This window comes from Anolis sagrei, chromosome Y, assembly GCF_037176765.1.
Source record: "Anolis sagrei isolate rAnoSag1 chromosome Y, rAnoSag1.mat, whole genome shotgun sequence".
NCBI classification, from domain to species: Eukaryota; Metazoa; Chordata; class Lepidosauria; order Squamata; family Dactyloidae; genus Anolis; species Anolis sagrei.
In genome coordinates this window covers 5501286-5573374 of record NC_090035.1, presented here as the reverse complement: position 1 = coordinate 5573374, position 72089 = coordinate 5501286, and the positions used below count along the sequence as shown (strand labels likewise).

At 44.2% G+C, this 72089-nt stretch overlaps 1 protein-coding gene across 1 annotated transcript; it reads left to right on the top strand.

Annotated features, from left to right (window-relative positions):
* The first annotated feature begins 11504 nt into the window (after positions 1 to 11504).
* LOC137095250 (WD repeat domain phosphoinositide-interacting protein 2) lies at positions 11505 to 68335 on the top strand. The gene is made up of 12 exons (XM_067461708.1): positions 11505 to 11729; positions 42921 to 43003; positions 51146 to 51315; positions 51775 to 51871; positions 54016 to 54113; positions 54214 to 54306; positions 58141 to 58211; positions 61446 to 61553; positions 62619 to 62783; positions 64174 to 64281; positions 65509 to 65639; positions 67521 to 68335. Exons 1-12 carry the CDS (start codon positions 11656 to 11658, stop codon positions 67631 to 67633), a joined length of 1311 nt encoding a protein of 436 aa, XP_067317809.1. The 5' UTR covers positions 11505 to 11655; the 3' UTR covers positions 67634 to 68335.
* The last annotated feature ends 3754 nt before the right edge of the window (positions 68336 to 72089 follow it).

Here is a 72089-nt window from a genome sequence, read left to right as displayed (position 1 = left end):
AGACCTTGACATTTGGGAGTCGTAGTTGCTGGGATTGATAGTTCACCTACAATCTTTGATTCTGAACCACACCAACGATAGAATTGGGCCAAACTTCTCACACAGAACCTTAATGACCAACAGAAAATACTGTGTTTTCTGATGGTCTTTTGTGACCCCTCCCCCAGGGGTCCTGACCCCCAGGTTGAGAAACACTGAATTAATTTGAGATGTGAGCTTCAGAAAAAGAAATACTACGTGAAGACAAATATGTGGCTCCTTGAGCAAATCACACTTGACCTCTCTTTAGGTTCGAAGATGACTGTTGTATTTCGCGTATCATGGGAAGAGGATTGTTCCTGGAGGGAAAATAGGCTTTTGGAAAAGAGGAAGGCTGCCTTCAGAAGGTTTGATTCAATCAAGGAAGCAATGGCAATGGGTTTGCAAGACATCAACCCTTGTTATTGATGATATGGTGACTTGGTGGTCTCATTAATGGGAAAGTCAATGGATTAGAACAACAACAATGAATGGCCACCAAGAATTGAATTGGCCAATGATTGGCCAATGATTGGCCAAGAATTGAATTGATGACCAATGAATTGGCCATCAATGGTCCTGCTCCGGTCCTTCAGCCTTGGGGCTTCCTTGATGGACTCAATCCAATTGTAATTCCTCTTTTCCTCTTGCTTTCCACTAGGTCAAACTTTCCCACTGAGTGGAGAGAATGCTACTGGAGCATGGCCATACAGCTTGAAAAATTCACAGCAACCCAATGAAGAGGAAACTTTTGGTGCAGCTGGTTGTAAAAATGCAATTATATTTGATTTGCTAAGTGCTAGCACCCTCTAGTGCAAACTAAGGGAACTGCACAATTCTGGGAGGAGAGTAGAAAACAAAGGCATCATCATCATCATCATCCTCTAATAATCCTACAAGCTAAGCAGAGACAGCCCTGGTTAGTACTTGGATGGGAGACTGCCAATGAATAGCAGATGATGCAGGCAGATATCAGAGGAAAGGACTGCCAAAACCCAACTCTGGATATCCCTTGCCTAGACTTGCATGCAGGTTAAGCCCTTGACTGACAGGTCAGAGGTTCGAATCCAGAGAGAGTGCGGATGAGCTCCCTCTGTCAGCTCCAGCTCCCCATGTGGGGACATGAGAGAAGCCTCCCACGAGGATCAAAACATCCAGGCATCCCCTGAGCGATGTCCTTGCAGACAGGCAATTATCTCACACGCAGACAGGCAATTCTCTCACACCAGAAGCAACTTGCAGTTTCTCAAGTCGCTCCTGACACATACACAAAAAAATCAGCATGACGTAACGGACTAGGTTTTTGGACATCGTCAAAATGAAGGCGAGATGACAAAAAGTGTCAATGAAGGACGCACAAACCAAGAGTGCTGCAGCACTTTGCTTTTGCCCAGACCTACTGGGAATCCAGTTTGGGAAATCAAAAATATGAGGGTTGAATGAAAAGTAATGCCTCCACCTTCGTAACTCCTCAACAGAGGGCAGTATTGGTATGCGGCAGGTACTGGCTTGTTCAGTAGATGCTCCTCTACAGTTCCATTTTGGAAATACGAGGGTTGAATGGAAAGTAATGCCTCCACCTTCGTAACTCCTCAACAGATGGCAGTATTGGTATGTGGCAGGTACTGGCTTGTTCAATAGACGCTCCTCTATAGTTCCATTTTGGAAATACGAGGGTTGAATGAAAAGTAATGCCTCCACCTTCGTAACTCCTCAACAGACGGCGGTATTGGTATGTGGCAGGTACTGGCTTGTTCAGTAGATGCTCATCTACAGTTCCATTTTGGAAATACGAGGGCTGAATGAAAAGTAATGCCTCCACCCTCGTAGCTCCTCAACAGATGGCAGTATTGGTATGCGTCAGGTACTGGCTTGTTCAGTAGACGCTCCTCTATAGTTCCATTTTGGAACTATGAGGGTTGAATGAAAAGTAATGCTTCCACCTTCGTAGCTCCTCAACAGATGGCAGTATTGGTATGCGGCAGGTACTGGCTTGTTCAGTAGACGCTCCTCGACAGTTCCATTTTGGAAATACGAGGGTTGAATGGAAAGTAATGCCTCCACCTTCGTAACTCCTCAACAGATGGCAGTACTGGTATGCGGCAGGTACTGGCTTGTTCAGTAGACTCTCCTCTACAGTTCCATTTTGGCGGCAAGCCTTAGCATTGAACAGTTGTGTTGTTAAAGTGCGAAGTATGGCACCCTGCACAATACAAGGGTTGAATGAAAAGGAATGCCTCCACCTCCGCTTCCCGCCCAAATAGGTACTGGCTTGTTCAGTAGACTCTCCTCTACAGTTCCATTTTGGCGGCAAGCCTTAGCATTGAACAGTTGTGTTGTTAAAGTGCGAAGTATGGCACCCTGCACAATACAAGGGTTGAATGAAAAGGAATGCCTCCACCTCCGCTTCCCGCCCAAATAGAACTGTAGAGGAGAGACTACTGAACAAGCCAGTACCTGCCACATACCAGTACTGCCATCTGTTGAGGAGTTACGGAGGTGGAGGCATTCCTTTTCATTTAACCCTCGTACCTGGAGAGCCAATGTTTGCCCATACCTGATCTAAACTGATTCACTGAAGAAAATTGCATTTCCAGATAACATATTGTATTTCCCAGTTCTAACCGCATTCTCTCGCCTTGAAATAGAGTTCTCTGGGAATTGTTTTGTTTTTCAGCCAGGTTTAAAGTCCATTTCTGAAGAACCAAAGGAGACTTTGCACGAAGCGGTTTTGCTCCTGCAGGACATTTCTAACTCCATCAATGGCAGCGCCGAATTGGATTAGTCTGGAGACAGGCAGAGGAAAAGGGAGACGGCATGATGAGAAGCAGCCTGGCTTGTTGGCCCAGGGAAAGCAAGGCCGCTCTTCCGCAGCCTCCTTCATTAGCCGATAAGTCGGAGCAGATCTGCTTACCCGAGAGCCTCTTCAAAGGATGTCAAGATCGGTTTGCATGAGGCTGAGCAGACAGGCACTGCAGAGCCCCCAAATTCAATTGAGGGTCTTGCGGGAGGAAAGGCTCCTGCTTTATTGTGTTAGGGCTTTAATTCGCTGTCCGAGGAGGCTGCCTCTAAAGCCACATCTTTACTCCCATTAGACACAATGAGTTGGAAGAGACCCCCAATGTTCACCTAGTCTGACCCTGTTCTACCATCAAGGAAGACACCATCAAAGTCTTCCCGACAGATGGCCATCCAGCCTCTGCTTTAAAAAACCTCCAGAGTCTTCAAATGATTTTTAATTTGATATAAAGTGTGCTATCGCACAGGAGCCCCCGGTGGCGCAGTGGGTTAAAGCACTGAGCTGCTGAGCTTGTTGATCGAAAGGTTCGATTCCGGGGAGCGGCGTGAGCTTCCGCTGTCAGCCCTAGCTTCTGCCAACCTAGCAGTTCGAAAACATGCAAATGTGAGTAGATCAATAGGTACCGCTCCGGCGGGAAGGTAACGGTGCTCCATGCAGTCATGCCGGCCACATGACCTTGGAGGTGTCTACGGACAACGCTGGCTCTTCGGCTTAGAAATGGAGATGAGCACCACACCCCAGAGTCAGACATGACTGGACTTAATGTCAGGGGACTACCTTTACCTTTTTACCCTGTGCTATCGCACGCTGGGCCTGTGCATAAGACTGTAGACAGGACATAAATTCTGTGTGCCCAACGGGACACCGGGCCTGCCTCAGATTAAAGGCCTTTGGATTTCCTTAAACAGAGTCTTTAGATTGCTCAAAGGTTCAACAAAGTTCTTTATTATTGAAAACGAACAGGTACGTTAAGGCTTTCTTAACAGTCTATTGGCTCTCTCTCAATCTTGTCCAAGAAGTGACAAGTGACAAGTGGAGTGCCGCAGGGTTCCGTCCTGGGCCCGGTCCTGTTCAACATCTTTATTAATGACTTAGATGAAGGGCTAGAAGGCAGGATCATCAAGTTTGCAGACGACACCAAATTGGGAGGGATAGCCAATAGTCCAGAGGACAGGAGCAGAATTCAAAACGATCTTGACAGATTAGAGAGATGGGCCAAAACTAACAAAATGTTCAACAGCGACAAATGCAAGATACTCCACTTTGGCAGGAAAAACGAAATGCAAAGATACAGAATGGGGGACGCCTGGCTCGAGAGCAGGACGTGTGAAAAAGATCTTGGAGTCCTCGTGGACAACAAGTTAAACATGAGCCAACAATGTGATGTGGCGGCAAAAAAAGCCAATGGGATTTGGGCCTGCATCAATAGGAGCCTAGTGTCTAGATCTAAGGAAGTAATGCTACCCCTCTATTCTACTTTGGTTAGACCACACCTGGAATATTGTGTCCAATTCTGGGCGCCACAATTCAAGAGAGATATTGACAAGCTGGAATGTGTCCAGAGGAGGGCGACTAAAATGATCAAGGGTCTGGAGAACAAGCCCTATGAGGAGCGGCTTAGGGAACTGGGCATGTTTAGCCTGAAGAAGAGAAGGCTGAGAGGAGATATGATAGCCATGTATAAATATGTGAGAGGAAGCCACAGGGAGGAGGGAGCAAGCTTGTTTTCTGCTTCCTTGGAGACTAGGACGCGGAACAATGGCTTCAAACTACAAGAGAGGAGATTCCATCTGAACATTAGGAAGAACTTCCTGACTGTGAGAGCCGTTCAGCAGTGGAACTCTCTGCCCCGGAGTGTGGTGGAGGCTCCTTCTTTGGAAGCTTTTAAACAGAGGCTGGATGGCCATTTGTCAGGGGTGATTTGAATGCAATATTCCTGCTTCTTGGCAGGGGGTTGGACTGGATGGCCCATGAGGTCTCTTCCAACTCTTTGATTCTATGATTCTATGATTCTACAGGGAACATGCACTATCTTCATAACTGTAACTAATGGGGAAATCCTTAACTTCTAATCTGGGCAGTCTGTCTTTGCCTCTCTTGTCATGGAGCTCCTGCACCCAGTACCAACTGCTTCTGGCTTCCGCGAGAAACCCTTACCAAGCAGAGCTTTGTAGACTTCCAGGGGAAAAAGAACTCAGGTTTCGTTGATGTCTGACTGAAGTCCTTCAGCAAAGGAACTGTAGGGCTGTATAACCCAGCCAAGCTGTGGGCTGTATATCTCCCCGGCCAAGCCGTAGAAGACGAAGCTTTCTACAGGAGCCCTTGGTATTATGTCCTGCATGAAAGGCTTCTCCGTGTGGACTGAACCCAAAAAGGCTCCTATTCCCTCCAAAAACCCAAAAAGGGGCGGGACCAGGGAACCTAACTATAATTGACAGGTGGCTTGCCCTATGATTGCAGCCAAAAGAAGCCACCTATCTGCAGAGTCCCTGAAACTTAGGACTACAACAAACATTCAATGCAAAGCAAACAAAATTGGAGCTCCTGGTACAGTTGTACCTGCACATAAAGTAAATTTATAGTATCCAAGTAAAGTGGGGGAACATAATATTTTAAAGAAAAGTAGGAAAATAAAGAGATAGAAATGTTTATATAAAAAAGAGAAAAAATCTGGAAAACTAAAAAGTAAAAAAGGTATATATATCCAAAAAACCTATTATGGATAAAAATAAAGGAGAGAAAAAGAGAAAAAAAGTCCAGTGACTTTGAACATGACTCCCCCCCCCCCCACATAAAAGATAGTAACTTATAGTTTTGCTAAGGACAAGGACACCAAACTGGATAATAAGGGTTAAGCCTTGGTCAGTTTGCCAAGACACTAACAACAACAACAAGGACCCTTCCCATGTTAGATAGTGTGTACATTTAATCAAGGTTTCATGCCCTAGGTTTCATATATAGCAGAAGGTAGCACATTTATTACTGAGAAACCACCTCCCTTTACACTTATGTGCTCTCTTGAACTTCTATGGGACTCTGGTGGGAGGGATAAGTGGGTATGATTTCTATAACATGATTTCTATATTTCTCCCTCAGTATCTGACCTTTTCCTGACCCTTTTTTGCCCCATTCCCCTTTTGGAAAAATGTATAAAAATATAAGGAAGCCACCCTGACCCTTGAAGGGAAGGAATTAACAGCTGAAAAGGCACTCTTTGCATGGACAATAACAAAAGATTGTGACCTCTGGCATCAGAGGTTTTGGACAAAGGAAGGCCTTCGGAAAGCCATTTCACGTCCTGATCTGTCACCCATCAATCTCTCTCACTAAGACATCCACCTAAGTTTCCCCCATTGTCCCCATGTGAAAGCCTGGAAGAAAATCCGGATTATGGCGGTATCGCCTGATATCAATGTTTATTGCAGCCACTCAGAACAATAGAAAGGCTAGCTCGTAGGCCTTTAGGACTCGCCGGCCCCTTGGACATTTCCTGAATTTCATAATCCACTCAAGAATGCATTGTATTCCCTCGTCCCGCCTCCCTCTCTCCTGATTCACTGAAGTTCCGAGGCGGCCAAAACCCTGTGATTGGCCCAGGCGAGCAGTATAAGCCCAGGCACTCCAGAGGCGGCCGAGCCTCCTCCCAGCTGTTGAAGTGCCAGCCAATCACCTTCAAGCCAGGCGGAGGGCGGGGAGCGGGAGATTCAAACCAGACAACTCTGTTTTTCTATAAAAATGTCTATTATTTGTACTCATCCATGCTTAGCTTGGCAAAATATTGCTGCTCTGCATCCTTTTCAGCTGAATCGCAATAAAATCATCTTGGTGGCGCTTCCTTCAACCTTGGTGAGATTCTTATTGGGAACCTAGGGGAAAAAATCATTTTTAATTGGGCTTCTCTTTGCTCACCATTGTAGCGAGCCCTCTTTGGTGGATCCTTCAGGGCCAGACCCTTTTAAATTCCTCCGTTATTTCAATGGGAGCATACTAGGCTTGGGCGATCAAGAAAAAATTGGTTCTAAACTCGTTTTGTTTCTAGGGTGCGCTAGCATTTCAAAATTCTGAGGACTTCCGAAATTTAAGATTTCAAAATTTTGAAATTTCCGAAATTTCGTAAATTACAAATCGATTCGTTAATGGCGGACGCGATTGCGCAATATGCTAAAAAAACCTCCAAATGGGACAGGGGAACTTCTGAAGTTTCCCTCTCCCTCTGTTGTTGACTGTTGGTGTGATAAAACTAACAACAACTATATTATAATATTATAATATTATTATAATATTATTATATTATATTGTTGTATATTATATTATAATATTATATTATAATATATTATTATATTATTATATATTATTATAATAATATAATATAATATAATATAATATAATAATTTATTATATTATATTATATATATTATATTATTATAATACTATTATATTATATTGTTGTATATTATATTATTATTATATATTATATAATATAATATATTATTAGAATATATTATATTATTATATACAATTATAATTTAATATAATAATAATATAGTAATATAATATATAATAAATAAATAATAATATAATATACAATACTATAATATAATAGTATTATAATAATATAATATAAATATAATATATAATATATATTATATTATTATTATATTATTATATAATATATTATATTATAATTGTATATTATATTATATTATATTATATTATATTATATACTAGCAACGCATTGCTGTGGCATAGAGTGAGTGTATGAAAAATAAAGTAATGAGAAGTTTTGGGTTAATTACGAAATAATTACGAACATTGGAAAAAATCGTTTCGATTCTTAATTACTCTTCACACTATTCCTGCATGGTTCGATATTGGATCGTAAGCTAATTTAAATATGAATCAATAACGAATTACGAAATTAACGAACTGGATCGCCCAAGCCTAGAGCATACAACTCCCATGTTACGCCAGCTCCACTGGCTGCCAGTTTGCTACCGGGCACAATTCAAAGTGTTGGCTTTGGCTTATCAAGCCCTAAATGGCCCCGGCCCAATTTACCCTATGAACCATCGCGGAGATGAAGATGCTCCGGAGAGGCTCTGCTCTCCGTCCCGCCATTGTCACAGGCGCGATTGGTGGGGACGAGAGACAGAGCCTTCCTTCTCGGTGATGGCCCCCCGGCTATGGAACTCCCTTCCTGTTGAGATCAGATTGGCCTCCTCCCACCTGTCCTTTAGAAGGATGGTAAAAACTTGGCTGTGGGACCAAGCTTTCGGGATAAGGGAATAAAGCGTCAATAGGAAAGATTACCAGGCCAATTAGATTTGACACAGATGGAAGCACTGTGAACTCAAACAATGACGGATCGGGAACAAACCTGGCACGGATACTCAATGTGCCCAAATATGAACACTGGTGGAGTTTGGGGGAAACAAACCTTGACATTCGGGAGTTGTAGTTGCTGGGATTTATAGTTCACCTACAATCAAAGAGCATTCTGAACTCCACCAACAATGGAATTGAACCAAACTTGGCACACAGGACTCCCATGACCAACAGAAAATATTGGAAGGGTTTGGTGGGCATTGTGACCTTGAGTTTGGGAGTTGTAGTTCACCTACATCCAGAAAGCACTCTTCTTCAAGCTAGACATGCCCAGCTCTTTAAGCCGCTCCTCATAAGGCTTGTTCTCCAGACCATCGATCCTTTGAGTTGCCCTCCTCTGGACAGATTCCAGCTTGTCAATATCTCTCTTCAATTGCCATTTTTCTTTCTTTTTCTGCTGCCCTGGAGACTAGCATGCAGAACAATGAATGTTTGAATCTGCAAAGAGGAAGGCTGACTGATACTTCTGGTAAGTAAATCTCTGTGCTGGGCAGGGAATAAATCCCTCCAACAACCCAAATACAATATATTATATTATTATCATAGCACAATATTAATGTTTTATATTACATTGTACTATAACATTACACTGTAATATTATTAGTAATATTAAATTTAATATAAAATATATAATTATAATATCATATTGTTAGTATTATAAGTAGATTATATTACATTATAATATTATTGATATTATATGTAGATACAGTATGTGCTGGTATGGCAGTACCAGGAGCTCCAACTTTTTTTGCTTTGTATGAAATGTTTGTTTGCAGTCCTAGGTTTCAGGGACTCTGCAGATAGGTGGCTTCGTTTGGTTGCAGTCATAGGGCAAGTCACCTGTCCATCATCGTTAAGTTTTGGTCCCGCCCCTTGCTCAGGGCAATTGGGAAGGGACGGGAGCCATTTTTAGTTAGTCTCAGCAAGGAAAGCTAATGTACAGGATGTGTGCAAGCTTCCCCTGTACAAAAGCTTCAAGCCTTAAGACTTTTTGGGGGAAAACATCCAAGACCTTCCAGGGGAGAACAGTCTTAAGAGCCTCCAAAGATTCTAAAGATTTCCAGGGAAACAGCCCTAAAGACCAAAGAACTCCAGCTGGATAACATCTAAGCCTTTACTGGTACGACCACTCGGTGCTCGAGAAGCAGTTCAACCCGGTAGCGGAGCCCACATCAGTAAGGGTTAGATTACAGTCAGCCTGGGAGAAGTTAGAAAGGGGACTTTCCTTTAAAGTAAAGAAGAAGTGATTGAAGACAGTTGCCTGTCCTTCGTGGTCAAGTTTAGGAAGCCACCAGTTGCATAAAAGCCTGGAACCATTAGTTTATCTTTACTGAAGACAAGAGAAGTTTCTGTTTGATTGTTCATTAATAAAGGACTTTGTTATACTTCACAAGCCATCTAAAGATCATTTGTGGTGGAAAACCTCTGAGAACTTCTCCTTGGGCCCCCGCTGGGCAAAGGTTGCACATCCTGTCTTAAAGGAAATTCTTTACAGGCCCAGCGCGCGACAGAACACAATATATTATATTATATTTGTACTGTGATCTGCCATGAGTACCCTTTGGGAGATAGGGGGGAATATAAAGTGTTGTTGTTGTTGTTGTTGTTATTATTATTAAAATAGCATTACTCTCGCTATAGTAACAAAAATTTCACTAAGTGTACTTTGGAAACACTTCAGAAACGGAATGCCAGTTTTCTAATGAGTTTTGAACCACTTCTAATGAATATATATAGTATATTTATATATTTATAATGGATATATATATATATATATATATATATATATATATTTGCACTTTTATATTTTAATTATACAGCATTTAGTGGCTTAATTGGCTTATGGTGTTAATTTATGAGTCCTGACTGAGTTAGAAGTCTTAGCCAAAGTTGTGTAATTGTTCTATTTTTAATTGTTTATTAACTGTTTGCTTTAATTGTTTTGTTATTGCACATGGCATGGAATGTTTGCCATTTTTCTTTCTTTGGAAGCCGCCCTGAGTGGAGATAGATAGATAGATAGATAGATATATTGTTGTATTTATATATATATATTTGCACTTTTATATTTTTATTTATACAGTATTTAGTGGCTTATGGTGTTAATTTATGAGGCCTGGCTGAGTTAGAAGTCTTACCCAAAGTTGTGTAATTGTTCTATTTTTAATTGTTTGTTTATTGTTTATTAATTGTTTTGTTATTGCACATGGCATTGAATATTTGTTTATTGTTTATTAATTGTTTATTATTTGCTTTAATTGTTTGGCTTATGGTTGTTCTATTTTTAATTGTTTATTAATTGTTTATTATTTGCTTTAATTGTTTGGCTTATGGTTGTTCTATTTTTAATTGTTTATTGTTTATTAATTGTTTATAATTTGCTTTAATTGTTTGGCTTATGGTGTTAATTTATGAGGCCTGACTGAATTAGAAGCCTTAACCAAAGTTGTTCAATTGTTCTATTTTTAATTGTTTATTATGTTTGCTTTAATTGTTTTGTTATTGCACATGGCATTGAATATTTGGCATTTTTGTTTATTTTGGAAGTTGCCCTGAGTCCTTCCAGGGAGTGAGGACAGGTTAAAAATAATGCTATTTATTATTATTATTATTATTATTATTATTATTATTATATATTATAATATATTATATATATATATATATATATATATATATATAATTATATATTATTATTATATATTATATTATATATAACAATATATATTATATATAATATTATATAATATTATATAATATTATATATTATTATTATGTTTTATTATTATTATATACAGGTTAAAAATAATGCTATTTATTATTATTATTATATTATATATATTATAATATTATTATATATATTATTATATATAATATATTATATATATTATATATTATAATATAATTATATATAATTATAATAATAATTATTATTATATTAATATTATATATTATATTATATATAACAATATATAATATTATATATAATATTATATATTATTATATAATATTATATATTATTATTATGTATATTATTATTATTATATACAGGTTAAAATAATACTATTTATTATTATTATTATTATTACTACTATTATTATGGATGGCACATGCCTAATATTTATATTGCAGCTTCCCCCCTTTGCTGCTACAGCTGTGACTGGACTCAATGCACATGCGTAGAAAAAGCTCAGCCTAGCAACATGCTTGAGGGAACCGGCGCATGCGCACCGAGGCGGAGGAACCCATGGTCTCCAGGGCGCATGCGTAGCGGCAGTGAGGCGGCTTCTGGGGGAAAAAGTGGGCGGGGCGGCGCATGCGCGTTGAGGCCGCGGCCGCTACCGAGGCGTCAACAAGGCGCTGTGGTGAGGGATGGAGCGGAACAAGGCCCGGAGCCTCCGACGAGGCTGAGGCCGGGGACGGAGGAGGAGGAGGAGCCCCCGGAGGGAAGCGCCATGAACCTGGCCAGCCAGAGCGGCGAGGCCTACGCCGGCCAACTGCTCTTCGCCAACTTCAACCAGGACAATACGTAAGCAGGGGGCGTGGCCAGAGGGAGGGGGCGTGGCCAGGGAAGGAGGGGGCGTGGTCCAAAAGGAGGGGGCGTGGCCAGTGGCTGAACCCTCACCTGTGTTGCCTTCCTTGGCCCTTGGGGCTAGTCACACTCTCTCAGCCTCAGAGGAGGACCCTCTGAATGAAATTTGCCTATGACAAGGCTTGGAAGAGAACTCAAGGTTGTTTACCATGATATAAATAAATTCATAATAATAATAATAATAATTTATACCCTGCTTAATCTGCCCCAGATTAAGCCGCTGAGCTGCTGAACTTGCTGACCGAAAGGTCGCAGGTTCGAATCCGGGGAATGGGGGTGAGCTCCTGCTGTTAGCTCCAGCTTCTGCCAACCTAGCAGTTTGAAAACATGCAAATATGAGTATTCATTTATTTACGACATTTGTATGCCCCCTTCTTTTTATTATTATTATTATTAAACTTTATTTGTACCCCGCTAGCATCTCCCGAAGGACTCGATGCGGCTTACAAAGGCCAAGGCCTCAACATAACAACAAACAATAACGATGCAAGCAAATTAAAACATAAGCAATAACACAACAAAACGTAACACTATTACACAATAAAATCAGGGCCGGGCCAATGATGGGTACAGGTTAAAAGTGCTGGGTGTGTGAGGTGGTATGTTGGAGTTCTGGGCAAGTGCAATGTGCAGAGAGTATTAAACTCTGATAAAGTGTTTCTGGGACAAAGTGCTGGAGGTTATCCTATTCTGGAAAGGCACATCGGAATAGCCAAGTCTTCAAGTTCTTCCTAAAGACTGCCAACGTGGGTGCTAGTCTAATGTCTTTGGGGAGGGTGTTCCAAAGTCGGGGGGCAACCACAGAGAAGGCCCTGTCCCTCGTCCCCACCAAGCGTGCCTGCAACGCAGGTGGGAACACGAGCAGGGCCTCTCCGCACTTCACATCTTGAAGGCGACTCAGAGCAGCTTACAAGATATAGAATCATAGAATCAAAGAGTTGGAAGAGACCTCATGGGCCATCCAGTCCAACCCCATTCTGCCAAGAAGCAGGAATATTGCATTCAAATCACCCCACACAGATGGCCATCCAGCCTCTGTTTAAAAGCTTCCAAAGAAGGAGACTCCACCACACTCCAGGGCAGAGAGTTCCACTGCTGAATGGCTCTCACAGTCAGGAAGTTCTTCCTCATGTTCAGATGGAATCTCCTCTCTTGTAGTTTGAAGCCATTGTTCCATTGCATCCTAGGCTAAACATGCCCAGCTCCTTAAGCCGTTCCTCATAGGGCTTGTTCTCCAGACCCTTGATCATTTTACCTGTGAGGATGCTTGCCATAGATGCAGGCGAAACGTCAGGAGAAATGCCTCTAGAACATGGCTCTATAGCCCGAAAAAACCCACAAGAACCTAGATAGATAGATAGATAGATAGATAGATATCTCATGTGCATTTATTTATTTATTTATTTATTTACGACACTTGTATGCCGCCCTTCTCACCCTGAAGGGGACTCAGAGTGGCTTACAATATATATATATATATATATATATATATATATACACACACACACATACACACACACACACACATACAATATATTATATTATTAGCATAGCACAATGTTGTTGTTCATTTGTTTAGTCGTCTCCGACTCTTCGTGACCTCATGGACCAGCCCACGCCAGAGCTCCCTGTCGGCCGTCACCACCCCCAGCTCCTTCAAGGTCAGTCCAGTCACTTCAAGGATGCCATCCATCCATCTTGCCCTTGGTCGGCCCCTCTTCCTTTTGCCTTCCACTTTCCCCAGCATCATTCCCTTCTCTAGGCTTTGCTGTCTCCTCATGATGTGGCCAAAGGACTTCAACTTTGTCTCTAGTCTCCTTCTCTCCAATGAGCAGTCGGGCTTTCTTTCCTGGAGGATGGACTGGCATAGCACAATATCAGCATTATACATTACTATATTGGACTATACCGTTATATTGTAATATTGTTAGTAATATTACATGTAATATAAATGTATAATTACAATATTTTTATTATTACTAGTATTGAGTAGATCGATAGGTACTGCTCCAATGGGAAGGTAATGGCACTCCATGCAGTCATGCCAGTGGCCACATGACCTAGGAGCTGTCCATGGGCAACGCCGGCTCTTAAGCTTAGAAATGGAGATGAGCACCACCTGCCAGAGCCGGAAAGGAGTAGACTTAATGTCAGTGGGAAACTTTTACATCTATTTTTTAATGTGGTGATACTAATATATTAAATATAATTACTACTGATGGTATATGATATGCTGTTTTTCCTCATCCAACCCATTACCCGCTCCAGACATTCATTCAAAAGAGACATTATTATTTACTTTATTTGTATACCGCTTTTCTCAGCCAATTAGGCGACTCAGAGCGGTTAACAACAAGAAGCGGCAAAAATTCAATGCAAACATCATACAGCCATTTAAAAGACAATTAACACAATAATACACTAAGCAAATAACATCAATAACCATCAATAAACAGCTCACTAGCGTCTCATAACTAAAATCATAATCCAAGTTCGTCATCCGTTGTTCCGATTCCTATGATTCATTGTAATTCATTGCACTGCCTATTCAAACGCCTGTTCAAATAACCAGGTTTTCACTTTCTTCCAAAATGCCATTAATGAGGGGGCTGATCTGATGTCTGTGGGTAGGGCGTTCCACAGCCGAGGGGCCACCACCGAGAAGGCCCTGTCCCTCGTCCCCGCCAACCGCGCCTGAGTTGCAGGCGGTATCGAGAGCAGAGCCTCCCCAGAAGATCTTAAAGTCCTGGTGGGTTCATAGGCGGAGATGCGTTCGGATAGGTAACTTGGGCCAGAACCGTTTAGGGCTTTATAGGCCAACGCCAGCACTTTGAATTGTGCCCGGTAGCAAATTGGCAGCCAGTGGAGCTGGCACAACAGAGGAGTTGTATGCTCCCTGAATGCCGCTCCTGTTAGTATCATGGCTGCCGAGCATTGGACTAGTTGAATCTTCCGAGCAGTCTTCAAAGGCAACCCCACGTAGAGTGCGTTGCAGTAGTCTAAACGTGCTAATAATGTTGTTTTTAAAATTTATTACCCGCCTCTCTTTAACGGCTCAAGTTCCAGTGGAAACCCCCCTGGGTGAACTTGGGTGGGTCACACACTCTCAGCCTCAAGTGTTAAAAGACACACAAACCTGGATTTGAATTGGCCCACGCCGGATTTTAACCACATCTTTTCATTCTTTTGTTGACACACCAGCTGTTTCGTATATCGGTCTTATCTTTCTCAAATACAGAGGAGTCAAGATGTAGCTTGGGTTCTTTGTTTTCAAAAGGAAAGAAAAAAAACACCAGCTTGGAATCGTGGCTTTGTAGTAGTCGACAAAAACTACTCCTTTCTCCCACGTTTCCTATAGGTAATCAACGTTAGGAAGAACATTTTGACGGTGTGGGATGTGGGAGTCCATTGGACTCTCTGTCTCAGGACGTCCTAGGACTAGGAGACACGAAACAATGGCTTCAAACTACAAGAAAGGAGATTCCATCTGAACATTAATAATAATAATAATAAATAATAAAATTTTATTTGTACCCCGCTACCATTTCCCAAGGGACTCGGTGCAACTTACATGAGGCCGAGCCCAAAAACAACAATACAAGCAGTAATAACAACAATACAAGCAATTAAAGTAAAACATGAGCAATAAAATAACAAAACATAACAATAAGACAACACACAATTAAAAACTAAGGGAAGGCCAAATGTAGAATTAAAATTGAGAATAATGCTGGAACATGGGCGAAAAAGTGACGGGGCATTTGTGGAAAACATACAAGCAGACCTAAAATGATGTAAAGTGCTTTGGAGGACAAAGTGCTATGGAATCATTATTCTGGGAGGCACACTGAACAACCAGCTCCTCCTAAAGACTGCCAGAGTTGGGGCATGCCTGATGTCCTTAGGAAGTGAGTTCCAGAGTCGAGGGGCCACCACCGAAAAGGCCCTCTCTCTCTCGTCCCCACCAATCGTGCCTGCGATGCAGGTGGGATCGCAAGCAGGGCCATTTCAGAAGAACTTTAGGAAGAACTTCCTGTGAGAGCCGTTCAGCAGTGGAACTCTCTGCCCCGGAGTGTGGTGGAGGCTCCTTCTTCGGAAGCTTTTAAACAGAGGCTGGATGGCCATCTGTCCAGGGTGCTTTGAATATAATATTCCTGATTCATGGCCCATGAGGTCTCTTCCAACTCTATGATTCTATGATTTTTCAGTCAAGGCTAGATGGACATCTGTCAGGAGTGCTTCGATTGTGCTTTTCCTGCCTGGCGAAATGGGTTTGGACTGGATGGCCCTTGGGGTCTCTTCCAACTCTATTGAAATGACAAAAGGCAAAACAATTCATCCAGTTTGGTGTTATTGTTGACGTATAGGATTAATACCTTGAAGGAGCTGGGGGTGGTGACGACTGACAGGGAGCTCTGGCGTGGACTGGTCTATGAAGTCACAAAGAGTCGGAAACGACTGAACGAATGAACAACAACAAAGGATTAAAACAGCGAAGAAGTAGATTTCAGTCTCCATTCAGCCATGAACTCATTTGTAAATCAGACCCCTTCTAAGTAGATTATCTGATTTGAACTGGATTATATGGCAATGTAGACTCAGGGCCTTTCCACACAGCCCTATATCCCAGAATATCAAGGCAAGAAATCCCACATTATCTGAGTGTGGACTCAGATAACCCAGTTCAAAGCAGATATTGTGGGATTTTCTGCCTTGCTATTCTGGGATACAGGGCTGTGTGGAAGGGCCCTCAGATAATTCATTTCAAAGCAGATAATGTGGATTCTCTCCTTTGATAACCTGGATTTTATGGCAGTGTAGAAGGTGCCTCTATGTCATTGTGAGGAAACAAGGAGAGGGAAGGGACAATTACGAATGCCAGCTTGTGTTCTTTCAAAGAATTTGGGTGTGAACAGATAAAGGGGAATGCATACTGGTTGAGAAATTGGGCGTTATAAGTCAGTCTGGAGGGCACCAGATAATAATAATAATAATAATAATAATAATAATAATGTATTGTCGAAGGCTTTCATGGCCGGAATCACTGGGTTGTTGTAGGTTTTTCCGGGCTATATGGCCATGTTCTGGAGGCAATTTTTCTCCTGACGTTTCGCCTGCATCTATGGCAAGCATCCTCAGAGGTAGTGAGGTCTGTTGGAAGTAGGAAAAATGGGTTTATATATCTGTGGAATGACCAGGGTGAGACAGAGGACCCCTGTCTGCTGGGGCTAGCTGTGAATGTTTCAGCTGATCACCTTGATTAGCATTCAATGGCTTGGAAGTGCCCGGGGGAATCCTTTGTTGAGAGTGATTTTATGTGCCTGTTTGTTTCCCCTCTGTTGTTTTGCTGTTGTGATTTTTGAGTCCTTTAATACTGGTAGCCAGATTTTGTTCATTTTCATGGTTTCTTCCTTTCTGTTGAAATTGTCCACATGCTTGTGGATTTCAATGGCTTCTCTGTGTCGTCTGACATGGTGGTTGTGAGAGTGGTCCAGCACTTCTGTGTTCTCAAATAATATGCTGTGTCCAGGTTGGTTCATCAGGTGCTCTGCTATGGCCCCAGCAGACAGGGGGTCCTTTGTCTCACCCTGGTCATTCAACAGATATATAAACCCATTTTTCCTACTTCCAACAGACCTCACTACCTCTGAGGATGCTTGCCATAGATGCAGGCGAACCGTCAGGAGAAAAATTGCTTCCAGAACATGGCCATATAGCCCGGAAAAACCTACAACAACCCAGTAATAATACTCTTCAAAGACTCTGGCACAAGACAGGAAAGGTGGTCCCAGTGGTGACCTCCACACTGGGTGCAGTGCCTAAAGACCTTGGCCTGCACTTAAACACAATGGGTGCTGACAAAATTACCATCTGCCAGCTGCAAAAGGCTACCTTACTGGGATCTTCACCCATTATTCGCTGATATATCACACAGTCCTAGACAATTGGGAAGTGTCCGACATGTGTGATCCAATACAACAGCCAGCAGAGTGATCTTGTCTGCTTATTTATTTATTTATTTGTCGTCAATTATATTACATTTCTAACAGAACAAAGCAAACAAACAGATAATATACAGCATTTGTGAGTTTGGTAGTTGGTTAAATGTCCTTTGACCAGTATCTGGCCACTTGGAGTGCCTCTGGTGTTGCTGCAAGAAGGTCCTCCATGGTGCATGTGGCAGGGTTCAGGTTGCATTGCAGCAGGTGGTCAGTGGTTTGCTCCTCTCCACATTTGCATGTCGAGGATTCCAGTTTGTAGCCCCATTTCTTGAGGTTGGCTCTGCATCTCATGGTGCCAGAGCGCAGTCTGTTCAGCGCCTTCCAAGTCGCCCAGTCCTCTGTGTGCCCAGGGGGGAGCCTCTCATTTGGTATCAGCCATTGGTTGAGGTTCTGGGTTTGAGCCTGCCACTTTTGGACTCTCGCTTGCTGAGGTGTTCCAGCAAGTGTCTCTGTAGATCTTAGAAAACTATTTCTAGATTTAAGTCGTTGACATGCTGGCTGATACCCAAACAAGGGATGAGCTGGAGATGTCTCTGCCTTGGTCCTTTCACTATTGGCTGCTACTTCCCGGCGGATATCAGGTGGTGCAATACCGGCTAAGCAGTGTCATTTCTCCAGTGGTGTAGGGCGCAGACACCCCGGGATAGAGCCACATCCACTGTTGTAGTTTGGTGAGATGAGTTCCACACTGGGCATGCATACTCCGCAGCAGAGTATCACAGCGCAAGGGCGGATGTCTTCACTGTATCTGGTTGTGATCCCCAGGTTGTGCCAGTCATCTTGTCTCGTTGTGTTTCAAATAATAATAATAATAATAATAATAATAATTTTGTATTTTTTTTTGTATTGTAATCTGTTGTTCGGGCTTGGCCCCATGTAAGCCGCTCCGAGTCTCCATTGGGGGAGATGGTGGCGGGGTATAAATAAAGATGATGATGATTATTATTATTATTAAAAAATTGGCTGTCAGTCCCTGATGAGTTTTCAGAGGAGAAAGAAATACTTGGGCCCAAGTATGGAACCAAACGTCACATATTGTTGGGTGGAATTGCTGGCCTCCACATGGACCAGTGCATTTCAAAAAATACACTCATTTTCAAGTAAATGTGAATTGGATTGTGGACAATTGAATTGTCGTTGGGTGATAAGGTTTTGAAGGGGGGCAGCTATAATTCTGCTTCGTATAGGAACATTTTATAATTCAATCTATGACAAATCTAGTTTGGAATTACCCTGGGAAGGAAAGCAGGGGGGGATCTGCCTTCCCGTTCGGCAGACAGTTCTGGACTATACGAGTCCCTGATCTGATTATGTCTAGGAAAACCTTGATATGAGATGACTGGCTCTGCAAGTATGAGATTACCCACTTGGGCTTCTGCATGATTGCATTTGGAATATCCACGCTGTGCACAAATACAAAGGTGGGATCCTAATCGTTCGCTCGTTTGTGATTATTGAAAGTATCAATGGAATTCACCCTCTTGTCGTAATACCCACAAATTCCCACGCAGTGTTCCCTCACTTATTGTAGGGTTTCCGTTCCAGGAGCCTCCGCGATAAGTGAAAATCCGCAAAATAGGGGCACTTTGCCCACTCGTCAGCGGCCTCCTCCTCCTCGCCGCTTGTGCTCCTGCTGGCTTTGGAGGCCCCTTGGCTCTTCCTCCTCCTTCTTCACCCACCCCCGCAATATGGCAATATGGCGAGTCCGCAATATGGCGAGTCCGCAAAAAGTGAACCGCGAAGCAGCAAGGGAACACTGTATTGGCAGAATATGCAATACGTTTAGCATTAAATAAACACTTTAAAAGATAACCTAGAAGAATGCAATTACCATATATGGAGCCCCAGGTCTCAGCGGTGGTCAGGGGAGCTTTTGCACAACTAAAACTTGTGCGCCAGCTGCGCCTGTACCTTGGGAAGTCTGACTTGGCCACGGTAGTCCACGCTTTGGTTACATCCCGCTTAGATTACTGCAACGCTCTCTACATGGGGTTGCCTCTGAAGACTGCCCAGAAGCTGCAGCAAGTCCAACGCTCGGCAGCCAGATTACTAACGAGTGCTGGGTACAGGGAGCACACCACTCCGCTGTTACACCAGCTCCACTGGCTGCCAATTAGCTTCCAAGCACAATTCAAAGTGCTGGTGTTAACCTATAAAGCCCTAAACGACTCCGGCCCTGTTTACCTCTCCGAACGTATTCTCCCCTACGTACCATCAAGACTACTAAGATCGTTTGGCGAGGCCCTGCTCTCGGTCCCACCAGCCTCACAAGCACGCCTGGTGGGGACGAGGGACAGGGCCTTCTCGGTGTTGGCCCCATGACTCTGGAACTCTCTCCCACTAGAGGTCAGAACCGCCCATCTATCCTGACATTCAGGAAATGGGTGAAGACATGGCTGTGGAGACAGGCTTTTGATGAATGAGACAGCATCCTAGGATTGTGGATGGAAGATGAGGTATACTTGTTTTTAATATGACGACTGACCACCGTAGTTTTTTGTTTTTTTTTAAATATAGTGGTTATTTTAAATGTGTTATTGTAATTATGAACTATAATATTTGATTGTATGTTTTTATGGCTGTAAACCGGGCTGAGTCCCTCTACGAGGTGAGAAGCTCGGTATAGAAAACTTTGAAATAAATAAATAAATAAATATATTCTGGCGTATAAGACTACTTTTTAGCCCAAGAAAATCTTCTCAAAAGTCAGGGGTCGTCTTATACGTGGGAGTCGTCTGTCAGTGTGTAATTCATGTATGATGTGTGTTTAAATGTAATTTTATGTGATAGGATTGTGATTGTAATAGAATTGTATTGCCAGGAAGGGTTAAAAGCAAAGTAACAAGCTGTGAGAATGTGACCCTGAGTTCTTGCTCTGTGAAAGATTAGGGAGTGCCAGAGATAAACTTCCTTCCAACTGCAGTTTGTATTTGTTCCTATCTCTTTCGGTTTGTGTGTTCTTCATGCCTGTCCGCTGATGGTATATGTTGTCTATTTTGAGCTACTTAAGTAAAGCTGAAAACCTGCTTTTACCGGAGACTCCAGAATCCATTATTTTGAGTCTTCTCAGAATGCAGGAGTAGTCTTATATGCCGGGAGTTGTCTTATAGAGCGGGTGCTGAAACTTCCAATCCGGATTGGAGAATCTGTGGTTGCTGCATATTGTGGGGGGAGCTCAAAAATGGCAGTGGCAGCATCCCTGCCGTATGCAGCAACTGTATGAAAGCATTAAGGGTGACACTGTACAAGTACGGTAGAAGAAAATCCATCAGGATTCGTGGACTTAATGCGGTCCCGCATTAAGTGAGGTGAGGTGAAGGGGTACCTCACCGGGAAGGTGTAAGTGAAGGGCGGAGCAAGCTGCAGGTGTCCGGGGTGCCCGAAGTATGGAAAAAAGAGATAGAGTGGCTCTGGGCCCAGAAAAACACACCTCTTTTACCTGTCTGGCCCGCCCTTGTATCCTATTACAGTACCTCCTCCTCTGCCTCACAGATCTCGCTCCTGAAGACTGCAGTGAGGCGGTGCAGGTGTACATGTGCGAGATCTGAGAGGCAGAGAAGGAGGTACAGGAATAGGAAAATTACCTTATTGAACCAAATCTGATGCTTTAAAATTTTTTATTCTTTTACCTGTCTGGCCCGCCCTTGTGTCCTATTCCCGTACCTCCTCTGCCTCTCAGATCTTGCTCCTGAAGACTGCAGTGAAGCGGTGCAGGTGCACATGTGCAACATCTGAGAGGCAGAGAAGGAGGTACAGGAATAGGAAAATTACCATATTGAACCAAATCTGATGCTTTTAAAAGTTTTATTTGGTGTGCGTTGGAAGAGAGGTTGTCTTATACGGTGAGTATATCCCTAAAATCAGGGCAGTAAATAAAGAGCAACACTCAGGAAGCAGGGGAATTCCAGACAAGAATTGACCAGAGCCAGCTAACACCTCCCAACAAAGGATTACCCCAGGCAGCAAGAGCCAGGCATTGAAGCTGCAAGGGCATTCAATGCTAATCAAGGTGTCCAATTGCAACATTCACACCTGCCTCAAGCAGACAACAGTTTCCCAACCTTTGGGCCTCCAGGTGTTTTGGACTGTAACGCCCAGAAATCCCAGCCAGCTTATCAGCTATTAGGAACTGTGGGAGCTGAAGGTCCAAAGGTTGGGAACCACTGCCATGAATCCATATCCTAGAGGTTGACTAATCACTGTCAAAAGCCAGTTTACCATAAATAAACAGGTCTTCAAGTCTCTCCTGAATGCTGTGGGGGTGGATGCCTGTCTAATCTCTAATAGAAGATGGTAATAGCAGATGGTTGTTTCAGATAAACTATCTGCCACCCCAGCTGATCTTCTCTTGCATATCACTTCAGAGGATATGCAAGGTAAATCTAGAGTAGTGTTTCTCAACCTTCCCAATGCCTCATGTTGTGGTGACCCCCAACCATAACATTATGTTCATTGCTATTTCACAACTGTAATTTTGCAACTGTTATGAATCGTAATGTAAATATCCGATATGCAGGATGTATTTTCTTTCATTGGACCAAATTTGGCACAAATACTCAATACACCCAAATTTGGTGGAGTTGGGGGGAGACTGATTTTGTCATTTGGGAGTCGTAGTTGCTGGGATTTATAGTTAACCTTCAACCAAAAGAGCATTCTGAGCTCTACCGACGATGGAATTGAGCCAAACTTGGCACATAGAACTCCCATAACCAACAGAAAATACTGGAACGGTTTGGTGGGCATGGACCTTGAGTTTTGGAGTTGTAGCTCACCTACATCCAGAGAGCTCTATGGACTCAAGCAATGATGGATTAGGAGTTGTAGTTGCTGGGATTTATAGTCCACCGACAATCAAAGAACATTCTGAATCCAACCAATGATAGAATTGGGCTCAGCTTCCCATACAGAACCCCAACAACCAACGGAAAATGCTGTGTTTTGTGATGGTCTTTGGCGACCCCTCTGAGACCCCCTCGTGACCCCCTCGTGACCCCCTGAGGGGTCCTGACCCCCAGGTTGAGAAACACTGATCTAGAGAATGCTGATGGTGACCTCCAAGCCATTGTCTTTTTCTTCCAGATCTGGTAGTGTTTGTGGAGTCTTGGTCTGTAACTTTACAAATCCTTCAGAGTGTAAAGCAAGGATGGCACTGAACTACTAAGGAGAGAATCCTAAGGGAAGGCTGTGGTGCGACTCAAAAGGTTGTCAATGAAGCAGCAACTTGTGGGTCATTCTTTGGTAATCACTAGGGAAGAATCCTGCCCAGATGAAGTGAATCACAGGAAATGATCAGGAGAATTGTGCAATGGGCTGCTGGGAATGACTGTTCCCTTTGTGTGCATACTCCTCTTAACCACGTAGGAGTATTCTTTACATTGAACCTGAGTGACTCCTTCAGATTAAAGGGTCTCATTGTTCTGGGAATTCCCACCTCAGAAATGTAACCCTCAATGCACTATCTCTACTCATATGGCCAGTGTATGTGATCTTCTAAAGTCTAGAAGTGTTTGATGGTGAGGATTTGAATGTATGTTCTTAAAAAGAAGGACATGTTGAGGACTGACCAGGACAGTATAAATAAATTGATGAATTCAGATTTCTGGGTTGCTATGAGGTTTGCGAACTGTCTGGCAATGTTCCAGAAGCATTCTCTCCTGATGTTTCACCCACATCTATGGCAGGCATCCCGGAGGATGTGAGGTTTGGGTTGTTGTAGGTTTTTTCGGGCTATATGGCCATATTCTAGAGGCATTCCCTTCTGACGTTTCGCCTGCATCTATGGCAAGCATCCTCAGAGGTAGTGAGGTGTGTTGGAACTAGGAAAAAGGATTTTTATATCTGTGGAATGACCAGGGTGGGACAAAGGACTCTTGTCTGCTGGAGCTAGGGGTGAATGTTTCAACTGACCACCTTGATTAGCATTTGATTGCCTGGCAGTGCCTGGGGCAATCTTTTGTTGAGAGGCGATTAGATGTCCCAGATTGTTTACTCTCTGTTGTTTTGCTGTTGTAATTTTAGAGGTTTTTTTTTTTTAATATTGGTAGCCAGATCATTTTCATGGTTTCCTCCTTTCTGTTGAAATTGTCCACCTGCTTCTTGTGGATTTCAATGGCTTCTCTGTGTAGCCTGACATGGTGGTTGTGAGAGTGGTCCAGCATTTCTGTGTTCTCCAATAATATGCTGTGTCCAGGTTGGTTCATTAGGTGCTCTGCTATGGCTGACTATTCTGGTTGGGTTAGTCTGCGATACCTTTCATGTTCCTTGATTCATGCCTGGGCAATGCTGCCTTTGGAGGTCCCTATATAGACTTCTTGTCCACAGCTACAAGGTATGCAATAGACTCCTGCAGAGGTGAGAAGATCCCTCTTGTCCTTTGCTAAACTGAGCATTGGTTGGACTTTCTTGGTGGGTCTGTAGATCGTTGGTAGGTTGTGTTTCCTCATCAGCTTCCTTCTGCAGTCAGTGGTTCTCTTGAAGTATGGCAAGAACCCTTTTCCTCTGGGTGGATCTTGGTCTTGACTCTCATGTCTTGTTCTCGGTCTTGCAGCTCTTCTGATGCCTGTGGTGGAGTATCCATTGGCCTGGAGAGCCCAGTTGAGGTGGTTCAGTTCACCTTGGAGGAGGTGGGCTGCTCAGATTCTTTTTGCACACTCTGCCAGGGCTTTGGTTGTGCTTCTTTTTTGACTTGAGTGATGGTTGGGGTTTTTATGTAGGTATTTATCTGTGTGCAAATTTTCTGTAAACTGTGTGATCCAATTGTTGATAGTTAAGGATGACTAGAACATCTAGAAATGGCAGTTTTCCTTCATTTTCTATTTCCACTGTGAATTGGATGTTTGATTTCCTCTGTTGACATTTTTACTCACTGGGTTGTTGTAGGTTTTTTCGGGTTATATGGCCATGTTCTACAGGCATAGAATCATAGAATCATAGAATCATAGAATCAAAGAGTTGGAAGAGACCTCATGGGCCATCCAGTCCAACCCCATTCTGCCAAGAAGCAGGAATATTGCATTCAAATCACCCCTGACAAATGGCCATCCAGCCTCTGCTTAAAAGCTTCCAAAGAAGGAGCCTCCACCACACTCCGGGGCAGAGAGTTCCACTGCTGAACGGCTCTCACAGTCAGGAAGTTCTTCCTCATGTTCAGATGGAATCTCCTCTCTTGTAGTTTGAAGCCATTGTTCCGCGTCCTAGTCTCCAAGGAAGCAGAAAACAAGCTTGCTCCCTCCTCCCTGTGGCTTCCTCTCACACATTTATACATGGCGATCATATCTCCTCTCAGCCTTCTCTTCTTCAGGCTAAACATGCCCAGTTCCCTAAGCCGCTCCTCATAGGGCTTGTTCTCCAGACCCTTGATCATTTTAGTCGCCCTCCTCTGGACACATTCCAGCTTGTCAATATCTCTCTTGAATTGTGGTGCCCAGAATTGGACACAATATTCCAGATGTGGTCTAACCAAAGCAGAATAGAGGGGTAGCATTACTTCCTTAGATCTAGGCATTCTCTCCTGATATTTCGCCTGCATCATCAGAGGTAGTTAGGTCTGTTGGAACTAGGAAAAAGAGTTTATATATCTGTGGTATGACCAGGGTGGGTCAAAGAACTCTTGTCTATTGGAGCTAGGTGTGAATGTTTCAACTGACCACCTTGATTAGAATTTGACGGCCTGGCAGTTGTTTGGTGTGGCTTGTTGGTGCCTGGGGCAATCTTTTGTTGAGAGGTGGTTAGATGTCCCTGATTGTTTCCTATCTGTTGTTCTGCTGTTGTTATTTTAGAGGTTTTTTTTAATACTGGTAGCCAGATTTTGTTCATTTTCATAACAATGAAAGATTCACACCTAGCTCCAACAGACAAGAGTTCTTTGTCCCACCCTGGTCATTCCACAGATATATAAACCCATTTTCCTAGTTCCAACAGACCTCACTACCTCTGAGGATGCTTGCCATAGATGCAGGCGAAACGTCAGGACAGAATGCCTCTAGAACATGGCCATATAGCCCGAAAAAACCTACAACAACCCCGTGATTCCAGCCATGAAAGCCTTCGACAATACATTTTTACTCAGCCGGCCAAGGCATTGTCCTCTGCAACACGTGGCCTATTGATTCACCTACCACATTTATTGACTGAGGAGTAAAGGGGAAAGAAAAATGTTGTTTTGGTTCTTAACTGCATCCTTAATTGAAAATGGTGGTTTAAATACCGTATTAAGGCCATGTTTTGTATTATTCTCCTGGCAAAATGTCAGTAGCTTGTGCAGATTGCAATGTAAATCAAATCAAATAAGTAAGTGTGAAATCTTTGTCAGTTGTGCTCATAGCCTGAGAGCATCAGCAGACATGTTCACCTGTCACAAGGCTAGGGGCCATGGGCGACGTTGTCCCACTTTATCCTCTCTCTTTTTGGATCAATCCTTTTCTCTGACGCAAACTCTCCGAATTGCCTGGGAGCTGCAGATAGCAAACAGCGTGGTGCCATCTTCAGAAAATGCTAATTTAACTTCTGATTAATGTTCTGCCTACCTTTTTTGTTGCTTTTGGGAATTTGAGCAAATTATTGGAAGGCTCTTCTGTTCTCCCACCGTCTGAGAACTGCTCCGGTGAAAGTGGTTTTGAGCAGTAATTTCCAAGCAGTGTGTTGATGTGCTGTGAGAATTAAAAATACTTTTTTTTCAGTTCTAGTAAAGGTAAAGGTTTTCCCCTGACATTAAGTCCTGCCGTGTCCGACTCTGGGGTGTGGTGCTCTCTCAATTTCTAAGCCGAAGAATCGGCGTTGTCCGTAGACACCTCCAAAGTCATGTGGCCATCATGACTGCATGGAGCATCGTTACCTTCCCACTAGAACGGTACCTATTGATCTGCTCACATTTGCATGTTTTCAAACTGCTAGGTTGGCAGAAGCTGGGGCTGACAGCAGAAGCTCACACCGCTCCCCGGATTCAAACCTGTGACCTTTTGGTCAACAAGCTCAGCAGCTCAGCACTTCAACCCGCTGCGCCAGTGGGGGCTCCTTTTTCAGTTCTAAGACACACTTTTTCTCTTATATAAACATTTTTAAAATGAGGTATGTCTTAGAATCGTAGGTATTTATTTGTTGTGTCAGGGCAACCAGTCAAATTATATTACATTTCTAACAGAACAAAGCAAACAAGCAAATTACAAAATTTGTGAGTATGGTAGCTGATTAAATGTCCTTTGACCAATATCTGGCCACTTGGAGTGCTTCTGGTGTTACTGCAAGAAGGTCCTCCATTGTGCATGTGGCAGGGCTCAGGTTGCATTGCAGCAGGTGGTCAGTGGTTTGCTCCTCTCCACACTTGCATGTCGTGGATTCCACTTTGTAGCCCCATTTCTTGAGGTTGGCTCTGCATCTCGTGGTGCCAGAGCGCAGTCTGTTCAGCGCCTTCCAAGTTGCCCAGTTTTCTGTGTGCCCAGCGGGGAGTCTCTCATTTGGTATCAGTCATTGATTGAGGTTCTGGGTTTGAGCCTGCCACTTTTGGACTCTCGCTTGCTGAGGTGTTCCAGCGAGTGTCTCTGTAGATCTTAGAAATCTATTTCTAAATTTAAGTCATTGACGGGCCGGCTGATACCCAAACGGGATGAGCTGGAGATGTCACTGCCTTGGTCCTTTCACTATTGGCTGCTACTTCCCGACGGATGTCAGATGGTGCAATACCAGCCAAGCAGTGTAATTTCTCCAGTGGTGTAGGGCGCAAGTGGATCTTATGCATTTTTGGTGGCAGTGTTGGTAACGAAATTGGGGTGTGCCTTACAATTTATGTCATCTTACAAACTTTTTATTATTATTATTATTATTATTATTATTATTATTAAACATTTTAAACTTCCGTACAGTGGCCCTTATTTCTCATGCCAGTAAGGTAATGCTCAAGATCCTGCAAGGAAGACTCCAGCAATACATGGAGCGAGAGTTGCCAGATGTTCAAGCTGGGTTTAGAAAAGGCAGAGGAACGAGAGACCAAATTGCCAATATCCGCTGGATAATGGAGAAAGGCAGGGAGTTTCAGAAAAACATCTACTTCTGCTTCATTGACTATTCTAAAGCCTTTGACTGTGTGGATCATCATAAATGGTGGCAAGTTCTGGGTGGGATGGGCATCCCAAGCCCCCTTCCCTCTCTCCTGAGGAATCTGTACAAGGACCAAGGAGCAACAGTCAGAACTGACCACGGAACAACAGACTGGTTCAAGATTGGGAAAGGCGTCCGGCAAGGCTGCATCCTCTCACCCAACCTTTTTAACTTGTATGCAGAACACATCATGCGAGGATGTGCGGGGCTTGATGAATGCAAGGCTGGGGTGGAAATTGCTGGAAGAAACATTAACAACCTCAGATATGCAGATGACACCACTCTGATGGCCGAAAGCGAGGAGGAGCTGAGGAGCCTTCTAATCAAGGTGAAAGAAGAAAGCGCAAAAGCCGGGTTGCAGCTAAACGTCAAAAAAACCAAGATTATGGCAACAAGAATGATTGACAACTGGAAAATAGAGGGAGAAACCGTGGAGGCCGTGACAGACTTTGTATTTCTAGGTGCAAAGATTACTGCAGATGCAGACTGTGGCCAGGAAATCAGAAGACGTTTCCTTCTTGGGAGGAGAGCAATGTCCAATCTCGATAAAATAGTAAAGAGTAGAGACATCAGACTGGCAACAAAGATCCGCCTAGTCAAAGCCATGGTATTCCCTGTAGTCACCTACGGATGTGAGAGCTGGACCTTAGGGAAGGCTGAGCGAAGGAAGATCGATGCTTTTGAGCTGTGGTGCTGGAGGAAAGTTCTGAGAGTGCCTTGGACTGCGAGAAGATCCAACCAGTCCATCCTCCAGGAAATAAAGCCCGACTGCTCACTGGAGGGAAAGATACTAGAGACAAAGTTGAAGTACTTTGGTCACATCATGAGGAGACAGCAAAGCCTAGAGAAGACAATTATGCTGGGGAAAGTGGAAGGCAAAAGGAAGAGGGGCCGACCAAGGGCAAGATGGATGGATGGCATCCTTGAAGTGACCGGACTGACCTTGAGGGAGCTGGGGGTGGTAACGGCCGACAGGGAGCTCTGGCGTGGGCTGGTCCATGAGGTCACGAAGAGTCGGAGACGACTGAACGAATGAACAACAACAATATACTCGAGTATAAGCCTAGTTTTTCAGCCCCTTTTTTAGGCTGAAAAAGTTCCCCTCGGCTTATACTCGAGTCAAGGTTATTTATTATTTTACTCTGTTATTAGTATTATTTTTATTACATTTATTATTTTCCTCTATTATTATTATTATTATTATTATTACATTTATTATTTTACTCTATTATTGATATTATTGCATTTATTACTTTATTATTACCAATATTATTAAATTTCTATTATTTACTCTATTATTATTTCTATTACATGTTATTGCATTTATTATTTTACTCTATCATTATTGGTAATAGGTAAGCACATTTACATTGAAGGAGGTTAGAATAATGGCTTAATCAGATTTGGGCAGTCTTATCTTTAAATTACAGTTGTATGTAAATACTCAAAAACATTTAACCTACTGATGATTACCAGTAAAAGCTAAATTTCTCCCCCTCGGCTTATACTCGAGTCAATACGTTTTTGCAGGGTTTTGTGGTAAAATTAGGTGCCTCGGCTTATATTCGGGTTGGCTTATACTCGAGTATATACGGTAAATCTCTATTACAGTGGTTCTCAACCTTTTTTGACCAGGGACCACTCTTGTACATTAGTACCGAAAGGGTTATGAATTCGTTTTTGGCCAACTTTAGATTCAGTTTGGTTATTTGGGGTGCTGATTCAGAAAATTGCATTGGATAGACTACATCAGCACTAGTTTCTGATACAGAACATAGTTGCCATGTGATCACCCACAGAAAACCATATTTAAAAATCTAGAGCTGATGTGGTCTATCCTCGGCACTATAAGAGGGTTTCGCAAGACTAGTCGCTCTCGTTGCAACGGTGTAGTAACAGCGAGGCCGCGGACCATATTTCAGTTCTTGCGGACCACTGGTGCTCCACGGACCACACGAATCACTGCTCTGTAGGATGCTTCTCTGGTTGCACACAGCAGTTCCTCTTAACATAACTCAGAAGTCAGCTTGGTCAGTGGTGTTATTATTATTATTATTATTATTATTATTATTAACTTTATTTGTACCCCGCTAGAATCTCCCGAAGGACTCGATGCGGCTTACAAAGGCCAAGTCCTCAAAACACAATACAACAATACAAACCTAAAGCAAATTAAAAACAATTAAAGCAATATTAAACAACAAGCAATACACCAAGACACAATAAAACTGGGCCGGGCCAGAGTAATGGGTTCAGAATTAAAAAGTGCTGGAGTGACAGGTGATATGTAAGGATTATAGGGTAAGTGCAGTGTGCAGTGTGCAGCAATCTTAATTCTAATAAAGTGCTTCTGGGACTTGTTATTGGAGATTCCTATTCTGGAAAGGCATATCGGAACAGCCAGGTCTTCAAGTTCTTTCTGAAGACTGTCAATGTAGGGGCCTGTCTAAGATCTTTGGGGAGGGTGTTCCAGAGTCAGGGGGCCACCACAGAAAAGGCCCTGTCTCACGTCCCCACCAGACGCGCCTGCGACGCAGGTGGAATCACGAGCAGGGCCTCTCCGGATGAAAGAAGTGAGCTCTTGGGTTCATAAACGGAGATGCGGTCACGCAGGTAGGCTGGTCCCAAACCGTTCAGGGCTTTGTAGGTAAGCACCTGCACCTTAAATTGGGCTCGGAAAATAAACGGCAGCCAGTGGAGCTCCTTGAACAGGAGGGTTGACCTCTCTCTGTAAGGAGCACCAGTTAACATCCTGGCCGCTGCCCGTTGGACCAGTTGGAATTTCTGGGCCGTTTTCAAGGGCAGCCCCACGTTGAGCGCATTACAGTAGTCCAGTCTAGAGGTGACGAAGGCATGGACCACCCCGGCCAGATCAGCCTTTGCGAGGTACGGTCGCAGTTGGCGCACGAGTCTCAATTGTGCGAAAGCCCTCCGGACACCGCCGACACCTGAGCCTCAAGCGTAAGCGTTGAATCCAAGAGGACACCCAAACTGTGGACCTGTGACTTCAGGGGGAGTGTAACCCCATCCAGCACAGGTTGCCACCCTATACCTCGATCCGGTTTACGATCGACCAGGAGGACCTCTGTCTTGTCGGGATTGATCTTCAGCTTATTACTTATTTATTTGATTTACTATAGTTATACACTGGTCTTCTCACCCTGAAGGAGACTCAGAGCAGCTTACAGATTATGACAAAACTTCATTGCCGCTTTGGTGACACTGAATGAAGGTTTGGGACTTAAAGTAGTTGTATTATGTAGTAGGAAAGTACTTTAGTTCTCAACCTCAGCAACATGGCAGATGGTAGAGCATGTAGGCCAATGGTTCTCAACCTGTGGATCCATAGTGTTTTGGCCTACAACTCCCAGAAATCCCACCCAGCTTGCCAACTGTTAGGATTTCTGGGAGTTGAAGGCCAAAATATCTAGGGACCCACAGGTTGAGAAGCACAGACCTAAACAGTCCCAAACTTGTATAAGACCCACATTTTGCAGCCCAACTGTTCCTAAAGTAACCTGGGACTTTAGTGTAGAGCAGTGGTTCTCAACCTTCCAAATGCCACGACCCCTTAAACAGTTCCTCATGTTGTGGTGACCCCCAACCATAACATTATTTTCGTTGCTACTTCACAACTGTAATTTTGCTACTGTTATGAATCGTCATGTCAATATCCGATATGCAGGATGGATTTTCATTGACTGGACCAAATTTGGCACAAATACCTGGTATGCCCAAATTTGAATACTGGTGGAGTTGGGGGAAATAGACCTTGACATTTGGGAGTTGTAGTTGCTGGGATTTCTAATTCACCTACAATTAAAGAGCATTCTGAGCTCCACCAATGATGGAATTGAACCAGTCTTGCCACACAGAACTCCCATGATGAACAGAAAATACTAGAATGATTTGGTGTGATTGACTTTGAGTTTGGGAGTTGTAGTTCAGCTACATCAAGAGAGCACTTGATGTAGCTGATGGATCTGGACCAAACTTGGCATGGATACTCAATGTGCCCAAATGTGAACACTGGTGCAGTTTGGGGGAAATAGACCTTGACATTTGGGAGTTGTAGTTGCTGGACCAAACTTGGATCTGGACCAAACTTGGCACGGATACTCAATGTGCCCAAATGTGAACACTGGTGCAGTTTGGGGGAAATAGACCTTGACATTTGGGAGTTGTAGTTGCTGGGATTTCTAGTTCACCTACAATCAGAGAGCATTCCGAACCCCACCAACGAGAGAATTGGGCCAAACTTCCTACACAGAACCCCCATGACCAACATAAAATACTGTGTTTTCTGATGGTCTTTGACAACCCCTCACGACCCCCTCACGACCCCCTCAGGGGTCCCGACCCCCAGGTTGAGAAACACTGGTGTAGAGGGAGCCTGGGCAGCAGCAGCAGCAGAAGAAAGCACCAGCTGTGAGTGACGATCTCAAGGCAAGCATTTTGCCGCTGTAATGTATTTTCATTTTCTGACAAGTGTAGCCTCAATTATTCATGACCTTATATCGCAGCATGCAAGTAATTGATCTCTAGCGGCATTGGGAAAGGTAATAGAGGGAGAGAGGTAATGGAGGGTGTGTCCCTGGAAAGCTGGAGGGGGTTTATGGGCTCTTAAGGCAGAGCCAATGTGGAAACTCGGCACGGCGGGTGTTTTAGGAAAGCAGCCTCTTTCCCATCTGTAGAATCACGTGGGAATTTGAACATGGCCAGGGTTCATGTGCACATTGTGATGCCATTATTGCAATGTATCTTCGAGTCATTTCCAACTTATGGTGACCCCCATCTTGGATTTTCTTGGCAAGATCGGTAGAGAGAGGGGTTTGCTGAGAAATGAGACCTGCCCAAGGTCTTTAAGTGGGTTTCCATGGCTGACTCTGTTTCCCAAAGTCATATCCCATTCTCGAATCACAGCACCACATTGACGTTGTTGTTTATTTATTTATTCAGTCGCTTCCGACTCTTCGTGACCTCCTGGACCATCCCATTCCAGAGCTCCCTTTCATCCGTCACTACCCCCAGCTCCTTCAAGGTCAATCCAGTCACTTCAAGGATGCCATCCATCTATCTTTCCCTTGGTTGGCCCCTCTTCCTTTTTCCTTCCATTTTCCCCAGCATCATTGTCTTCTCTAAGCTTTATCCATGGCCCTCATCATGTCTCCTCTCCGCCCTCTCTTCTTCAGGCTAAACATGCCCAGCTCTTTAAGCCGCTCCTCACAGGGCTTGTTCTCCAGACCCTTGATCATTTTAGTCGCCAGAGCTCCACGCCAGAGCTCCCTGTCATCCGTCACCACCCCCAGTGCCTTCAGAGTCAAGCCAGTCACTTCGAAGATGTTGTGTCCAATTCTGGGCACCACAATTGAAGAGATATTGACATGCTGGAATGTGTCCAGAGGAGGGCGACTAAAATAATCAAGGGTCTGGAGAACAAGCCCTATGAGGAGCGGCTTAAGGAGCTGGGCATGTTTAGCCTGAAGAAGAGAAGGCTGAGAGGACACGTGATAGCCATGTATAAATATGTGAGAGGAAGTCATAGGGAGAAGGGAGCGAACTTGTTTTCTGCTGCCCTGGAGACTGGGACGCAATGGAACAATGACTTCAAACTACAAGAAAGGAGATTCCATCTGAACATGAGGAAGAACTTCCTGACTGTGTGAGCCGTTCAGCAGTGGAACCTTCTGCCCCGGAGTATGGTGGAGGCTCCTTCTTTGGAAACTTTTAAACAGAGGCTGAATGGCCATCTGTCAGGGGTGGTTTGAATTCAGTTTTCCTGCTTCTTGGTGGGGGTTGGACTGGGTGGCCCATGAGGTCTCTTCCAACTCTAGGATTCTATCTATCCATCTTGACCTTGGTTGGCCCCTCTTCCTTTCCATTTTCCCCAACATCATTGTCTTCTCTAAGCTTTCCTATCATCTCATTCTGTGACCAAAATACTTCTAATCTCCTTCCCTCCAGCGAGCATTTGGGCTTTCTTTTCTGAAGTATGGACTGGTTGGATCTTCTCAATGTCCAAGGCACTCTCAGAACTTTCCTCCAGCACCACAGTTCAAAAGCATCTATCTTCCTTCAATCAGCCTTCCTTCTGGTCCAGCTCTCACACCCATTGCTTACTACGGGGAATACCATTGCTTTAACTATGCGGATCTTCGTTGTCAGTGTGATGTCTCTACTCTTCACTATTTATTTATTTTTATTTATTTCATATATTTATATCCCGCCCTTCTCCCCCCAAGGGGGACTCAGCGTGGCCTCACATGAGTATCAGAGGATGCTAACAGCATAAATACTATAAAAATTACAATTCACAATAAAATTATTTTAAAACATTGTACGTCATCAGTAAAATTTAACAAAAAATTAATAGATTAACATGCCAGGAAAAATGAAGCCAAGCCGGGAGAATCCATGTCACAAAATCCAAATTCCCTTTTCCTATTGCCACTGGCCTCTAATCAAACGCCTGGCCCCAGAGCCAGGTCTTCAGTTGTCTTCTAAAGGACAGGAGGGAGGTGGCCAACCTGATGTCCTTAGGGTGAGAGTTCAACAGACAGGGGCCACTGCCGAGAAGGCCCTGTCTCTCGTCCCCACCAAGCGCGCTTGCAACAGGTGGTGGGATCGAGAGCAGGACCTCTCCTGATGATCTTAAGCCTCGTGAAGGTTCATAGCAGGAGATACTTTTGGACAGGTAATCTTGGCCAGAACTGTTCAGGACTTTAAAGGTTAAAACCAGCACTTTGAATTGTGCCTGGAAGCTAATCGGAAGCCAGTGGAGCTGGTGCAACAGAGAAGTGGTACGCTCCCTGTACGTAGCTCCAGTTAACAACCTGGCCGCCGACTGCTGGACTAATTGGAGCTTCTGTGAAGTTTTCAAAGGCAGCCCCACGTAGAGAGCATTGCAGTAGTCTATTCAGGATGTAACCAGAGCGTGGACCACCGTGGCCAAGTCAGACTTCCCAAGGAACGGGCGCAACTGGCGCACAAGCTTTAATTGTGCAAAAACTCTCTTGGCCACCGCTGAGACCTGGGGTTCCAGGCTCGGCAATTTCATTGAGATTGGTCCTTGCTCTCCTCCCAAGAAGATAACGTCTTCTGATTTTGTGTCTGCAGTCATCTTTGCATCTAAAAATGCAAACCCTATCACTGCCTTCACATTTTCTCCCTCTATTTGCCCGTTATCATCCATCCGGTTGCCATCATCTTGGTTTCTTTGATATTTAACTGCAACCCAGCTTTTGCACTTTCTTCTTTTACCTTGGTAAGAAGGCTTCTCACCTCCTCCTTGCTTTCAGCCATCAAAGTAGGATCGTCTGCATATCTAAGGCTGTTAATGTTTCTTCCAGCAATTTTAACTTCAGCGTTTGCATTCATCAAGCCCCGCACATCACATGATGTGTTTTGCATCTAAGTTATTTATTTATTTATTGTGTCAGGAGCGAACAAAAACAGTTGTATTGCATTAAAAAAACAGGCGAACAAACAAAACACAAAATTTGCAGACTTGGTATTCCATTAAATGTCCTTTGACCAGTAGCTGGCCACTGAAGTGCCTCTGGTGTTGCTGCAAGAGGGTCCTCCATTGTGCATGTGGTGGGGCTCAGGTTGCATTGCAGTACGGGGTCTGTAGGTTGCTCTTCTCCACAGTCATATGTCGTGGATTCCACTTTGTAGCCCCATTTCTTAAGGTTGGCTCTGCATCTCGTGGTGTCAGAGCGCAGTCTGTTCAGCACCTTCCAAGTCCCCCAGTCCTCTGTGTGCCCAGGGGGGAGTCTCTCATTTGGTATGAGCCATTGGTTGAGGTTCTCGGTTTGAGCCTGCCACTTTTGGACTCTTGCTTGCTAAGGTGTTCCGGCGAGTGTCTCTGTAGATCTTAGAAAACCATTTCTAGATTTAAGTCGTTGACGTGCTGGCTGATATCCAAACAGGGGATGAGCTGGAGATGTCTCTGCCTTGGTCCTTTCACTATTGGTTGCTACTTCCCGACAGATGTCAGGTGGTGCAATACCAGCTAAACTGTGTAATTTCTCCGGCATCCAAGTTGAATCGGTTGGGTGAGAGTATACAATCTTGAATCAGTCTGTTGTTCTGTGGTCAGTTCTGAGTGTTGCTACGTGGTCACGGACACTGACATTACTTGGAGACACTGACATTAGTACCATAAAGTTCTTATTTAAGAGTCTCTGTAGGCAAACAAAAAGCCTTCAAGGGGACCGTCCCCTCAAGACCCTTGCCTTAATTCATGCAGGTTATAGAACAAGAATGCTTTGTTGTTGGACTACATTTCTCAGTGGTAATCAGCTAATTGTTATTGCCTGCCTTCAAGTCATTTCCGACATGTTGACCCTTTCATGTTGTTCCCTTGGCAGTATTTGTTCAGAGGGGGTTGTTCTTGCTTTTCTCAAAGTCTGAGAAAGATTGCGACTTGCCCAAAGTGGGATTCCATGACTGGACGGAGACTCAAAATCCCAGCGTCACAGTCCAATACTCAGACCTCTCCAGTGGCTCTCTTATCCTCACCATGAGGATGTGAGGGAGGCCCTCTCAGAGCTGGAGAAGGGAGAAAGTAGGCAGGCAGCAATCCCAATGACAACCAAGTAACAGTGGGTATATATGTTAGCTTTATAATATGTATGTATGTATGCGGAGGGCGGACGTAGGGAGGTGTATGTGGCAGCTTTGTGATTGGCTGCCACTTTCACAGCTCACTGTGACCAGCACGGGAGATGGACCTGGACCAAACTTGACACACATAACCTCCATGACCCCCTTTACGTCCTGGTGAGGTTTGGGGAGGATGGACGATGGGTTATGGGATTTGTAGTACTTTCTAACCCTTCGGTTCCCACAGACCACTGTGGCCCCCAACTAAGACCAAACTTGACACACCGAGCCCCCATGACCCACTCTACATCCTAATGTAGTTTGGAGGAGGGCGGATCATGGACGATGGGACTTGCAGTACCTTCACTCACATCTTGAGAGCAGTGTGACCCTCATTCAATGACCAATTAAGACCAAACTTTGCACACTGAGCCCCCATGACCCACTCTACTTCCTGGTATGATTTGGGGGAGGACCAAACTTGACACACAGAGCCCCCATGACCCACTCTATATCCTAATGTAGTTTGGAGGAGGGCGGACCATGGATGATGGGACTTGGAGTACCTTTACTCACTTCTTGAGAGCACTGTGACCGTTATCCAATGACCAATAAAGACCAAACTTGGCACACAGAGCTCCCGTGACCCAATCTACATCCTGCTACTTTTTGGAGGAGGACGGACCATGGATGATGGGACTTGCAGTACCCTCACTCACATCCTGAGACTACTGCGACCCTCATCCAATGACCAATAAAGACTAAACTTGGCACACAGAACCCCCATGACCTACTCTACATCCTGGTGCAGTTTGAAGTAGGGCAGACCATGGATGATGGGACTCACAGTACCTTCACTCACTTCCTGAGACCACTACAACCCACACCATTGACTGATCAAGATCGAACTTGGTACACAAAGTCCCCATGACCCACTCTACATCTTATTCTGGTTTGGAGGAGGATTGACCACGGATGATGGGATTTGCATATCGGAGTTATAGTTCACCTGTACCCCTAAATCCAGCTGACACTGGATCTAGACTAAACTTGGAGCACAGACAAACAATGCCTTTCTCTAATAACCCGGGCAGCGCCAGGTCCCCAAGCTAGTATATTGATAAAACTAAGCAGCTACCTAACTAGCCACTACACCATACAGTGAAATGAAAGCAAGCAAATAGACTAACCTAACACACGCCTACCTTAAACATATACATACTACATATACATCACTATTGGAACTCTTCTATGAACTTCAAAATTACTGTCTGTTCATTTTTATCCCTTATTCATCTACTCTCTTTAGTAGGTGAATAACCACACATTTAAAAATATTCACTCCTTTAGCACCTTTAATTTCCCAGATTCAACCATGGACATAGGACAAGGGAAGAAGACCAGATTTCCAGTAAATCCCCTTTACTTCCCAGCCTTCCTGCCTGTTTTCATTGTATTCCAGCCCCCAGGAAAGGTAGTATGGGCATTCCTGAGTTAAAAGAGCCTTCCTCTGGTTCATTCTAAGGCAGATTCGCGTGATTAGCCCATCCATCTGCTTGGGTTTGCCTTCCCTTTCCTCCATAAACCGATTGCTTTAATCCTTGTGTACTGAGCTGGATCCAAGCAGTTTGACTTCATCCCAGCGTGTGCACGAACCCTGCTGGATTTTACCTTTTTTTGTTGTTTTAACAGCTCCCTGAACACTATTGCTGTAGGCTGTATTTCAGAGGAAGGAACTGACAAAAACACCTCTGAGTCTTGCTTGGCTGAAAAAACCCAACGAAACAGTCATGGGGTTGTCTTAAATCGACAGAAAGTGCAGACACACAAACATAATTGCATTGCTAGGGGAACTGGAATTGCCCACCAGGACCACACACTCCTGCATTTTGTGACTTCTGTTATACATAGAGAGATGTACATGTGTGTGTGTGTGTGTATCATACACACACACACGCACACTGGCTGTACCCCCCATGTGTTGCTGTAGCCAACCTTCCCTCTCTCTTTCCTTTTCTTTCTTTGTCTCCTTCCTCCCCCCCCTTTTTCTTTCCCTTCTTCTTTCCCTTCTCCTTTCTCTCCTTCCTTCCTTCCTTCCTTCCTTCCTTCCTTCCTTCCTTCCTTCCTTCCTTCCTTCCTTTTCTCTTTGGTTCCATCCTTCCTTCTCTCTTTCCTTCCTTCCCTCCCTCCCTCCCTCTTTCTCTCCTTCTTTTCTTCCTTCCTTCTCTTTTTTCCTTCCCTCCTTCCTTCCTTCCTTCCTTCCTTCCTTCCTTCCTTCCTTCTCTACCTCTTTTCTGTGTACCCCCTTTTCCCTCCCTCATTCTCTCCTTCCTTCCTTCTCTACCTCTTTCTTTTCTTCCTTGCTTCTCTGCTTTTTTCCTTCATTCCCTCTTTCCTTTCCTCCTTCCGTCTTTCTCTCTTTCCTTCCCTCCTTCACTCCTTCCCTCCCTCCCTCCCTCCCTCCCTCTTTCCTTCTTTCCTTCCTTCCCTCTCTCTTTTCTTCCTTCTCTCTTTTTTCTTTTCTTTCCCTGTGGCTTCCTCTCACATATTTATACATGGCTATCATATCTCCTCTCAGCCTTCTCTTCTTCAGGCTAAACATGCCCAGCTCCCCAAGCCGCTCCTCATAGGGCTTGTTCTCCAGACCCTTGATCATTCTTTTCTGCGTACCTCATTTTCCCTCCCTCATTCTCTCCTTCCTTCCTTCTCTACCTCCTTCTTCCCTTCCTTGCTTCTATGCTTTTTTCCTTCATTCCCTTTTTCCTTTCCTCCTTCATTCTTTCCCTCCCTCCTTCTCTCCTTCCTTCCTTCCTTCCTGCCTTCCTCCTTTCTCTCCTTCATTCCTTCCCTCTCTAGACATAGGCTAGAAAAGAGTTGAGCTCAAAAGCAGCTCTTGAGAGAGGGGCATCTGCATCTGTATTATCATTTAGCTTTGGGGGGGGGGGAAGAGGTTAAATCCTCTCTGCTACTTTTTTTTTGGGGGGGGGATTATGGGGGATGGTCACTTGTTGGTCTGTTAAGGGTGTAGTGTCCAAATTTGGTGTCAATTCGTCCAGGGGTCTTTGAGTTATGTTAATCCCATAAACGAACATTACATTATACACACACATACACACGTGTATGTATGTCAAATAGAATTGAATTATTTCCCTAGCAGGCTGCATAAAAGACAACAATTCCCCCTTCTGCCTTGGGGATCCCTATCAGCCAATGGCTGGATTATCTCTAATCAGGATTACCGTCTCATAAAATCAGGATTACCCATTTCTCCTCTTTTTGCTAGACGAGTGTCACCATGCCAGGTTTGGGTCACTTGGTGTGGCTGCTGTTACAATGAACAGTGACTTGGAATAATGGGCAGCTGAAACCCCAGAAATCATCCCGAAACAGCATCAGGGCGGGTAGAAAGAAAGGGGGTTTGTACGAGGGTTGAATGAAAAGTAATGCCTCCACCTTCATAACTCCTTAACAGATGGCAGTACTGGTATGCAGTAGGTACTGGCTTGTTCAGTAGACTCTCCTCTACTCTTCCATTTTGGTGGGAAGCCTTAGCATTTAACAGTTGTGCGAAATCATCCCAAAACAGCATCAGGATGGTTAGAAAGAACGGCTTTGCATGAGGGTTGAATGAAAAGTAATCCCTCCACCTTCATAACTCCTCAACAGATGGCACTACTGGTATGCAGCAGGTACTGGCTTGTTCAGTAGACTCTCCTCTACTCTTCCATTTTGGTGGGAAGCCTTAGCATTGAACAGTTGTGTTGTTAAAGTGCGAAATCATCCCAAAACAGCATCAGGATAGTTAGAAAGAAAGGCTTTGCATGAGGGTTGAATGAAAAGTAATCCCTCCACCTTCATAACTCCTCAACAGATGGCACTACTGGTATGCAGCAGGTACTGGCTTGTTCAGTAGACTCTCCTCTACTCTTCCATTTTGGTGGGAAGCCTTAGCATTGAACAGTTGTGTTGTTAAAGTGCGAAATCATCCCAAAACAGCATCAGGATGGGTAGAAAGAAAGGTTTTGCATGAGGGTTGAATGAAAAGTAATGCCTCCACCTTCATAACTCCTCAACAGATGGCAGTACTGGTATGCAGCAGGTACTGGCTTGTTCAGTAGACTCTCCTCTACAGTTCCATTTTGGTGGGAAGCCTTAGCATTGAACAGTTGTGTTGTTAAAGTGCGAAATCATCCCAAAACAGCATCAGGATGGGTAGAAAGAAAGGCTTTGTATGAGGGTTGAATGAAAAGTAATGCCTCCACCTTCATAACTCCTCAACAGATGGCAGTACTGGTATGCAGCAGGTACTGGCTTGTTCAGTAGACTCTCCTCTACAGTTCCATTTTGGCAGGAAGCCTTAGCATTGAACAGTTGTGTTGTTAAAGTGCGAAATCATCCCAAAACAGCATCAGGGTGGGTAGAAAGAAAGGCTTTGTATCTTTCAAGAGGAAATGAATTGTCAGCATCAGGATAGGTCGAAAGAAAGGCTTTATATCTTTCAAGAGAAAACAAATTCTGTGATTTCTGTTTGTTGTTGTGCGCCTTTTGTATTCCTGCTGGGATGCAGAGTGTTTTGTCTGGTTGATATCTCACTCTCTCAAGAGGAGGACATGCAAGGAAGCTGATCTTAGCAACAGTTTGGGAGAGGAAAACATTCAACTGATCCTTTTCCAGACTATCACGTTGCTTCAGCAGTGAAATCTGCAACTGAGTATGCAGCAGCTATCTAATAATTTGTTGTTTTACTTCCTACTCCTTGCATCATGTCCTTTAAGAAAAAGTAATGTTCATCTTTGGTTGTTCATATGGGAAGGAGAAGACAACTAGACTTTGGAGAGCCAGTGTGGTGTATTGGTTTAAGCCAGCCTTTCTCAACCTGGGGGTCGGGACCCTGTGGGGATCGTGAGGGGGTGTCAGAGGGGTCGCCAAAGACCATCAGAAAACACAGCATTTTCAGTTGTTCATGGGGGTTCTGTGTGGGAAGTTTGGCCCAATTCTATCGTTCGGGGGGTTCAGAATGCTCTTTGGTTGTAAATCATGAAAATGAACAAAATCTGGCTACCAGTATTAAAAAAACTCTAAAATCAGGACAGTAAATAAAGAGCAACACTCAAAAAACAGGGGAATTCCAGACAAGGAAAAATCAGGGACAGCTAATGCCTCCCAACAAAGCATTCCCCCCAGGCAGCAACAGCCAGGCTTTTAAGTTGCAAGGCCATTCAATGCTAATCATGTAAATAAATCCAGTAAACCCTGTGAATAAAGAATAGTGCTCCGAAAACAGGGGAATTCCAGACAGGGAACAGTCAGGGCCAGCTAACACCTCCCAACAAAGCATCCTCCCAGGCAGCAACAGCCAGGCTTTTAAGTTGCAAGGCCATTCAATGCTAATCATGTAAATAAATCCAGTAAACCCTGTGAATAAAGAATAGTGCTCAGAAAACAGGGGAATTCCAGACAGGGAGCAATCACGGCCAGCTAACACCTCCCAACAAAGCATCCTCCCAGGCGGCAACAGCTAGGCTTTGAATCTGCAAGGCCATTCAATGCTAATCATGTAAATAAATCCAGTAAACCCAGTGAATAAAGAATAGTGCTCAGAAAACAGGGGAAATCCAGACAGGGAACAATCAGGGCCAGCTAATGCTTCACAACAAAGGATCCCCCCAGGCAGCAACATCCAGGCTTTGAATCTGCAAGGCCATTCAATGCTAATCATGTAAATAAATCCAGTAAACCCAGTGAATAAAGAATAGTGCTCAGAAAACAGGGGAAATCCAGACAGGGAACAATCAGGGCCAGCTAATGCTTCACAACAAAGGGTTCCCCCAGGCAGCAACAGCCAGGCTTTGAATCTGCAAGGCCATTCAATGCTAATCATGTAAATAAATCCAGTAAACCCAGTGAATAAAGAATAGTGCTCAGAAAACAGGGGAAATCGAGACAGGGAACAATCAGGGCCAGCTAATGCTTCACAACAAAGGATTCCTTCAGGCAGCAACAGCCAGGCTTTGAATCTGCAAGGCCATTCAATTCTAATCAAGGTCGCCAATTGCAACATTCATACCTGTCTCAAGCAGACAAGAGTTCTTTCCCTCATCCTGGAAATCTCACTTGCCTAGTTTCCAACAGACCTCACAACCTCTGATGATGCCTGCCATAGGTGCAGGCAAAATGTCAGGAGAGAATGCTTCTGGAACATGCCCATGCAGCCTGGGAAATTCACAGCATCCCAGTGATTCTGGCCATGAAAGCCTTCAATAACACAATAGTTGGTAAGTTGCTTACAGTTTTGAGTGATGATCGAACAGGCCTTGGAGTTGTGATGTGCTTTTTCAAGGGGCTTTAGACACCATTGTGTTACATGTAATATGGGTGTTTGTTCAATTCCCACGTTTGCTTGACCTTGTATCTTGCTTTGCAGGTCCTTGGCTGTCGGCAGCAAATCGGGTTACAAGTTCTTCTCCCTCTCTTCTGTGGACAAACTGGAGCAGATCTATGAATGCAGTAAGTCTTCACCCGCCCACCTTCATTCTTTTGCAGGGTTGCCAGTAACATACAGTCCACCTGCGTATAACACAAGTTCGTATTGCATTAATTCAGTTATATGTGAAGCATGACATAGTCAGGGTGGACTACCTAGATGATACCTAGAAAGGACAACTTTGAAGTCATTTTCCCCCAAACTCCACCAGTGTTCACATTTGGGCATATTGAGTATCTGAGCCAAGTTTGGTCCAAATCCATCATTTTTTGAGACCACAGTGGTTTCTGGATGTAGGTGAACTACAACTCCAAAACCCAAGGTCAATGCTCACCAAACCCTTCCAGTATTTTCAGTTGGTCATGGGAGTCCTGTGTTCCAAGTTTGGTTCAATTCCATTGTTGGTGAAGTTCATAATGCTCTTTGATTGTTGGTGAACTATAAATCCCAGCAACTACAACTCCCAAATGTCGTCTACTTTCCCCAAACTCCACCAGTGTTCACATTTGGGCATATTGAGTATCTGTGCCAGATCCATCATTGTTTGAGTCCACAGTGCTCTCTGGATGTAAGTCAGTGTTTCTCAACCTGTGGGTCCCCAGGTGTTTTGGCCTACAACTCCCAGAAATCTTGGCCAGTTTACCAGCTGTTAGGATTTCTGGGAGTTGAAGGCCAAAACATCTGGGTACCCACAGGTTGAGAACCACTGATGTAGGTGAACTACAACTCCAAGGTCAATGCCCACCAAACCGTTCCAGTATTTTCTGTTAGTCACAGGAGTTCTGTGTGACAAGTATGGTTCAAAACCATCAATGGAGTTCAGAGTACTCTTTGATTGTAGGTGAACTATAAAGCCCAGCACCTACAACTCCCAAATGTCAAGGTCTGTTTTCCCCAAACTCCACGAGAATTCACATTTGGGCATATTGAGTACTCATGCCAAGTTTGGTCCTGATCCCTCATTGTTTGGGGTCCACGGTGCTCTCTGGATGTAGGTGAACTACAACTTCAAAATTCTAGATCAATGCTCAACAAACCCTTCCAGTATTTTCAATTGATCATGGGAGTTCTGTATACCAAGTTTGGTTCAAATCCATCGTTGATGGAGTTCAGAGTACTCTTTGATTGTAGGTGAACTATAAATCCCAGCAACTACAACTCCCAAATGTCAAGGTCTGTTTTCCCCAAACTCCACACCAGTGTTCCTATTTGGGCATATTGAGTATTCATGCCAAGTTTGGTCTAGATCCATCATTGTTTGAGTCCACAGTGCTCTCTGGATGTAGGTGAACTACAACTCCAAAATTCAAGGTCAATGATCACTATAAATCCCAGCAACTACAACTCCCAAATGACAAAATCAATCTCTCCCCAACCTCAGCAGTATTCAGATTTGGGCATATTGAGTATTTGTGCCAAATTTGGTCCAGTGAACGAAGATACATCCTGCATCTCTGATATTTACATTATGATTCACAACAGTAGCAAAATTACAGTTGTGAAGTAGCAACGTAAATAATGTTATGGTTGGGGGTCAGCACACCATGAGGAACTGCATTAAGGGGTCATGGCATTAGTAAGGTTGAGATACACTGGCCTAACGACTGTTAGGAATGGTGGGAGTTGGAATCCAAAACACCTCAAAGAAGTGTTTATTTCAGGTGGGAAAATTAAGATTCCCTATTACATATGAAAATCGTTATACGCAAAGAATCCTGGAGTGTATCTCTCAAGTAATAAGCGAATGCGAATCCTCACTACCTCTGAGGATGCTTGCCATAGATGCAGGTGAAACGTCAGGAGAGAATGCCTCTAGACCATGGCCATATAGCACGAAAAAACCTACAACAACCCAGTGATTCCGGCCATGAAAGCCTTCGACAATACAATAAGCGAATGGGCTGTGAATTGATTATTCCTGAGAGAAGCCCAGGCACTCTTCTTGTTGCTCGCTCTTGATGTAGTGATATTGATTGCCACACACTTTCTTCCATCTGCAGCGAAGTAGATAAAGGCAGAGACTCATTCCTTCGCCCTGGGTCCCACTCAGCTGCATTTCACATTTACATTGACTGTCTCATTAGTTCTTTAAAGCAAGCCGGGAAATGGGGAAAGGAGAAAGTGGCCTAAAATGGCAGCGGCTCATCCCTGCAAAGACCCGAGAGAAATGGTACTAGTAAACAACCAGGTTGGATGAGGAGTTCTGAGATTTAGGGCATAAGGTTTAGCTAGACTATGGATTTATTTATTTGTTTGTTTGTTTACAGTATTTATATTCCACCCTTCTCGCCCCGCAGGGGACTCAAGGCGGATTTCAGTGTACATGGCAAACATTCAATGCCATAGACACACAACACATATAGACAGATACACAGAGGCTATTTAACATTCCAGCTTCATGAGGGTATGCTCAAATTCCAGCCATCGGGAAACTGTCGCTTCACTGTCCACTGCTGACGCTGATAGAGTACTTCCTCATTCTTTCGCACTTTGCTGGAGATTTTTATGGTGTCATAAATTAGTTAAACTAGCCTCCCCGCATAGGAAGTACCTAAATTTCCTATTTCACAGACACAACTGTCTCTCGGGCTGCGAAGGTGGACAGCAAGCTAAACAAATGGTTGTGAGCTTACTCTGATCCATGCTGGTTTCAAACTGCGGTGTAGTAACAGTGAGGTTGCGGACCATATTTTAACTGGGTTGTTGTAGGTTTTTCGGGCTGTATGGCCATGTTCTAGAAGCATTCTCTCCTGACATTTCACCTGCATCTATGGCAGGCATCCTCAGAGGTTGTGAGGCCTCACCATCTCCGAGGATGCCTGCAGAGATTGCTTCTTGAACATGGCTATAAAGCCCAAAAAACCTACAACAACCCAGTGATTCCGGCCCGTTAAAGCCTTCGACAATACATATTTTAGTTCTTGGGACCACTGGTCCCAAGGCCTGTATGGCCATGTTCTAGAAGCATTCTCTCCTGACGTTTCACCTGCATCTATGGCAGGCATCCTCAGAGGTTGTGAGGCCTCACCATCTCCGAGGATGCCTGCAGAGAATGCTTCTTGAACATGGCCATAAAGCCCAAAAAACCTACAACAACCCAGTGATTCCGGCCCGTTAAAGCCTTCGACAATACATATTTTAGTTCTTGGGATCACTGGTGGTCCACAGACCACAAGTTGGGAACCACTGTGATAGACACACGAACACACCTTGACATAGATAGATAGATAGATAGATAGATAGATTCTTATTAACTAGCCATCCCCTGCCACGCGTTGCTGTGGCCCACATGGGGATTCTGTGTGAGAGGTTTGGCCCAATTCTATCGTTGGTGGGGTTCAGAATGCTCTGTGATTGTAGGTGAACTATAACTCCCAGCAACTACAACTCCCAAATGTCAAGATTCTATTTTCCCCAAACTCCACCAGTGTTCACATTTGGACATATTGAATATTCTTGTAGAGTTTGGTCCAGATCCATCACTGTTTGAGTCCACAGTGATCTCTGGAGGTAGGTGAACTACAACTCCAAAACCAAAGGACACTGCCCACCAAACCCTTCCAGTATTTTCTGTTGGTCATGGGAGAACTGTGTGCCAAGTTTGGCCCAATTCTATCATTGGTGGGGTTCAGAATGCTCTGTGATTGTAGGTGAACTATAACTCCCAGCAACTACAACTCCCAAATGTCAAGATTCTATTTTCCCCAAACTCCACCAGTGTTCACATTTGGACATATTGAATATTCTTGTAGAGTTTGGTCCAGATCCATCATTGTTTGAGTCCGTAGTGCTCTCTGGATGTAGGTGAACTACAACTCCAAAACCAAAGGACACTGCCCACCAAACCCTTCCAGTATTTTCTGTTGGTCATGGGAGAACTGTATGCCAAGTTTGGTTCAATTCCATCATTGGTGGGGTTCAGAATGCTCTTTGATTGTAGGTGAACTATAAATCCCAGCAACTACAACTCCCAAATGACCAAATCAATTTTTTTGAGTGAAGGACATACATCGGGGTGTTAGGTGTCTTGTGTCCAAATTTGGTGTCAATTCGTCCAGTGGTTTTTGAGTTCTGTTAATCCCACAAACGAGAGTGGGGTTGGGAATTGGCTGCTGTATCTTGCTTGATAAGAGCAAAAAAACCAAACCAAAACATAACAATATTCCGAATCCGAGCTGGTAAAGGTGTTTATTTCTTGGTTGTTTTCTTCCTTGACAAATATTGACTTTTGCACTGCTTGATACCTAAGAGTTATACTAATGGGTCTGGCCAGGAGCTCTCAGCGGCAACTTGAAATCTGTTTCTGGGCTTAGAAGCTTTTTATAAGCAGCGTTTGTATTTACAGCTCTCAAGACCTTGAGTAAGCAGAAAGCGGGGCCCCTTCCTGTTCTGTTGTCTTCTCCCACTTAGAAGCTTTGTAGTAGGAAATTATATTTACGGCCAACTCTCCTATGAAATGCCAATTGATCGAGCCACAGGGAAGAATGAATCTTTTGTCAATCCGTGGCGTAGCAAACCCTCTTCATTTCTGGCCAGTTCAGAATAGTCTATTGCATCAACCCAGGTTTCTCTCCCTTTAAATATAAGGTATAAGTATTCCTTGGTTGCCAAAATCTCTGCCAGAGAGGCACCTTTTTTTACAAAGGATGTTTGCGGCTTGCCTTCCTTGCTCGTTGTTTACCTGGAAGTCTTTTTAGGAGTAAAGGAGGGCTAGAGAAAAACAGGCTTTCATTGTGTCTGCAATAAACAAATATGGAGTTGGGAAAAGATCAGGTTGCTGTGAATTTGCCGGGCTGTATGGACATGCTCCAGAAGCATTCTCTCCTGACATTTTGCCCACATCTTTGTAATAGGAAATATGGAATATTGGAATATTGTGTCCAATTCTGGGCACCACAATTCAAGAGAGATATTGACAGGCTGGAATGTGTCCAGAGGAGGGCGACTAAAATGATCAAGGATCTGGAGAACAAGCCCTATGAGGAGCGGCTTGGGGAACTGGGCATGTTTAGCCTGAAGAAGAGAAGGCTGAGAGGGGATATGATAGCCATGTATAAATATGTGAGAGGAAGCCACAGGGAGGAGGGAGCAAGCTTGTTTTCTGCTTCCTTGGAGACTAGGACGCGGAACAATGGCTTCAAACTACAAGAGAGGAGATTCCATCTGAACATTAGGAAGAACTTCCTGACTGTGAGAGCCGTTCAGCAGTGGAACTCTCTGCCCCGGAGTGTGGTGGAGGCTCCTTCTTTGGAAGCTTTTAAGCAGAGGCTGGATGGCCATCTGTCAGGGGTGATTTGAATGCAATATTCCTGCTTCTTGGCAGAATGGGGGTGGACTGGATGGCCCATGAGGTCTCTTCCAACTCTTTGATTCTATGATTCTATGATCTATGACAGGCATCCTCAGAGGTTATGAGGTCTGTGGAATGATGCCCAGGGTGGGAGAAAGAATCATAGAATCATAGAATCAAAGAGTTGGAAGAGACCTCATGGGCCATCCAGTCCAACCCCATTCTGCCAAGAAGCAGGAATGTTGCATTCAAATCACCACTGACAGATGGCCATCCAGCCTCTGTTTAAAAGCTTCCAAAGAAGGAGCCTCCACCACACTCCGGGGCAGAGAGTTCCACTGCTGAACGGCTCTCACAGTCAGGAAGTTCTTCCTCATGTTCAGATGGAATTTCCTCTCTTGTAGAATTCTTGTCTGTTAGAGGCAAGTGTGAATGTTGCAGTTAGCTACCTTGATTAGTATTGAATGGCCTTGCAGCTTCAAATCCTGGCTGTTTGCTGCCTGTGAGAATTTATTTATTTTTTTTACTTCACTTATACCCCACCTTTCTCCCCCTCAGGGGACTTAAGGTTGTTTACAACTCCAGTACAATTCAATACCAGTAAAATCAACAGTAAAAACAATAACATACCCCACCATTAAAACAGTTTATAATTAATCAATAAACATATTAAAACAGTCTAAAAACATATAAAGAGCATCGTTCTGAGGGCGAGCCCGCCCAAGGCCCCTGCTTTCCAGCTGATCTGACCAGCTGCAGGGAGTTCCCCAGTTCCTGGATGCCCCATTGGGCCAACTCGCCAGACCTCAAATGATGATTGCCACCATTGATCACAATAGCTGGTCGGCTGGAAGGCCCCTGAGGACTCGCCAGCCACATGGAATCACAACAAATCTACATAATCCACTCAAGTTCCATTGTTTCTCTCTCGTCCCACCTCCCTCCCTCCTAATTCACCAGGGGGCCAAGGCGGCGGGAGCTCACCAAGCCTCCTCCCAGCTGTAGAGTGCCAGCCAATAATCCCTGAGCCGGCTGAGGGGTGGGGAGCGGGAAATTCAAATCTGACAGCTCTGTTTATGTATAAAAAAAGCTTTATTTTGTGTACAATGTATGCTTGCTCGTCGAATTATCACAGCTTTGCATCCTTTCCAGCTGGATCGCAATAAAAACAACTCGGTGGCGCTTCCTTCAACTTTGGTGAGATTCATTTGGGAACTTAGGGAAATATTTAACTTGCAGCTTCATCTTTCTTTTGCTCACCAAAGTAGTGGATCCTCCTTTGTGGGTGTGTAGGGTCTCTCCCTCCTGGGTGAAACCTTCCTAAATCCGTGCTCGACTTCAGTTCCATTCATCCAAGCTCCTTGTTCATAATCCATATTCAAACCGTGTCGAAGCCCGTAGTCACATATTCTTCAAATACTTGTGTCTAAGGCCATGTCTTTAAGTTCTTTCTAAAAACTAAAAGGCATGAGGCCTTCCTGATTTTACTGGGGATGGAGTTCCACAGCTGAGAGGCCACCACTGAGAAGGCTCTGTCTCTCGTCCCCACCAATCTTGTTTGCAAAGAGAGTGGAGCCTTCCTAGATGATCTTTTAGTAGGCTCATACGAGGAGATAGGTTCGTAGGGAAGTTGGATCAGAACCATTTAGGGCTTTATAGGCCAAGACCAGCACTTTAAATTGGGCTCAGTAGCAAATTGGCAGCCAGTAGAGCTGACACAACAGGGGAGTTGTGTGCTTTCTGTACCCCACACCTGTTAAAAATCTGGCTTCCGCCCATTGGATTAACTGAAACTTTTCGGGTGTCTTGAAAGGCAACACACGTAGAGAGTGTTGCAGTAGTCTATGAGAGACGTAGCAAGAGCATAGACCACCGTGGAATCATTTGTTGGGAGGTATTAGCTAGCCCTGATTGTTTCTTGTCTGGAATTCATCTGCTTTTTGAGTGTTGCTCTTTATTTATTGTCCTGATTTTAGAGGTTTTTTTTAATATTGGTAGCCAGATTTTGTTCATTTTCATGATTTCCTCTTTGTTGCAATTGTCTACATCAGTGGTTCTCAACCTTCCTAATACCATGACCCCTTAATACTGTCCCTCATGTTATGGTGACCCCCAACCATAGTATTGTTTTCGTTGCTATTTCATAACAGCCATTTTACTACTGTTATAAATCATAATGTAAATGTCTGATATGCAGGATGCATTTTCATTCACTGAACCAAACTGGGCACAAATACCCAATACACCCAAATGTGAATGCTAGTGGGGTTGGGGGATTTTGTAATTTGGGAGTTGTCGTTACTGGGATTTATAGTTCACTTATAATCAAAGAGCATTCTAAACTCCGCCAGCGATGGATTCAAACCAAACTTGGCTCCCATGACCAATGGAAAACACTGAAAGGGTTTGATGGGCATTGACCTTGAGTTTGGGAGTTGTAGTTCACCTATATCCAGAAAGCACTGTGGACTCATGCAAGGGTGGATCTAGACCAAACTTGGCACAAACACTCAATATGCCCAAATGTGAACACTGGTGTAGTCTGCGGAAAATAGATCTTGACATTTGGGAGTTGTAGTTGCTGGGATTTATAGTTCATTACAACCAAAGAACATTCTGAACTCCACCAACGATAGAATTAGCTCAAACTCCCCACATGGAATCCCCATGACCATTGGAAAATACTGTGTTTTCTTATGGTCTTTGGAGACCCCTCTGACACCCCCTCAGGGGTCCTGACCCCCAGGTTGAGAAACACTGGTCTACATGCTTGTGGATTTCAGTGGCGTTTCTGTGATGTCTGACATGCTGGTTGTGAGAGAGGGTTGTTTTTTCTGTACTATACCACTTGTTTCTTTCCTCCTTCCCCCTGCAGCGGACACGGAAGATGTGTGCATCGTGGAGAGGCTTTTTTCCAGTAGCTTGGTGGCCATTGTGAGCCTCAAAGCCCCCCGCAAGCTCAAAGTCTGCCACTTCAAGAAGGGAACGGAGATCTGCAACTACAGTTACTCCAACACAATCTTGGCAGTCAAACTAAACAGGCAGGTGAGCAAGCACGCTTTCCGGGTTGCTTTTGCGGGTCTTTTCCTTGCAACCATTTTGGCGACTGGTGGGAAGTGTAAGGAGCCACATCCAAGCAGGTGACCTTTTTAAACAACAGAAGATCCGTTTTCTGGACCAAATAACAGTTGATGGGACTGAATTCTCCTCAAATGATACAATTCTCATGTGGAGAAAGGTGGCAATATGCTTGACGTGTTCTCTAGGAATTTGCCAAATCCTCCAGCATTGCTCTATGGCAATTTATCATAAAATTTCCTAGCAAATTCCCAAAGAGAACATTTTTTTCTCCTGATGTGTGTAAATGAAATGATGGATATGGGTTCCCTGGAAACAAGGGTCTTTTTATACTTTGTGTTTCCATAAGGCAGTTCTGTAGCCTTATTGAATTTTGTCTGTGTTTTTTTCTTCTTTTGTTTACTTTGTCTTGTTTTCTTCCTCCAGAGATTAATAGTATGCTTAGAAGAGTCTCTGTACATCCACAACATACGGGATATGAAGGTGTTGCATACCATCAGGGAGACGCCCCCCAACCCTGCAGGTATTTATTTATTTACGACATTTATATGCTGTCCTTCTCACCCCGAAGGGGACTCAGGGCGGCTTTCTCTGTCTGTCTGTCTGTCTGTCTGTCTCTCTCTCTCTATATATATATATATATACATACACACATACATACATACATACATACAAACAATATATTATATTATTAGCATAGTACAATATCAGAATTATATATTGCTATATTGTACTATACAATTATTTTGTAATATTATTTGTAATATTACATGTATTTATTTGTCGGGTCAGGGCAACCAGTCCATTATATTACATTTCTAACAGAACAAAGCAAGCAAACAAACAGACAAAATACAAAATTTGTGAGTTTGGTAGCTGGTTAAATGTTCTTTGACCAGTATCTGGCCACTTGGAGTGCCTCTGGTGTTGCTGCAAGAAGGTCCTCCCTTGTGCATGTGGCAGGGCTCAGGGGGCATTGCAGCAGGTGGTCAGTAGTTTGCTTCTCTCCACATTCTCATGTTAAGGATTCCACTTTGTAGCCCCATTTCTGAAGGTTGGCTCTACATCTTGTGGTGCCAGAGCGCAGTCTGTTCAGCGCCTTCCAAGTCACCCAGTCCTCTGTGTGCCCAGGGGGGAGTCTCTCATTTGGTATCAGCCATTGGTTGAGGTTCTGGGTTTGAGCCTGCCACTTTTGGACTCTCGCTTGCTGAGGTGTTCCAGCGAGTGTCTCTGTAGATCTTAGAAAACTATGTCTAGATTTAAGTCGTTGACGTGCTGGCTGATGCCCAATCAGGGGATGAGCTGGAGATGTCTCTGCCTTGGTCCTTTCACTATTGGCTGCTACTTCCCGGCGGATGTCAGGTGGTGCAATACCGGCTAAGCAGTGTAATTTCTCCAGTGGTGTAGGGCGCAGACACCCCGTGATAATGCAGCATATCTCATTAAGAGCCACATCCACTGTTTTAGTGTGGTGAGATGTGTTCCACACTGGGCATGCATACTCAGCAGCAGAGTAGCACAGCGCAAGGGCACATGTCTTCACTGTGTCTGGTTGTGATCCCCAGGTTGTGCCAGTCAGCTTTCGTATGATATTGTTTCTAGCACCCACTTTTTGCTTGATGTTCAGGCAGTGCTTCTTGCAGGTAAGAGCACGGTCCAGGGTAACTCCCGGGTATTTGGGTGTGCTGCAATGTTCCAGTAGGATTCCTTCCCAGATGATCTTCAGAGCTCGGGATGCTTCTCTGTTCTTGAGATGAAAGGCACATGTCTGTGTTTTAGATGGGTTGGGGATCAGCTGGTTTTCCCTGTAATAGGCAGTAAGAGCACCTAGAGCTTCGAAAAGCTTCTGTTCAACCATCTCAAAGCTCCCTGCTTGAGCAGTAATGGCACAATCATCAGCATAGATGAAGCTCTCTGTCCCTTCTGGCAGTGGCTGGTCATTTGTGTAGATGTTGAACATGGATGGAGCAAGCACGCTCCCCTGAGGCAGGCCGTTCTTCTGTTTCCGCCATCTGCTTCTCTGGCCCTGGAACTCAACAAAAAAGCTCCTGTTTTGTAGCAGGTTTCCTATGAGGCCGTAGAATCAGCCGTCTACGAAGACGTTGCCCAGGGGACGCCCGGATGTCTTGCAATCCTGCGAGGAGGCTTCTCTCATGTCCCCCATATTACATGTAATATAAAATATATTATTATTATTATTATTATTATTATTATTATTATTATTAGCTGCTCCCTGCCAGGTGTTGCTGTGGCCCAGTCTGGTGATCTGGAAAATAAAGTAATGAGAAAGTGTTGGTTTCTAATATATGTAATTTCTTTTTGCGTGTGGTAAACAGTATTTCTTGTTGTTTCTTTGCCAGTGTTGATGTGGAGAGTGTCTGGTTTGCCTACTCTGGAACATGCATTATATCATTGTTTTTCTTTCTATATACTTGTCATATGCATATGTGTGTGTGTTTGTGAATCGTATATATCTGTCTATATCTATGCCTGGATGGCTCTTTGTCAGGAGGGCTTTGATTATGTTTTCTTGACTTGGTGAAGGGAGTTGGTCCAACCTGGGAGAGGGTCACAAAGACCACCAAAAACATAGCATTTTCTGTTGTTCATGGGGGTTCTGTGTGGGAAGTTTGGCCCAATTCCTTTCCTCTCCTTCCCCTTTCCTAGGTTTGTGTGCCCTGTCCATCAACAATGACAACTGCTACCTGGCCTACCCGGGAAGTGCAACAATCGGGGAGGTGCAGGTCTTTGACACCATCAACCTGGTGAGAGTCTGCAGCCTTTGCACAGGTGTTTCCCTCGCCCCCCCCCCCCTTTGGGTTTTGGCCACACTGAATGATGCCCTGTGTGCTTCGAATTTTGCAGAGAGCTGCTAACATGATCCCGGCCCACGACAGTCCCTTGGCCGCCTTGGCCTTCGATGCAAGCGGCACCAAACTAGCCACAGCGTCAGAAAAGGTGAGCACATGATCTATTTTGAACAATCAGAAACACCCAGAGGGTGTTCTTGGGTTGGGTGTTACTGCAAACAGTAACTACAGTCCTGCCTCAAAAAGGATAACTTTTTGAGGCAGGAATGTAGTTACTAGGCTTGGGCGATCAAGAAAAAAATTGGTTCAAAACTCGTTTCATTTCTAGGGTGTGCTAGCATTTCGAAATCCTGAGGACTTCCGAAATTTAAGATTTCAAAATTTCGAAATTTCCGAAATTTCGAATCAATTCGTTAATGGCGGACGCGATTGCGCAATATGCTAAAAAAACCTCCAAATGGGACAGGGGGAACTTCTGAAGCTTCCCTCTCCCTCTGTTGTTGACTGTTGGGTGTGATAAAACTAACAACAACTATATTATATTATATTATATTATATTATATTATATTATATTATATTATATTATATTATATTATATTATATTATATTATATTATATTATTATTATATTATTATTATATTATATTGTTGTATATTATATTATAATATTATTATATTATATTATTGTATATTATATTATTATTATATTATATATTATTATAATAATATAATATAATATATATAATATAATATAATAATTTATTATATTATATTATATTATATATTTTATTATTATATACTATATATTATTATATTATATTATATTATAATATATTATATTATAATATACAATTATAATATAATATAATAATATAGTAATATAATATAATATATAATATAATATACAATACTATAATATAATAGTATTATAATAATATAATATAATATATAATATATATTATATTATTATAATATTATTATATAATATATTATATTATAATTGTATATTATATTATATTATATTATATTATATTATATACTAGCTGTACCTGGCAAAGCATTGCTGTGGCATAGAGTGAAGGTATGAAAAATAAAGTAATGAGAAATTTTGGGTTAATTACGAAATAATTACGAAAATTGGAAAAAATTGTTTCGATTCTTAATTACTCCTCACACTATTCCTGCATGGCGCGATATTGGATCGTAAGCTAATTTAAATACGAATCAATAACGAATTACGAAATTAATGAACTGGATCGCCCAAGCCTAATAGTTACTGTTTGCAGTAACACTCTAGTTCTATCTCCCACAAGAAATCAGGTTGCTGTCTGACACTTCTCCTGTCAGTTAATCAGCCCCTGTCTGACACAGACACTCTCTCCCTGAAAACCCAGTTTCAAAAAAACTTCTTCACCTACCAACTCCCAGTTTTCAACTCTCACAAAAGCTGAAATCTTTTCCCTCCTAAGCCATGGCTCCCCCCCCCCCCACACTTGCTCTAGCCAATCTTAGGCGACCTCAAACCCCTCCCTTCTAACTATCTTCACTCAAGATGCTTCTTTCCTGGCTTACACTCTCAAAAGGGAGGATTGCCATACTGTTATCCAGGCTTCCTTTCATAGAATCATAGAATCAAAGAGTTGGAAGAGACCTCCTGGGCCATCCAGTCGAACCCCATTCTGCCAAGAAGCAGGAATATTGCATTCAAATCACCCCTGACAGATGGCCATCCAGCCTCTGTTTAAAAGCTTCCAAAGAAGGAGCCTCTACCACACTCCGGGGCAGAGAGTTCCACTGCTGAACGGCTCTCACAGTCAGGAAGTTCTTCCTCATGTTCAGATGGAATTTCCTCTCTTGTAGTTTGAAGCCATTGTTCCGCGTCCTAGTCTCCAGGGAAGCAGAAAACAAGCTTGCTCTCTCCTCCCTGTGGCTTCCTCTCACATATTTATACATGGCTATCATGTCTCCTCTCTGCCTTCTCTTCTTCAGGCTAAACATACCCAGCTCCTTAAGCTGCTCCTCACAGGGCTTGTTCTCCAGACCCTTGATCATTTTAGTCGCCCTCCTCTGGACACATTCCAGCTTGTCAATATCTCTCTTGAATTGTGGTGCCCAGAATTGGACACAATATTCCAGGTGTGGTCTAACCAGAGCGGAATAGAGCATGGGGAGCATGACTTCCCTAGATCTAGACACTAGGCTCCTATTGATGCAGGCCAAAATCCCATTGGCTTTTTTTGCCGCCACATCACATTCCTGGCTCATGTTTAACTTGTTGTCCACGAGGACTCCAAGATCTTTTTCACACGTACTGCTCTCGAGCCAGGCATCCCCCAGCTCCTTAAGCCGCTCCTCATAGGGCTTGTTCTCCAGACCCTTGATCATTTTAGTCGCCCTCCTCTGGACACATTCCAGCTTGTCAATATCTCTCTTGAATTGTGGTGCCCAGAATTGGACACAATATTCCAGGTGTGGTCTAACCAGAGCGGAATAGAGCATGGGGAGCATGACTTCCCTAGATCTAGACACTAGGCTCCTATTGATGCAGGCCAAAATCCCATTGGCTTTTTTTGCCGCCACATCACATTGTTGGCTCATGTTCAACTTGTTGTCCACGAGGACTCCAAGATCTTTTTCACACGTACTGCTCTCGAGCCAGGCATCCGCCATTCTATATCTTTGCATTTCGCTTTTCCTGCCAAAGTGGAGTATCTTGCATTTCTCACCGTTGAACTTCATTTTGTTAGTTTTGGCCCATCATCTCTCTAATCTGTCAAGATCGTTTTGAATCCTGCTCCTGCCAAAGTGGAGTATCTTGCTCCTGACACGACCAAAAAATTTTTTTGGGTAAAATTGTTCTTCATTTTAATTATTGTATTGTTTTAAAGTGATTTTTGTAGTACAAATAAAATATGTGCAGTGTGCATAGCAATTCATTCTTTTTTTCTTTTTTTCCAAATTATAATCCGGCCCTCCAACAGTTTGAGGGACTGTGACCTGGCCCTCTGTTTAAAAAGTTTGTGGACTCCCCCCCCCCCCCCCAGGGACTGTATCACCCCTGACAGATGGCCATCCAGCCTCTGTTTAAAAGCTTCCAAAGAAGGAGCCTCCACCACACTCCGGGGCACAATCTTCCAGGTGTGGTCTAACCAAGGTGGAATAGAGGGGTAGCATTACTTTTCTAGATCTAGACACTATGCTCCTATTGATACAGGCCAAAATCCCATTGGCTTTTTTTGCCGCCACATGACATTGTTGGCTCATGTTTAATTTGCTGTCCACAAGGACTCCAAGATCTTTTCCACACGTACTGCTCTCGAGCCAGGCCTTGTCCCCCATTCTGTATCTTTACATTTCATTTTTTTTCTGCCTAAGTGGAGTATCTTACATTTGTCACTGTTGAACTTTATTTTGTTAGTTTTGGCCCAAGGGTACAAGGTACCAAGATTTTTAAAGCAGTTAACCATAGAGTGAAGGGGTGTCAATATTTAGATCTTAAGTGTACTGGGACTTAACATCAACAACCAAATTCTGTTAGAAATCAAAAATAGCAAAGATACAATGAATAGAATCCAATCAGAAGAGCTTGCTGGGGATGTTCCGACCTCTTCTATAGTGGCCACAGGAGCAGTCTCCTCTAGCCCGGCCTCTGTTTTTATAGCGGCACCCTCCTGGAGCTGCACATCTCCTAGTGCTACTTCTCTTCGACCCACCTTGATACAGACCCCCCCCCCCTAATTCAGCCATTTCCATTGAGGAGCAGCAGAGGGTTTCCTGCTGCCATGTGTCCCAACTATTTTCCTGCACATACTGTGGACATATTCTGCAAAGATCTCTAGGATTGCTTAGGACAGAAGCATCAACCCTGTGGCCCTCCAGATGTTCGGGCCTCCAACTCTCAGAAATGTTAGTGAAAACTACCCTAAAATATACCTTAAAAGATAAACTTCCATAAAATATGTTTTTTTTCTTCCTCCCAACAGGGGACAGTGATCCGGGTCTTTTCCATTCCAGAGGGGCAGAAACTCTTTGAATTCCGGAGGGGAGTGAAGAGGTGAAGTGCAACGTTTGAACAGTTGAAGCTTATTCTGTGTGGTAGATTGTCCCTCTCCTTGAATGTGTGTGTGTGTAACAGTGGGAAATTATTACAGCATCCAGGGAACGGTAGCAGTGTTTGCCTATGGAGGGATAAAAGAACAGTGCCATAGTGTGACAGTACATCAACTGGAGCTAATAAAAGTGTCACGAAGTGGGAAAATCCACTGTATTATATATATATATATATATGATACTATTGACCATTTCTTTTGAGTAAATTACAGTGTTCCCTCACTTATCGTGGGGGTTACATTCCAGGACCACCCGTGATAAATGAAAACCGCAAAGTAGGGATGCCCTCGCCTTCTTTACCTGACTCTTCCTCCTCCTCGTCGCCGCCTGGGCCTCTTGCAGACTTGCCAGTGAGGCGGAGCCGAAGGAGGCAGTGGCACGACCCCTCACAAATTGTGTATCGACCCCTCTAGGGGTTGCGACCCCAAGGTTGAGAACCGCTGTTCTAAACAATATACAGTCGGGCATTTCCACACAGCTCTTTAGTACACTTCCCTCCAAGCCACACTACAGAGTTATAGGAGTTTGGACCCCCTTGAACTACCATCACTCCATTCCAGTATTTCTCAACTTGGGGGTCAGGACCCCTGGAGGGGGTGTCAGAGGGGTCGCTGAAGACCATCAGAAAATGCAGTATTTTTTGTTGGTCATGGGGTTTCTGTGTGGGAAGTTTGGCCCAATTTTATTGTTGGTGGGTTTCAGAATGCTCTTTGATTGTAGGTGAACTATAAATCCCAGCAACTACAGCTCCCAAACGTCAAGGTCTATTTCCCCCAAACTCTGCCAGTGTTCACATTTGGGCATATTGAGTATTTGTGCCAAGTTTGGTCCTGATCCATCATTGTTTGAGTCCACAGTGCTCTCTGGATGTAGGTGAACTACAACTCCAAAACTCAAGGTCAATGCCCACCAAACCATTTCAGGTTTTTTTCTGTTGGTCATTGAAGTTCTGAGTGCTGTTTGGTTCAATTCCATTGTTGGTGGAGTTCAGAATGTTTTTGGTTGTAGGTGAACTATAAATCCCAACAACTACAACTCCCAAATGACAAAATCAATCTCCCCAGCCCCACCAGTATTCAAATTTGGGTGTATTGGGTATTTGTGAAAAAATTTGGTCCAGTGAATGAAAATTCATCCCACATGTCAGATATTTACATTACAATTGATAACAGAAGGAAAATTACAGTTATGAAGTAGCAACGAAAATAACTTTATGTTTTGGCGGGTCACCACAACATAAGGAACTGTATTAAGGGGTCATGGCATTGCGAAGGTTGAGAAGCACTACTCTATTCCATGGAATGCATTGTACCCCTGAATGAAGAAGCTAATGGGCTTCTAAAGCTAGCAAATTGTGTTCTGCACCTTTTAGTTAGCCACTATTCTCTTGTACGTAGAGTACCATTTTGCTCTTTGGGGTTATATCATTTTTGAGATCAAGCAGGCCACTTCTTGACAGTGAATGGAAAGGGATGGAAAATGTCTGGGCCCCAAAACAGGGCCAAAACATGACATCTATATATATAAATCTGTAAGGGGCATCCAACGGGACAGCAAAACTAAAAAAAAACCAACGAAAATTAACCAAAATTCCCATGCACATACCTCAACCCACAAAGTACAAACAAATTGAATCAAAATAAAAAACAACACAACAACACACTCACAAAAGGACAAAACAACTGAGCATGCGCAATGGCGCAAAGACCCCGGTGCGTGAACATGGCCAAACGGCCAACGCACCCTCCGCACCTCCCTCCCCCCTCCGCCGAAGCCCCGCCCACACCCAGCAACGTCCCGCCCCTACACTCCTCCTCCCACCCCCTCCGCCAAAGCCCCGCCCACACCCACCGACGCCCTGCCCTACACTCCTCCTCCTCCACCCACCCCCCTCTGCCGAAGCCCCGCCCACACCCACCGACGCCCCGCCCCTACACTCCTCCTCCCACCCCCCTCTGCCAAAGCCCCACCCACACCCACCGACGTCCCGCCTCTGCATTCCTCCTCCCACCCCCCTCTGCCAGAGCCCCACCCACACCCACCGACGCCCTGCCCCTACACTCCTCCTCCCACCCCCCTCCGCCAAAGCCCCGCCCACACCCACCGACGCCCTGCCCCTACACTCCTCCTCCCACCCCCCTCCGCCAAAGCCCCGCCCACACCCACCGACGCCCTGCCCTACCCTCCTCCTCCTCCACCCCCCTCTGTCGAAGCCCCGCCCACACCCACTGATGCCCCGCCCATGCACTCCTCTTCCTCCTCCTCCCACCCCCCTCTGCCGAAGCCCCGCCCACACCCATCGACGCCCTGCCCCTGCACTCCTCCTCCTCCTCCTCCTCCCACCCCCCTCCGTTGAAGCTGCTGGGATTTATAGTTTACCTATAATCAAAGCATTCTGAACTCCACCAACGACGGAATTAAACCAAACGTGGCACACAGGACTCCCATGACCCAACGGAAAGCACGAGAAGGGTTTGGTAAGCAATGGGAAGGAAGAAAGGAAAGAGGGAAGGCAGGAAAGAAAGAGGTACCGAAGGAAGGAAGATGACAAAGCAGAAAGGAAAGAAAAATAAAAGGAAGGAAAGGCAGGAAAGAGGTAAAGAAGGAAGGAGAAAAGGAAATAAAAAATGAAAGAAGGAAGGAAACATGGAGGGAAGAAAGGAGGCAAAGGAAGAAAGGTGGAGGAAATGAAGGAAAGAGAGAAGGATGAAACCAAGGAGCGAAAGAAGGAAAGAAAGAAAGAAAGAAAGAAAGAAAGAAAGGAGAGAAAGGGGGAGAAAAAGGGGGAAGGAATAGGTAGGTACCTCTCTTTCATAATACTCCAGATATCTACCTCTACTTTGAAAAGATTGACTATAGGCCACAGCAACGCGTGGCAGGGTACAGCTAGTTCTTCTTTAAGAAGGGAATGGCTGCTTTTCAATTGGCCCTTGCTGCTTCCTTGAAAGGCAGACATTCTCTTTCTCCCCTTTGTCAAAGTCTGCAGGGAAGATGTTTGAAAGATTCCTCTTTAGAAGAGTGTTGAATAATACAGAGCAATTTGGGAACATTATGGCTGGAAGGCAACATTTCCAAGCTCGAGGGCCATTGTTGTGTAGTTGCTTCCTCTCATATCTGCGTTGCAACAGTCTCTTAAGACTGAGATGACATTCTTCCTTTTTGTTTCTCCTTCCTTCAGGTGCGTGAGCATTTCCTCCTTGGCCTTCAGCATGGATGGCATGTTTCTCTCGGCCTCCAGTAACACAGAGACAGTGCACATTTTCAAATTGGAGACTGTGAAAGAGAAGTAAGTCATAGAATCATAGAATCATAGAATCAAAGAGTTGGAAGAGACCTCATGGGCCATCCAGTCCAACCCCCTGCCAAGAAGCAGGAATATTGCATTCAGATCACCCCTGACAGATGGCCATCCAGCCTCTGTTTAAAAGCTTCCAAAGAAAGAGCCTCCACCACACTCCGGGGCAGAGAGTTCCACTGCTGAACGGCTCTCACAGTCAGGAAGTTCTTCCTAATGTTCAGATGGAATCTCCTCTCTTGTAGTTTGAAGCCATTGTTCCATTGCGTCCTAGTCTCCAAGGAAGCAGAAAGGAAGCTTGCTCCCTCCTCCTCCCTGTGGCTTCCTCTCACATATTCATACATGGCTATCATATCTCCTCTCAGCCTTCTCTTCTTCGGGCTAAACATGCCCAGCTCCTTAAGCTGCTCCTCATAGGGCTTGTTCTCCAGACCCTTGATCATTTGAGTCGCCCTCCTCTGGACACATTCCAGCTTGTCAATATCTCTCTTGAATTGTGGTGCCCAGAATTGGACACAATATTCCAGGTGAGGTCTAACCAAAGTGGAATAGAGCATGGGGAGCATGACTTCCCTGGATCTAGGCACTATGCTCCTCTTGATGCAGGCCAAAATCCCATTGGCTTTTTTTGCCGCCACATCACAATGTTGGCTCATGTTTAACTTGTTGTCCACGAGGACTCCAAGATCTTTTTCACACGTACTGCTCTCGAGCCAGGCATTGTCCCCCATTTTGTATCTTTGCATTTCGTTTTTCCTGCCAAAGTGGAGTCTCTTGCATTTGTCACTTTTGAACTTCATTGTGTTACTTTTGGCCAATCATCTCTCTAATCTGTCAAGATGGTTTTGAATCCTGCTCCTGTCCTCTGGAGTCTTGGCTATTCCTCCCAATTTGGTGTCGTCTGCAAACGTGATGATCATGCCTTCTAGCCCTTCATCTAAGTCATTAATAAGTCACTTAATGGAGTTGGATTGGATGGCCCATGGGGTCTTGTCCAACTCTTATGATTCTATGAGGTGAACCGTGGTCATTCCAGCTTCCTTTCTCCACTTCCAGACCTCAAGAAGAGCCCACGACTTGGACCGGCTACTTTGGGAAAGTCCTGATGGTCTCCACAAACTACCTGCCTGCCCAGGTCACAGAAATGTTCAACCAAGGCCGAGCCTTTGCCACCGTCCGCCTCCCGTTCTGTGGGCACAAAAACATCTGCGCCTTGGCCACGTGAGTGAAGGGGTGCCTGAGAAGGCAATGTTGACTCTGAACCTTGGATTTTGGGGGAGAGAGAGACCACAAAGAAGGGCTTTTGCTTTACAAGCGTTCCAGAGCCCTCTCTGTTCATTGTTGCTTGAAATACTGATTGTTATGCAGGGTGCAGCGGCATAACTTCCATTTTTAAAAACTTAATAAAACCCATTGTATGAATCAGAATTTTTTTTATAATGTAGGCGCGTACCTAAAGTTTTGTTTTACGTAGTTTTGAAGATCAAATTAGGTCGGTGACATCCCCCATCCTCCATTCTCCATACACTGAGCAAACCGATTTCTGTCATTTGTCATGACTCTTGCCAGCATAACAGGCGTTACGTTGGCAATTTCTTCCTGGATGTTGGTCTTCAAATCTTGTTGGGTCCTTGGACGGTTCACATAAAAACCCCATAAAAAAAAAATCCCAAGGGGCCAAATCTGGAAAGCGGGCCGGCCACTCCAAATCCTCCCCAATTGAGATGAGGCGCTCTGGGAAGTGTTCCCTCAAAACAGCCATCGATGCTCTTGAAGTGTGTGCAGTTGCACCATCTTGTTGGAACCAAATGTCCCCTAAGTCCAACCCATCTAGCCGTGGGGAAAAAAATCCTGTAAAATGTTTACATACTGGTCCAAATTCACTGTCACTGCGACTTCGTTTTCCTCAAAGAACCAGGGACCAATAATTCCAGCTGAGGAAGTTGCACACCACACTGATTTTAGGTGAATGCAAAGGCCTTGGATGCAATTCTCGAGGATTGTTGTCAGCCCAGTAGCATATGTTTTGTTGACAGATCCACACAAATGAAAATGGGCTTCATCACTAAAAAAAACAATAGCTTCCTCAGGAACAACGTCGAGAAGAACCTCACATGCGTTCCTCCGAGAATTGAAGTCACGTTCAGAAAGTTCCTGCACAATCGCCATCTTGTAAGGATGGAAATGAAAATGAAGGGGAATTGAAACTGAAGTTGGGGCTAATATATACAGGAGGTTTGAGCATGGAAAACTTTAGAACTGTCTTTATGTCAGACTCTGGAAGATCTTGTAGTTAAAATCAAGCTCACAACAAAAAAAATGCTGGAGACAAATGGTTTATTTATTATTTACTATATTTATACCCCACCTGTCTATATCCCAAAGGCTTACAAATTCCTCCCTTCCACAATCCTAAAAAGACAGTTCTAAAGTTTTCCCACTCAAACCTCCTTTATATATCAGCTCCAGCTTCCATTCGCCCTCTAGTGGCCAAACACTGTGCCCACAGACTGTTAACTGCAGTTTCAGTTTCCCTGCCAAAACAGAGATCTTATCTACACTACAAGTCCTGTTTACAGAAGAACCTCTCTCTTTGTCTCTTTGTGTATAGGATTCAAAAGATTCCCCGGTTGCTGGTGGGAGCAGCCGATGGTTACCTGTATATATACAACCTGGACCCCCAGGAAGGAGGGGAATGCACATTGATGAAACAGCACAAGTAAGTCTCTTCTTTCAGCTCCACATAGATCTTGTGGGATGACTGTTTCCTGAATTGGATCTCTTCAAATCCATGTTGCATTCACACGAACCAAAATGAATACAGTGATCCCAGCACAGAGCTGTACTTAACTAGTAATTAGGAAATAAGATCCATCTTTATTTAATTTAAAGATTTTTTATATTAAAAGTATTGTTGAAGGCTTTCATGGCCAGAATCACTGGGTTGTTGTAGGTTTTTTTGGGCTATATGGCCATGTTCTAGAGGCATTCTCTCCTGACGTTTCGCCTGCATCTATGGCAAGCATCCTCAGAGGTTGTGAGGTCTGTTGGAAGTAGGAAAATGAGTTTATATATCTGTGGAATGACCAGGGTGAGACAAAGGACTCTTGTCTGCTGGAGCTAGGTGTGAATGTTTCAACTGACCACCTTGATTAGCATTTGATGGCCTGGCAGTGCCTGGGGGAATCTTTTGTTGAGAGGTAATTAGATGTCCTTGTTTGTTTCCTCTCTGTTGTTGTGCTGTTCTAATTTTAGAGTTTTTTTGTTGTTGTTGTGAGCTTGATTTTAACTCCAAGATCTTCCAGTATTAAAAAACTCTAAAACATGGCCATATAGCCCGAAAAAAACCTACAACAACCCACTATTTTATATTAGTTTTTGAATTCTCGAGATAGTCTAGTAAACCAGGATTTCTTGTTGCATGAGAAAGGGGCCATTGTGTCAAGCTTTGGACTTCAATGCTGATTTTAGGATACAGTTGTGTTTCAGTTTCTCTCTTTCCTTCCAGTTTCAGAGCAAATCCTTGTGTAAAGGGTTGTCTCTGTGCTGGTGCCTTCACATGCCATATGTGCTTGGAAGCGCCATTTGACATCACCACGCCAAGGCTGGGATAATGTTCCTCTGGATCTAGCTGCAAACAATGAAAGGAGGGAGAGATTATGGATATAGTAGCAGAGATGGTGGGGAGAGATCTGTGTGCAGCTATGAAGGACTTCGTTCTTTCCCCCTTAACCATTACTTTGCGTGAAGCTGACCTGATCAACTGGCACTGTGAACAAACCGATTTGGACACAGGCTCATTACAATGCATTATTTAGGTTCCTCTTTTGATCCGAAACAATGGCAGTGATCTGCAAGTTGTCTTGGACGCTCCAGGGAAGATGTTGTTGGTGCTGTCGGCTTTATAGTGATGGTGTTGGTCTCTGTCGCTCTTTTCTTCTTGTAGGTTGGATGGCAGTATGGAGCCAGCCAACGAAATACTAGAATCCGCGTCACACGACCGGCCATTAGTAGCACAGACGTACAGTGCCGCCGTGGCTAAAGGTACTTACGCACCTTCTTCGCCTACGAGACACGGTAAGGAGCAAGCAGAGGGGACACAGAAGGCTGATGGGAGGGAATGGTCACAAGGTCTTGCTGTCCCTTGACCTCACAGGGTTACTGTGAGTTTTCCAGGCTGTCTAGCCATGTTCCAGAAGCATTCTCTTCTGGCGTTTCACCCACATCTCTGGCAGGCATCCTCAGGAGTTGTGATGTCTGTTGGAAACTAGGCAAGTGGGGTTTATATATCTGTGGAATGATGTCCAGGGTGGGAGAAAGAACTCTTGTCTGATAGAGGCAAATGTGAATGTTGCCATTGGCCACCTTGATTAGCATTGAATGGCCTTGCAGCTTCAAAGCTTGGCTGCTTCCTGCCTGGGGGAATACTTTGTTGGGAGGCGTTAGCAAGAACTCCTGTCTGTTGGAGGCAAGCGTGAATGTTACCATTGGCCATCTTGATTAGCACTGAATGACCTTGCAGCTTCAAAGCCAGGCTGGTAGCTGCCTGGGGGAATCCTTTGTTTGGAGGTGTTAAATGGCCCTAGAATCATAGAATCATAGAATCATAGAATCAAAGAGTTGGAAGAGACCTCCTGGGCCATCCAGTCCAACCCCATTCTGCCAAGAAGCAGGAATATTGCATTCAAATCACCCCTGACAAATGGCCATCCAGCCTCTGTTTAAAAGCCTCCAGAGAACGAGCCTCCACCACACTCCGGGGAAGAGAATTCCACTGCTGAACGGCTCTCACAGTCAGGAAGTTCTTCCTCATGTTCAGATGGAATCTCCTTTCTTGTAGTTTGAAGCCATTGTTTTGCGTCCTAGTTTCCAGGGAAGCAGAAAACAAGCTTGCTCCCTCCTCCCTGTGGCTTCCTCTCACATATTTATACATGGCTATCATATCTCCTCTCAGCCTTCTCTTCTTCAGGCTAAACATGCCCAGCTCCTTAAGCCGCTCCTCATAGGGCTTGTTCTCCAGACCCTTGATAATTTTAGTCTCCCTTCTCTGGACACATTCCAGCTTGTCAATATCTCCCTTCAATCGTGGTGCCCAGACTTTGACACAATATTCCAGGTGTGGTCTAACCAAAGCGGAATAGAGCATGGGGAGCATGGCTTCCCAAATCTAGACACTATGCTCCTATTGATGCAGGCCAAAATCCCATTGGCTTTTTTTGCCGCCACATCACATTGTTGGCTCATGTTTAACTTGTTGTCCACGAGGACTCCAAGATCTTTTTCACACGTACTGCTCTCGAGCCAGGCATCCCCCAGCTCCTTAAGCCGCTCCTCATAGGGCTTGTTCTCCAGACCCTTGATAATTTTAGTCTCCCTCCTCTGGACACATTCCAGCTTGTCAATATCTCTCTTCAATTGTGGTGCCCAGAATTGGACACAATATTCCAGGTGTGGTCTAACCAAAGCAGAATAGAGCATGGGGAGCATGACTTCCCTAGATCTAGACACTAGGCTCCTCTTGATGCAGGCCAAAATCCCATTGGCTTTTTTTGCCGCCACATCACATTCCTGGCTCATGTTTAACTTGTTGTCCACGAAGACTCCAAGATCTTTTTCACACGTCCTGCTCTCAAGCCAGGCATTGTCCCCCATTCTGTTTCTTTGCATTTCGTTTTTCCTGCCAAAGTGGAGTCTCTTGCTCCTGACACGACCAAAAAATTGGGTAAAATTGTTCTTCATTTTAATTATTGTATTTTTTTAAAGTGATTTTTGTAGTACAAATAAAATATGTGCAGTGTGCATAGCAATTCATTCTGTTTTTTCCTCCAAATTATAATCCGGCCCTCCAACAGTTTGAGGGACTGTGACCGGGCCCTCTGTCTAAAAAGTTTGTGGACAGCCTTAGGGACTGCATAAGATTCCCTTCTAACTGTTGTGGTTCCCTTTCTGTCCCGCCAGCCTACAACGAGGACCTGGGGGCAGTTGGGGGCGCGTGCCTGGAAGACGACGCCAGCGCCCTGCGTTTGGAGGAAGACAGCGAGCACCCCCCCATGATCCTCCGGACGGACTGAACCCCCGACCTGTGAACTCCACTCCCGAAAACCCCCCAACAGTTGAGGCTCCTCGTTGGTCGATGCTGCTACGAACTCTGACCTGAGCTGAGAGCGAGAAAGAGAGAGAGGATGGATGACAGACTATATATATTATTTTTGAAACAACCCCCCCCCCCTCCCCAAATGTAGCTATAGGTCAACTCAGTGCCGAGGGGAAAGGAATGGGGAGGGGGAAACAACGTCTGGTTTCGCTTCAGTGGCTTTTAAACCCTGCTCTATCTTTTAGCTGTGAGGATATATATATATATGTGCGTGTGTATATATATATATATCTATTTTTGTTGTAACCTGTTGCCAAATCCTGCTGTTTTTTGTGCAGCCTCCGGCACCTTCTAGCTTTGCATGCCTTCTTGTGCCAAGCAAGCAGATCCGTTTTATAACACCCGTTGCAGTTTTTTTTTCCTTTCTATTTTTTTTCTAAAGGAGACAAATAATGTGTACATAGTATTCAGCAATGGAGTTTGGTCCCGGGTACTTCAGCGGCTTGGACCGGACTTCCACATGGGTTCGTCTTGCGCATGGGTGACTTTTGAACAACCCTTCCGCGTTTCCCTTTCTTCGTTTTCTTTCTCGCCCCCACCTGCCTTCCGCTATCCTTTTCCTATCCTTTTCCACCTTTCCTCGGACCATTTTGTTAATTAAAACTTCTTTTGAATGCTGCCTCACTTGTGGGACTGTTGTATTCTCTTACCAAGGGGGCAAAATCCCTCTTTAGGTTATTATTATTTTCCTCTTCCCCAAGGATCTGAATTTTTTTTCAATGGTGTGATGATATATTCCAAAAGGCAAAGAACTAAACAACATGGCATTTGTATTGTCGAAGGCTTTCATGGCCGGAATCACTAGGTTGCTGTGAGTTTTCTGAGCTGTCTGGCCATGTTCCAGAAGCATTCTCTCCTGATGTTTCGCCCACATCTATGGCAGGCATCCTCAGAGGTTGTGAGGTCTATTGGAAACTACACATATCTGTGGAATGATGTCCAGGGTGGGAGAAATGCTTTGGAACACTTTGAAAAGCAAGCCCTTGAAACAGCAACAAAAAGCCCACTACATGGTTCAGATATGTGGATAACACCTTCATCAACGTTGCCTCCGAAAAATCCTGCGAATTTCTTGGAAAGACAAGCAGACAAAAGTCAGCATGCTGGAAGAAGAAGAAGCAAAGACCACCAGCATTGAAGCGATGCTCCTCCACCATTAACTCGGTTGCACTGGCCACGTTGTCCAGATGCCTGACCACCGTTTCCCAAAGCAGTTGCTCTACTCTGAAATCAAGAACAGAAAACAGAATGTAGGAGAACAGGAAAAGAGATTGAAAGATGTGCTCAAAGCCAACCTTAAAAACTCTGGCATAGACACTGAGAACTGGGAAGCCCTGGCCCTTGAGCACTCCAGCTGGAGGTCAGCTGTGACCAGCAGTGCTGTAGAATTTGAAGAGGCACGAATAGAGGGTGAAAGAGGGAAATGTGAAAAGAGGAAGGCGCCTCAAGCCAACCCCGACTGGGACCGCCTTCCACCTGGAAACCAATGCCCTCACTGCGGGAGAAGATGCAGATCAAGAATAGGGCTCCACAGTCACCTACGAACCCACCAGCAGTACACCAATCTTGGAAGACTATCCTACTCGGACAACGAGGGATCGCCTAATGAATGAATGAATTGCACCTTCACCATTTGGAGCAATGGAGAAGGAGAACTGAGTAGGTTCCTGGATCACCTCAACAGCATCCACACTGTTGTATCCATCCCAGAGCAGAGCACCTCTGTCCTTAAACACCACCCCAGAATAGTAAAATCAGCAAGCAGTTTATTGAAGGATATATGTAAACAAAGCAGTAAAAACGGTAAAAAAGGGTATAGTCCAAGGATAACAGATAGTCAATGATCTTCAAGGTACAAAGGTCAAAACACAAGCTCCAAAGATGCAAAATCCAGAGAAGAAGACAACATGGAAATCAAATACATGAAACAGGAACCTGGCAAAACTTGAAACATGAAACTAGAAATACACTTGGAAACAAAACCATCGCAAAGTTCCAACGTTGCCCAGACTGAGTTAAAAACCTTCCTTTGTATCAATATAAAGCTTTTCCTATCTCAAGAACCGAAAGGAAAGCATTCAGCTTGCTCTTACAACCAAGATTTCTTATCTTTTCCAGCAGATGGATTGATCTTCGCCGATCCTGAAAACTCTGTCTCAGTTTACAAAATTCTTGCTTTCACTCATTAACTTCTGCACCTGACAAATCATTTATTCATTTATTTATTTACTGTATTTGTATACCGCCCCTCTCAACTGACTCATCCTTAGAAGACAGTTCCTCAGAGAAAGACTGCTGTGGGCCTCACCCAAGAATTTGGCCTTGCGAATCTGCAGAAGAAGATTCTCTGTTCACGAGACACCTCGGCCTCTCAGCAAGGCCTGGGCTTGACTCAGGCCCAGAAAAATCCTCATCCCCATTGACATCAGACCCAACCATAGGCTGAACTACACACCCAAACATCCAATTCACCATGGGAAAGGAAAATGAAGGAAAACTGCCATTTCTAGATGTCCTAGTCATCCACAAACGCAATCAACAATCGGGCCGCACAGTTTACAGAAAGCCTACACCTTCACCATTTGGATATATACCTACATAAACATTCCAACCATCACCAAAGTAAAAAAAAAAAGAAGCACAATCAAAGCCCTGGCACACCGTGCAAAAATAACCTGCGATGCCTACCTCCTCCAAGGTGAACTGGACCACCTCAACTGGGCTCTGCAAGCCAATGGAGACCACCACAGACATCAGAAGAGTTGTAAGACCAAGAACAAGCCATGAGAGTCAAGACAAAGGTCCAACCAGAGGAAAAGGGTTCTTGCCATACATCAAGGGAACCACTGACCGCAGAGGGAAGCTGGTGAGGAAACACAACCTGCAATCTACAGACTCACTAAGAAAATCCAACAAATGCTACGTTCAGCAAAGGACAAGAGGGATCCTCTCACTACTGCAGGAGTCTACCATATGCCATGTAGCTGTGGACAAGTCTACGTAGGGATTACCACATGCAGCAGCATTGCCCAAACACAAATCAAGGAAGATGGAAGGCACTGTAGACTACTTCAATCTGAGAAGTCAGCCATAGCAGAGCACCTGATGAACCAACCTGGACACAGCAGATTATTGGAGAACACAGGAATGCTGGACCACTACAACAACCATCACAACCACCATGTCAGGCTACACAGGGAAGCCATTGAAATCCACAAGAAGCATGTGGACAATTTCAACAGAAAGGAGGAAACCATGAAAATGAACAAAATCTGGCTACCAGTATTTAAAAAAACTCTAAAATCAGGACAGTAAATAAAGAACAACACTCAGAAAAAAGAGGAATTCCAGACAGGAAACAATCAGGACCAGCTAACACCTCCCAACAAAGGATTCCCCCAGCCAGCACCCAGACAGGCTTTGAAGCTGCAAACGCTAATCAAGGTGGCCAATGGCAACATTCACACTTGCCTCAAGCAAACAAGAGTTTTTTCTCCCACCCTGGACAATATTCCACAGATATAGTCAAGTTTATTTGATGCTTACACCATAGGTTTTTCACATATAAGGCAAATAGATAACGTGAAAACCAGATTATTAAATACAATATAAAATGCACAATTAAAATCCCATAAATCATTGAGATGCTACATATATTGATGGTGAGATGCACCCTTAAAATACTACATACTGCACCTGTGTAATTAAAAAAAACAGGTACGCAGGTATATAAACCTCACTTGCTTAGTTTCCAACAGACCTCGCAACCTCTGAGGATGCCTGCCATAGATGTAGGAGAAACGGCAGGAGAGAGTGCTGCTTTAACATGGACAGACATCCCAGAAAACTCACAGCAACCTAACATGACATTTCTCATTTTTGTCTGCCATGTTGCTGGCAAGCTAGGTTACCTTCAGACGTTACATTAATGGACCCACAATCTGAATTACTATGTATGAAAGCAGCTGACATGTTCAATGTATTGTCAAAGGCTTTCATGGCTGGAATCACTGAGTGGTTGTCGTTTTTTGGGCTATATGGCCATGTTTTAGAGGCATTCTCACCTGACCTTTCGCCTGCGTCTATGGCAAGCATCCTCAGAGGTTGAGGTCTCTGAGGATTCTTGCCATAGATGCAGGCGAAATGTCAGGAGAGAATGCTTTAGAACATGGCCATATAGCCCAAAAAACCTATAACAACCCAGCTGACATGTTGTTGATGAATGAAGCACGTTCGTTCTTGTTTGATCCGTCCCTTCGCACAATTAAACCCAACTTCCGATTCTCGATCACGATCCAGATTTTGGGGTTAACATGCAACAATCCCCCTTAATTTATTTGTCAAGAGGAGACTACAAGAAGTGTCGGATGACA

Bases quoted from the DNA above. Each gene is read 5' to 3' on its own strand.
- LOC137095250 (XM_067461708.1), top strand. From the start codon at position 11,656: ATGAACCTGGCCAGCCAGAGCGGCGAGGCCTACGCCGGCCAACTGCTC. The intron at 51,316-51,774 runs GTGAGCAAGCAC...TTCTTCCTCCAG, and splicing joins CAGTCAAACTAAACAGGCAG to AGATTAATAGTATGCTTAGA. The intron at 58,212-61,445 runs GTGAAGTGCAAC...TCCTTCCTTCAG, and splicing joins TTCCGGAGGGGAGTGAAGAG to GTGCGTGAGCATTTCCTCCT.